Here is a 68,031-nt window from a genome sequence, read left to right on the forward strand (position 1 = left end):
AAGGGTCTGGATGACCTCTGAAAGGAGCACTGGGCTGGGACGTGAGTCGTTGGAGCTGCTATTGTGTCCGCTCCCCTGTGTGGCCAACGGGGGCTCAACTGAAAAGTGAGTTGCCCCCCAGGGGCTTGGGCAAGAGGCTGCTGTTGGATGGGGGGAGGGTCACTCGGTCCACAAGAACACAGGGGCCCTCTGGCCCGTGGAGTTGATAATGGACAAGGAAGGGAGAGCCAGAGGGCTCATCAGTCGCTGGCTGTGTGGCCTTGGCAGGGCCCTGCCCCTCTCTGGGCCGCAGCTTCCCCAAAGTCCTTCCACTGTGCATGTTCTGCCAACTGTGAGTCAGAGGAAGGAGGTTCAAGCACTCCGACACCGTGTCTGCTCTGGCCCAGGCTCTGACCATCCACGGAGCAGGGGCTCCTGTGAAGAGGGGACCCGGCCCGGGGGCAGGGGAACGGCAGACACCCCCCAGAGTCCAGACAGCCGTGCTCTGTGCCCAGAAGGGGTGCTGGCCAAGGGGTAGGGAGAGATGCTTCTAACCGGGGGCACTGGCTCCGGGTCACGTGTGACCAAGAGGGCAGGACACTGGGAAAGGAGAGGACAGACCTGCAGGCAGAGGGACGACATGGCACTGGGCAGCCCGTGACAGAAGTCTGGTGATTCCGGGATGGGAGAGGTCCAGGGCCTGGAGGGCGAACCGGAAGAAGGCCAGGGTAATCGCCAGCTCTGAGGCCACGGAGGCCACTGTTCCGATGCGGAGGGGGCGTGAGAGGGGGAGGGATGAACACCAACGGGCCTCAGGCACATAGGCCCCTCCAAGGGCCGGGAGCTGGGTCTCCAGAAGCAGGGGCTCCTTGCCTGCAGGGCCTCGAGGACATGGGGTCCAGCCCCTCCCTGGACATGGGCCACACAGGGAGGATCACTAGGCCCCTTGAGGAAAGCCGGCCAGGACTCCCTCACCCAGGGGCAGTTTCTGGACTGCTCTGGACACCGGTGGCCCTGCCACGTCCACTCCTTCCTGGGGGCAAAGCACTCACAGGCCCCAAAACCTCAGCCCTTGGCCGGAAGAAGCTATCTCTGCAGTTTCTTGAGGGTTCCCTGTCCCCGTGACTGAAGGGTCAAGGTGGGGGGTCAGGACCCTAGGGTATTTTGAGGTGACAAGGGTGGCAGAGGGGTCCTGTGCCTGGCTCAGGCCTGGCTGCTTTGGAGGGGCTGAGCACCAGGGCCCGCACAGGCTGAGCCCGCTTTGCAGACACCAGGAAAGGGAGGCCGTCAAATGGGGCAGAGTGCCCGTTGGGGAAAAGGGGGCTGGAGACCCAGAGCTGGAGGGCCAGCCCCTCTGCTCTCCTGCTTGGGGGTTTTGGGTTAGCTACTGATCTTCTCTGAGCCTCACCATCACCCTCTGTGCAAGGGAAGACAGGACACTGACCCCCACTTACCTTGCAGGAGACGATTCGCTGTTAGCTGGGGTGGATGGCACCCGCTTTCAGAAGCAGGCCAGCCTCCTGGGCATGGTAAGCATCCTGGCAAGGCCGGGAACTCTCCGAGCAGCCCTGGGCCGTGCTGGGCTCGTGCCTGGGGTTCCCATCCAGCTCTGCTCCGGACCTACTCTGACCCCGGGCAAGATGGCCTCCCTGAGCCTCAGTTTCCCCATCTGTCAACCGGGGAAGACATTCCTGCTCTGTCAGCCTCGTGCAGCTGAGAGGAGAGAACTCTGTTCTAAAGTCAAAAGTGGCTACGGCTGCTGCAAGACTCGTCTCTGATCTCTGCCCTGCAGGCCCAGCACCAAAGGCCTCCACCGAGGCCTGCCCGTCTTCTGTCTTGGCTTGTAACCACCGCCCTGAAGATGGCGGGCCTGCATTCCTCCAACAGCCAGAGACAGACATATCTTCCCAGGGTTGCAGAGGGGAGGCTGGAGGTGGAGGGGGAGGCAGGAACCGGGACACAGAGGAAGTCTGCCCAGCGGCCTGACCCCCGTGGAGCTGGGCGGCATGGGCAGTGTCTGGAGGGAAGGAGCCAGGCCAGGGCCAGAGAGGTGGGACCCACGGAGCTGCAGCCGGGGCTGGCCTGTGCCCTGTGAGGCTGTGGCGGCGGGCCATGCCATCCATCAGGGGCACCGCTGCGTATGTCCAGAGCCCCTGTTCGATTCTCCCCCAGCTTGGAGGAGGCCTTCACAGGAACCAGAGAGAGGGGTGCTTCCTTCTAGGTTTGGAAGGTTGTGGATTCCCTGGGTGGCAGGCAAGGGCACCATGAGGACCGAAGGTGTGGGTGTGGAGGGTTTACAGGTGCCATCAGACCGGTCAGGCAGGGACCAGGCTGACTTCTAGGTCTGGACAGGCCGGCGTGGCCAGACTGGGGGCGGCCAGGACCAGAGGAAGAAACAAGGAGCCCCTGGGGGCATAGAAGCAGCAGCGGCAGAGGAGAGCCTAGTTTTCGGGGAGATGAAGCCAGAAGGGGGGTCTGGAGGCAGGAGACTGGAGCCTGGAGGGTGGAGTCTGGCCCAGGGAAGGGTGGTGAAGGGACCACACTTCCCCTGGGCTCCCAGCTGCCTCTCCCAGCACCGCCCACCCAAAGACTGGGTTCAGAGAGGAGGCCCCTCGGGGCCAGGGACGTGGAGCAAGTTCAGGAGCTGCTGGGAGCCCAGGGGGAAGCTGCTCCCTCAGCTTTCCAAGGGCAACAAGGGGTAAGCTCCCCATCTCTGGGGTATGCAAGCCTGGGAGGAGCAAGCGGTCAGAATGTAAATGCTATGGCAAGAAAATGGAATATCCAGTGCCTTCTGGTTCTTGCCAACCTCCTCCCCATACTTCCCCATCGTATGAAACCCAGCTGTGGCAGTTCGTTGTTTTTTATATTTGGGTATCTTTATTGTCTTTCTCTGTTTTCGTAAATATACACCTGTTTACTCAGAATTATTTATTGTTGAATCTGCCCAGCACTGCGCTAAGCACTGGAAAATATCATGGAAAACAAGGCAAGCTTCTGACCTGAGGAGTCCGCATACTTTCGGGGAAGACCGACAGTGAACATTAAGTGTATGGTAACCTATTAAATCGTGGTGTGACCGGTGCCACGAAGGAGTTAAGAAAAAGAAGGATGGAATGTGATCAATGCCACCAAATTGAAACTTTCTTTAGGGGCACCTGGGTGGCTCAGTTGGTGAAGCTTCCAACTTCAGCTCAGGTCGTGATCTCACGGCTCATGGGTTTGAGCCCCGCGTCGGGCTCTGTGCTGACAGCTGGGAGCCTGGAGCCTGCTTCGGATTCTGTGTCTCCCTCTCTCTCTCTCTGCCCCTCCCCTGCTCACGCTCTGTCTCTCTCTCTCCCTCAAAAATAAATAAAGATTTTTAAAAAATGTTTTTTTGGGGGCGCCTGGGTGGCGCAGTCGGTTAAGCGTCCGACTTCAGCCAGGTCACGATCTCGCGGTCTGTGAGTTCGAGCCCCGCGTCAGGCTCTGGGCTTGATGGATCGGAGCCTGGAGCCTGTTTCCGATTCTGTGTCTCCCTCTCTCTCTGCCCCTCCCCCGTTCATGCTCTGTCTCTCTCTGTCCCAAAAATAAATTAAAAACGTTGAAAAAAAAATTAAAAAAAAAAATTTTTTTTTAATCTTCAGAATGTCGGTAAATTTTTTTTTTCTTTAAATAATGGACAGAATGTAACAGATGTCCCACCCTAGTCTTGGGGGTTGAGGAAGGCTTCTTTAGGGGAAGGAACATTTAAGCTGAGACCTAACAGATGAGTAGGTGATTAGGGGAAGAGCTTTCTAGGAAAAGGGCACAACACGTGCAAAGACCCTGGGGTAGGAAGGAACTCATAATGTTTGAGACTCTGAAAGGCCAGTGGGCACAGGGCAGAGAACTTGGGAGTATAAGTGCCAGAGGAAGGCAAGGTGCCAGTGTCAGGAGTGCCCAGAAAAAGGGCAGGGCACATCTCGGATGTCACAGTCCCTGGTCCCAGACATCCAAATACAGATCAGGACGCCTTCAGGATGCAGGTCAGCCCAGGCCAGCCCTGGTTCCTTGCAGGGGATGCCCAGTTGTTGCCTGGGGACCATACAGCCTAAGCTGGCCTGGAGTCAGGACGCTGGGCCCAAAGCTGACTCACTCTGTCCCCAGGCAAGCCCCTGAATGACACTCTCAGGCCAGTGGGGTTTTTTAGGTCACTAACCCACTCTGTCACAACATACACGTATGATCGACCTACCCTCGGCTTGAATACCTACAGGGATGAGGAACTCACTACTTACCTCTTTGTCTCTGCAAAGACATGGCTTCGTCTAGGGATAGAGTGCTAGGAGAAAGCTCCACGTCACCCTGGGTCCTGGCTCTAGTCCCTCCTCCCAGCAGCACTGGCTCCTTGCAGGGGCACTTGTGAGGGACACCTAAGATCTGGGAAGGTGCTTCGGAAACAAGCTCGTGACCACGTGAAGGACGTGTAGGACCTGGCTTGGACCCTAGCCGCAGGAAGCATACGACTAGATTCTTGCAGAATCTAATAGTTGTGTGTTTTGTTTTTTATCAATGGAAACACATTTTTCATACAGTGCAATGTACAGAGATGAGTGGAATGTGGTGACTTTTGACAAAAAGCATGCACTTCTGTAATCAACAACGCTGTAGAAATACAGACGTTTCATCAGCCCGGAACCTTCTTTGCTCCCTTACAGGCAACCCTCGCCTCCTCTTGTGTAAGCAGCCTGTTTTGACAGACACTGTTGTGGCTGTTCCTGAACATCTTGTAATGGGGATCGCACAGCGATACCTGGTAACGTCTGGCTTCCTTCACTCGTTACCTCCGTGTTAAGTGTTTTAGCAGCTTGTGCCCATGTGCTCGTGCCCATGGACGCTGCTGTGCGGCCGGCCCACAATCCCATTATCCGGTCTTCTGTTGAGGGCCTTTGGGTCGCTTCCAGTTTGGGGACTTGATGAATATTCTTGTGTGAAGTTTTTTGCATACGTGCATATTTCACTTTCTTGGATAAATCCCTGGGGTTACCATTGCTGGATCAATGCGTTTGAAGAAGTCACCAGAAGTTTTCCCACATGGTTGTACTGTCCTCACTAGCATTTTGGGGAGCCCCGCATCCTCGTCAGCGCTGGTATTGTTATTCTTTTTAACTTTAGCCATTCCAGTGGGTGAATGGTGGGATCTCATGGTGCTTTCAATTTTAATTTCTCTGATAACGATGTTCACTGTATCTTCAGGTGCTTACTGGCCATTTCTTATATTCTTTTGTGAAGTGTCTATTCAAGCCTTTAGCCCATTTTGTAACTGGGTTCTTAGTCGTTTTGTTATTGTTTGTAGAGATTCCTCATACATTCTGGACATCTGTCCCCCATTAAATATATGTATTGCAGGGGCACCTGGGTGGCTCAGTCAGTTGAGCATCCGACTTTGGCTCAGGTCATAATCTCCTGGTCTGTGGGTTCGAGCCTTGCATCAGGCTCTGTGCTGACAGCTCAGAGCCTGGAGCCTGCTTCGGATTCTGTGTCTCCCTCTTTCTCTCTCTCTCTCTCTCTCTCTCTCTGCCCCTCCCCCACTCATGCTCTGTCTCTCTCAAAAATAAATATAAACATTAAATTAAAAAAAAAAACAAAGCCAGAGGGGTCTGAAAAGTGGTATTAATTTTCAGGATGTCCAGAGGACAGTGTAGATTTCTTTAAATCCATAATGAGATATTCCTTTTCCTTTAGAAATGATCCTGCAATTCTCAATTTAGCTTCTTGATCTTCTGGGGCCATACACTGAATCAATCATTTCTGCAAGGCATCAGATTTTTCCTAATTAGGGAAGAAGGATCAACACTAAATGCTAAGAAGGAAGCAGGGACATTTTCTTCTTCTGCAGAGAATCTCGAAAGCCTTGAGACCAACAATCTAACCAGACAAGTGGAGGCTCCAGGATCTGAATTGGAGCCATAGGTGGGATATTTCCCATGTGCATTTATTTAACAGAATGGACTTAATCATTAAAATAGAAGTAGTCAAGGGGCATCTGGGTGGCTCAGTAGGTTCAGCGTCCAACTTCGGCTCAGGTCATGATTTCACAGCTCATGGGTTTGAGCCCCACATCACGCTTTGTGCTAACAGCTCGGAGCCTGGAGCCTGCTTCGGATTCTGTGTCTCCCTCTTTCTCTGCCCCTCCCCTGCTCATGCTCTATCTCTCTCTCAAAAATAAATTAACATTAAAAAAATAAATACATAAAACCTTTAAAAAAAAAAAATATATATATATATAGCAAATATTTTCTTCCAGTGTGTAAATTATCTTTACTTTCTTACTTGTGTCTTGATGAACAAACATCTTTTATTTGATAAAATCCAATTTATCTGCTTTTTTCTTTAATGGTTACTGACACGTGTCCTCTCTAAGAAATCTGCCTACACCAAGGTCAGAAAGATACTTAAAAATTTTTTTTAATGTTTATTTATTCTTATTCTTATTCTTATTTATTCTTTGATTGCTGTCCCTCACTTTCCTGCTGGCTCCAAGCGAGAGGCCCATGGGGCAAGGGCCGAGGGAGACCTCCAGCCAACAGCCAGAGAAATTCAGTCCAACAATTCACTTCTGGAGAATTCAGTCCAACGACCACCGGCAGCCACACGAGTAAGCTTGGAGGCGGGTCCTCCCCGGGTTGGGGCTGCAGGTGGAATGCGGCCTGGCTGACGGTTTGCGGCCCCGTGGGAGACTCTGAGCCACAGGCACCAGCTAAGCCCCACCTGGAGTCCCAACCCACAGCAACTGCATCGTGGGACACTTGTTACGCAACAGCGAGTGACTGATACACTCACTCCTTTGCGTTTCCGTGCAGCATTTAGAATCATCTTGTCAGTTTCTACAAAAGAGACTGTTGGAATCTTGACTGGGAATGAACAGACTCTATATTTCAAGTCAGGGAGAATCTTCTGGTCCACGAACATAGTCGTATTTTCATTTATTGAGATATTTGATTTCTCTCATCTGTGATTTATAGTTGTCATCGCAGACGCCTTACACGTCTTTTCTGAAATTTGTTTCTAGGAATTGTATGGGTTTTGATGCTACGTAAATGTATTTTGCACTTAATTTTCTAACATTTGTTGTTTGGTATATAGTAATACAACTGATTTTTTAAATGACCGACCTTGCATCCTGTGATCTTAATAAAGTCTGTTATTAGTTCTAGTAACTTTTTTTGGAGAACCCCCCCCAAGCTTTCATATTTGCACAGTTTTATTATCTATCAATAAGGATAGATCTTCTTCTTTGTTCCCAGTCATTTTGCCTTTAAATTCTTCCTGCCTTATGGCACTGGCTAGCACCTCCAATATCACGCTGAACGAGAAGGAACATCCTTACCTGTTCCTGATACAGTTGGCATTTCCAGTGATCTGCATTCCTTTCTGTAGATTCATGTTTCCTTCTGATGCAATCCTGTCAGCCTGAAAATTCCTGTAGCATTTCTTGCAGGGCAAGTGTCCTAATGATCCTGTGCCTTAAGAAATCACTCAAGGGGCACCTGGGTGGCGCCGTCGGTTGAGCGTCCGACTTCAGCTCAGGTCACGATCTCGCGGTCCGTGAGTTCGAGCCCCGTGTCGGGCTGTGGGCTGACGGCGCGGAGCCTGGAGCCTGCTTCCGATTCTGTGTCTCCCTCTCTCTCTGCCCCTCCCCCGTTCATGCTCTGTCTCTCTCTGTCTCAAAAATAAATCAACGTTAAAAAAAATAAACAAAATTGGGGCGCCTGGGTGGCGCAGTCGGTTAAGCGTCCGACTTCAGCCAGGTCACGATCTCGCGGTCCGTGAGTTCGAGCCCCGCGTCGGGCTCTGGGCTGATGGCTTGGAGCCTGGAGCCTGTTTCCGATTCTGTGTCTCCCTCTCTCTCTGCCCCTCCCCCGTTCATGCTCTGTCTCTCTCTGTCCCAAAAATAAAAAATGTTGAAAAAAAAAATTTAAAAAAAAAAAAAAAAAAAAAAAAAATAAACAAACAAAAAAAATCACTCAAAAGTGTGGTGCCTCAAACCGGTAACGATCGTTGATTATTTCTCATGGGTCAATAATCTACGGTCACCTTAGCTGAGTAATTCTGGCTCAGGGTCTCTTGAGGCGGCAGTCAAGGTGTCAGCCAGGTGGCCGTCATCCAGAACCGGAGCTTTTGAGCTCCCTTACAGCTGTATTAGGTTCCCGTGGCCACTGTGACGCATCACCGCAAACCTGGTGGCCTAAGACAGCAGGTACGTATTCTTTCGCGGTCCTGGAGGCCATACTCTCCCTGGGCTCTCAAGGTGTCAGCAAGGCCCTCGGGGAGAGTCCGTCCCTCTGTCCCATTTCCGGCATTCGCCCCGGACCCGTGGCCGCACCACTCCCATCCCTGTCTCTGTGGTCGCTCTCCCCTCCTGTGAGTGCCCCTCTGTCCGCCTCTTGTAAGCATTACGTGGGATTGCAGGGAGGGCCCACCCGAAGGATCCTGATCCCTCTCCCTGTCTTAAGACCGTTAATTTAATCACATAAGCAAAAGTCCTTTTTAGGTTAGGGGTGGGGTGGGGTAGTAAAGGGTACTGTTCACAGGTTCCAGAGATTAAGATACGGATATTTTGGGGGGATAGTTCTCCATTTACCACACTGGTTGCTGGCCAGACACTTTAGTTTTGCCAGTGGACTCTCTGTAGGCTACTTGACGTCTTGACCTGCCAGCGGGCGGCTGAGCCTGGGGTCGTCCCAAGGTCTGTTTTACTTGTGCATACGGCAGCTGCCTGAGGTGGAAAGGCTCGGGATTTGGGATTTGGAAGCTGGGCTCCCCATCATCTCCTTGTATTTCTACGTGGGGCCTTCACATGGGCTCCTTCATGGTGGCTTCAAGGCAGCCAGACCTCTGATGTGGTGGGTCAGGGACCCAAAATGCTGTGTCCCGAGAGTCAGGCGAAACCATATCGCCTTTTAGGATTTAGCCCTGGAGACCAGAGCATCACTGCCGCTACACTGTATTTGATGGAAGCCCGTCGTTTAAGGCCAGCCGTCTCTGAGGACACAACCCCAGTCGGAGGGCGTGAGAGGATTTGCACACACGTGCGGGGGCAGGGGCTGGGAAGCCCTCCCTCCTGCCATTCAGATGAAATGTCAGCACTTCCTCTTTGTTTTGAAAGGCAATTTACGGGAAAGAGTGCCAGGGTGACCACTTCCTGTAGCCCTTGAGCGCATAGGGCTCCATCGTCTTTCAGGCCCCTTTGTCCTCATGGAAAGTCAGTCGTCGTGTCCACCTTGCTGTCCTGTTAGGTGGCACGCTTCCCCTCCACCCGCCTTGGTTGCTTTTCAAACGTTGTCTGATTTTCTGTCTCTCAAAAATAAATGAACGTTAATAAAAAGAAGTGGGGGGCGCCTGGGTGGCTCAGTCGGTTGAGCGTCCGACTTTGGCTCAGGTCACGATCTCAGGGTTCGTGGGTTCCAGCCCTGCGTCGGGCTCTGTGCTGCCGGCTCGGAGCCCGGCGCCTGCTTCGGATTCTGTGTCTCCCTCTCTCTCTGCCCCTCCCCCGCTCGTGCTCTGCCTGTCTCTCAAAAATAAATAAACGTTAATTAAAAAAATTTAAAATAGGGTCTGATTTTCAGCAGCTTCACTGTGATGGATTTAAGTGTGGGTTTACTTTATTTAATGCAGATTAGGCTCAGTCAACACGTATGATTTCTAGATTTTGCCTAAAACATAGGCTGGTGTTTTCCCCAAATTTGGGGGAAAAGGAGACATTATGTTTTCCGATTCTTTTGGCCCCATTCTCTTTCTCTTCTCAGGGGCTCCAATTAAATGTGCACCAGACCATTTGATACTGTCTCGCAGGTCACTGAGGCTTTGCTCTTTCTTTGAACGTAACAGCTTTATGGAGGCAGAATTCATCTGTCATACAATTCACCTGTTTAAGCTGTAAAATTCAACGGTCTTCAGTGTGGCCGTCACCACAGTCACTGTTAGGACATTCCTGTCCTCCCCCAAGAAACCCTGTTAGCAGGGGTTAAGCCTGTCAGCAGTTACCTTTCCCCTCCAGCCCCCGACCCCAGGAGACCACGAACCTCCTTTTTGTCTCTATCGATTTCTTCTGGGCATTTCACTTCCGTGAACTCGTGTGACTTCTCTTCCGCCGTGAATGGCTTGTCCACCGAGCACGTTTCTACGGTTCAGCCACATTGTGCCGTGGGCCATCGCTCCTTCCTCGAGTGGCCATCGGTTCTAGAGCGCGGACGCGCCTCATTCTGCTCACCTGCTTGCCCGCTGGATGACATCTGGGTGTGGTTTCCCTTCCGGGCGTTCGTGAACGATGCTGCTGTGCGCGCCTATGTATAAGTTTTTACCTGGCCATGTTTTCCTTTCTCTTGGGTCTCCGCGCAGGGAGGGAATCGCTGGGTCATCGTGTAACCTTTGAGGAGGACCTGCCAGACTGTTCCCTCAGCCGTGTGTGAGGGCTCTGACTCCTCACGTCCTCGCGACACTTGTTATTATCTGCCATTTTGATTATGGCCGTCCCCGGGGGTGGCGTGGTGTCTCGGTGGTTTGGGTTTGTGCTTCCTGATGGCTGACCTTGCGGAGCACCAGTTACCGTGCCCGTGATCCATTTGTGCATCTTCCTTGTAGAAATGTCCGTCGAAATCCTTTGCTTTGTTTTCATCAAGTGATTTGTCATTTTATCACCGAGTTGTCGATGTTCTTTGTATATTCTATGTGTAATTCTCTTATGAGATACATAATTTGCCAATATTTTCTCCCACACTGTGGGTTATCTTTTTGCTTTTTGTGAGGTCCTTTGAAGCACAAAAGGCTTAATTTTGATGGAGTGCAACTCACCTGTTTTCCTCTTTTGCCTGTACCCTTGACAGAACGCTGTCTTGGTTCTTGACAGAACGCTCAGAACGCTGTGCCTAACTCGAGGCCGCATAGACTTATATTTTCTTTTAACAGTTTTGAAGTTTTAGCTCTTACATTTAAGCCTTTGATATGTTTTGAGTTAAGTTTTTGTGTGTATGACGTGGTCCGATCTCATTCTTTTGCGTGTGGATATTCGGTTGTCCCAGAATGATTTGTTGAAAAGACTATTCTTTGCCCCATGAATGGCCTTGGCACCCTTGTGAAAACCAAATGACTGTGAGGTTGGGTTCTGGAGCTTGCACTCTGCCCCATTTATCTGATGTGTTTATTCTTATACCAGCACGGCATTGTTTTAATTACTGTAGGTGTGTGGTATGTTTTGAAATCAATCCAACTTTGTCCTTTTCCAACATTGTTTTGGACATTCTGGGTCTTTTGAATTTTCATATAAACTTTAGACCAGCTTGTTAATTTCTGCAAAAACGTCAGCTGGGGTTTGATGGGGATTATGTTGACCTGTAGATCAGTTTAGGGGGGTATTGTCATACTTACAATGTTACGGCTCTTGATCTCGAGATGCCTTAACATTTGTTCAGATCTTAATTCTTTTTTTCAACAACGGTTTGTCATGTTTAACTTTAAAACTCTTTTTTCCCCGGGGCGCCTGGGTGGCGCAGTCGGTTAAGCGTCCGATTTCAGCCAGGTCACGATCTCGCGGTCCGTGAGTTCGAGCCCCGCGTCAGGCTCTGGGCTGATGGCTCGGAGCCTGGAGCCTGTTTCCGATTCTGTGTCTCCCTCTCTCTCTGCCCCTCCCCCATTCATGCTCTGTCTCTCTCTGTCCCAAAAATAAATAAAAAACGTTGAAAAAAAAAAAAAAAAAAAACAAACTCTTTTTTCCCCTCTATTCTTTTGATTGAGAAATTTCTATTATTCTATCTTTAAGTTCACAAAAATTTTTTTTAACAGTTTCCAATCTGTTAGACTCATCTGGTAAGTTCTTCATTTCGGAGGTGATACTTTTCTTACCCTTTCTATTTTCATGGGGCAGTCCTCCGCTGCTCATCAATTGTGTCTACATTTTTTTCTTTAAGTTATCGAACGTGTTGATAACTGCTTGAAAGTCCCTGCATGTTGACTCCACTGTCTGCATTACATCTGACTTTGTTTCTATTGACTGCCTTTTGTCTTGATTTTGGCTCACATTTCTTGCTTTTTCAGAGGTCTGGTCATTTTTTGTCATATGTTGGAGATTGTGATGATCTCTTAGGAGTACGTCGATTCAAAGAATTTAACTAGTGTCTCGGCCACAGTGCTCCGCCTTTCTGAGTCAGTTGGCCCCGAGAAATCCCTTGTTGCTGTTGCCGAGCTGTGTACAGAGATGTCCGGAGCCCCCGGTTAGGCAGCTCATGTGGTGCCTCAGAGCTCAAAATCTGGAGTCAGACCATCTGGCTTTGAATCCCGACTATTCTGATGACTAGCTGTATCGCCCTCAGCAAATGACTTTGTTTCTGCGCTTGCTCAGCCCCATATAATGGGGGTTATATTGTAATCCGGTACCTACTTTATAGGATTATTGATATAATTAAATGACTTAATACATGTAAAGCAATCAGAAGGGTGCCTGGCATATGCTAAGTGCTCCGTACATGTTAGTTTGCACTTAAAAAGAAAAAAAGTGAAATGGGGGCACCTGGGTGACTCAGTCGGTGAGGCCTCCGGCTCTTGGTTTTGGCTCAGGTCATGACCTTGAGGTCGTGGGATCAAGCCCCACGGCAGGGTCCGTGATGAGCGTGGAGCCTGCTTCGAATCCTGTGTGTCCCTCTCTCTGCCCCTCCCCTGCTGGCGCTCTCTGTCCCTCCCTCTCTCTCTCAAAAACAAAAACAAAAAGAGTGTAAACTCTGAAACCTACCTGCCTGCATCTGTTGCCTGACTCTGCTAACCAAGAGACCCTGAGCAAGTGACAAAAATCTCTGTGTACCTCAGTTTCCTTGTCTGTAAAGGGAGAATGCTAGTGAGAGCTACTTCATCGGGCTGCCTGAGGGTCGGACGTGCTGATGTGCATGAGGTGCAGACGGAGTGGCCTCGCGGGCGACAGGTGCTGCACGATGCCCGGTACCAACTATTACGTAAGTTTATTACGTCACCCCCTTCCCTCTGCCCCTCAGGCCGAGGGGCCTGGCAGCACGGAGGCTTGTGGTCTTGACCCTGCCTAGGGCAGCAGAATTCCAGTGAGGCACCCAAATCCGGTCACAGATGGAAAATCGGAAGGCCCAGTGTCCGGGACGTACCTGAGGAAGCTGAGTCCCAGAGAGGACCAGGGACTCACCACGTTCAGCCAGCCGAGGCAGATCCCAGGCTAGAACCCACATGTCCCAGGCCCAGAGAACTTTGTCTCGGGCACAACCGGGTTACCTGCCAGCTCCTTCTGGGTTTTGCAACAGAGCCTGAGGATGGGTGCACTTATCTCTATGCAGCTTTGTGATCTGTCCTGACAGCGCTCTTCATGCTGCTCTCGCCAACTGGGTTAGAAGTGAACCGGCCGGTGGCGCTGACCCCACCCAACATGGCAGGAGCCAACCCAAGAGACCGGGACCAGCCTGGGAGGCTGAAGCCTCTTCCCACACCCACTCCCACTGCTGGAGGGGCTCAGGCCGCAGGGCGTTTGCCCCAGACGCCAGGTCCAGGGAACGTGTCTTATACCATCCTGCCCTGTCCTCACCTCTCGGAGAGACTGTGGGTCCCCAGAAGACCTCTGCTTGACCGAGGTCCCCCTGAGCTGACCTGTCACCAGGGCCTTGGCACTTCCCCCTCGGGGCCAGCCTCCCCCACTGCACCACTGCCTCGGGACACTTGTAAAATAGTCGAACCTTCACTCCTTGCCAACTTTCTAACCCCAGCCCCAGCCTGGGTCTGGTGACCCCAGTGACCTTGAATGCTTCTCTGTTTGCTGACTGTCAATGCCACCATCTCTCAGCCTCCAAGGCGAGAGCCAGGATCTTGGTCCCTCTGCCCCATGCCCCCGCAGTGTCTGCATAGATTGCTGCTAAGCTGGTCGTCACCATGAGAGAAGGACCCTCCTGGAACCGTTGGCCGTGCGGAAGGGAGACATCAGCTCTGAGAATGTGGGCTTAGTTAAGATTTTTATTTCATGGTAGACAACTATGTTTACTAAAATAACACCCAGCCTCTATGCTAAGTGCTCTGGGAGGGCTCAGCCAGGGCAGCTCCGGAGGGTCCCTCCCAGAGGGCTTCCTGGAAGAGGAGGGATCTGAAGAACAGTGGGCAGGCCAGCTTGTGGGCACTGCAAGGAGATGGAAAGCCAAGATGACACGTGTCCCCAGCCATCCCGAACCTGGAGTTAAGCCTATTTGCCTGGCCTCCTCATCAGTTTAGAAACTGTACCTCCAGAGGGGAGGGCACATGAGGCTGCCCAGGGGGCTGAGAGAGCCAAGCCTGGGGTTCTTGCCAGCCCTTGAACTTTCTGCCGCCGGCTCCCAGCCACTTGCATGCCCAGCACCAAGTCCAATGATTAACATCGCCTCCTGGGCCTCTGCGGGAGAGCAGTAAGGGAGGCCAAGAGCCAGGCGCATCCTCTGGGACAGAGACATGTCCTCAGGGGTTGGGTCAGAGCACAGGTTTCCAAAGTCCACTGGGAACCCCAGGGCGGAGGACAGGGAGAAGCCGTGGGAGGCTGGGGGCTAGTACCGCAGACCCAAGCTGCCGGGCATCCGCGGGTGGCTCTGGTCACGTATTGCAAGGAACAGAGAACTCGAAGAGTTGGGATTTGGTGACGGGCAGAATTTTCTTGAAGTGAGCACGCTGGCACCGACCCACCCCCTCCGCGGAGTGGTCTGCGGGTCTTCTGCCCTCCGACTGGGTTCAGGGCCTTGGAACGGCCCAGCCCCGTCGCGGCCGCTGTGCCCTGCTCCTGGGCCTTCACAGGATTTAAAATTTCCCCTTAACACCCAGCAGGGCTGTCTGCAGTAGGGGTGAGGGACCCCGGGCCTGCAGGGGTGCCTGGGCGGGGGGCGAAAACTCCAAGGAGCAGGGGCCCTGGTGTTAGAAGGTTCATGTTCAAGTCCCTGGACCGAGACAAGCCCTGGAGGAGCACCAGAGGGCAAGGCGCAGGCGCGAGGTCATCCTGGGGCAGGGGGCGGGGCTTCCCGGTGCGCAGATGGGGTGCACGCGGTGCTGTGGCGTCCTGGTTCCAGCGCGGGGTCCGGGAGGCGTGGCGTCCGTCCGGCTCTGCCTCCCTCTGCGCACGGACACCAGGCCCCTGGGCCTGTGCAGGGGCCTGTGTAGGTGCCTCCTCGGGCCGTGGAGCCTGTCCCCAAGTCCCCGGCACGGGGCTGCGGGCAGGGTGCCGGGAGCCGACGCACACAGAGCCTGGGCACGGTCGTGCATTCCGGAACGGTTAAAAAGGCAAAACAAAACAGGACGAAAAGTTACGCTTCGGCAGCCGCGGGGCCCAGGCCGGCCCAGGTGCAGGGCCCAGTGGCAGAGCGGTGTCGCCCTGCCAAGGACCGCTGCCAACAGGCCGGCCGCCCGCCCGCCCGCCCCCGCAGACCCCTCCGGGCCTTCCCACCTGCTTATGTAAGGCCTGCAGGTGGGCCGCTGGGCCGGAGCCAGGTGGGTCAGAGGTGTCGGCCACGCCTTCCCCGGTGCCTCAGGCGGTCCGGGGCGGGTCCCCGCAAGCACGCCCAGCCTGGGCTGCCTCATTACCGGGAGCAGCGCCGGCTCCCAGCTCTCCACGGCTGGCTTGGCCGACGGCGCGGGCACACGCTCCAGACCAGCCAACATAGAGGGGGAAGGCCCGCTGGGCCCACGCGGCCCAGAGTCCTCGGCGCGGTCCTCTGCCTGGAAGCCGGGTCCCTAGAGAGCTGCCGGGACTGATCTTCGAGGTGAGACGGGCCACCAGGGGCGAGGGCCACTGTGGCGGGGGTCCGGGAGCCGGTGAGGAAGCCGCTACCGGGGCAGGCTGTGACCGACCGTGTGACACGGAGCGGGGCACCTGGAGGTGATCTGGCTCAGCTCCCAGCCTGGGCCTCTCAGGGTTGGGGAAATGTTTGGGCCACGCCCCGCACAGAAGACACTGGGTGTCCGGGAGCTGGGCTCTCTGAGCGCCCTGGGCAGAGGGACGTCGGGAACAGGGTTGGGGAGGACTGCCAAGGGCAGTGAGGACTCTGCGTAGCAGGAGGCCAGGGGGCCCGGTCTCTTGCCTCATCCTAGTGAGCGAGCCCGCCTGGGAGCAGAGACGGAGGCCTCTGGCGGGTCGGTTTCTCAAGCTAGTGGCCCTGTGGGCTCAGGAGGCAGCAGATTAGAGACCGGTGCCAGGCCTGGAGTGGGTGAGCCCTGCCTGGGACCCGAGCGGCCTCGGCCGTGACACACGCTGTGTCTCTGTTGCAGGGCTGTCTGGTGGAGCAGGGCCTCCCCCGGGCTGATGAGTTCCCTGCGGTCCCGGCGCCGTCCTGGGTGAGCTAGAGGCCACGGCCCCGCGGGGACCATGCCAGAGATGCTCCTGCTCAGGTCTGCTGGCTCCGTCCTGAGGACCGTGTAAGGAAGCAGGCCCCGCCTCCTCCACCGGCGCCGGACCCCCCGTCACTCCACTTAATCACCCTCCCAGTCTACCGAAGCATTGTCTCCTCCTTACTCCCAGAAAGATCCGTGACGGCCCCGGAAGTAGGAGGAGAGCAGACGTGCACGTGCACTTTGCCGGGCTCACATGTGCTCATGACGCCACAGGGTTGGCGCGGAGCGCCGGGGCTCAGAGAGGTGCAGTGCCTTGCCCACAGTCACCCAGCTAGTGAAGCGAGCTGAACCCAGGCAGGCCAGTTCTGACGAACCTCAATGCTATATTGTCCAAGAAGGCATTTATTGAGCCCCTGTTGTGTACAGGACAGTGACCTGGCTGCTAAAGGCTGAAAGGGAAGACCACAGAAATAGCCAGGCGATGCACCCCCATCCAGGAGGGGCTCCCATGGGAAAGCCCATGGGCTTGTGTGTCTGCTGACTCCTGCTCTGCACCTCATTGTGCCCCAGGGCCCAAGGACACACGGCCCACAGAGCTTACCAAGCCATGTGTGGCCTTCAGAGCCTAAACCTGAGTGTTCAAAGGCTGTGAGAGTGAGAATGTTGCAGATAATCCGTGAGGGCTCCCTGGAGGAGTTGCTGAATGAGGCTCAGTGGGCTCTCCCATCAGCGCCTCTGGCAAGACAGGCAGAGAAGGGAGAGACCACCTGACCAGAGATGGTCGGGAGAGGGAGTGCAGGCTCCCCCAGGCCCCCGCCCAGCCCCCACCGCGCACAGTGTAGGCGCGCCACGCGCCCTTCGAGGGCTTCCTTGCTCCCAGAGCCACTGGGCAGGTGCTAAAGACATTTGGTTTCTGTGTAAGAAGAGGGCTAGGTGCTTATGGGGTGTGTGAGGGCAGGAGGAGTGTGGTGTTCCAGAAGGCCGGGAACACTGTGCTAAGCACCTACGTCGGGCCAGGGTGCTAATCACGGTGGCCCCACCTCACCTGAGGGTCCCTGAGTGGATCCCGGTGCCACGCTGTCCAGAGCGCAGGAGTCAGAAGGGCCCAGGTGCGTGTGAGGAGTCAGAGCTGTGGGGACGCTTCGCATGTCACGAGCCCTCCTTTGAGGATGACAGATCCCACTCTGGAAGCTGTGCCTCTGGCTTACAGTCTGGGGACAGCAGGCTGGGTGGTCTGGCTTCACCATGATGCACCCCAGGGTGCCCCAGGTGAGCGGCTGCCCCCACAGGAACGCAGGCGGGGGTGAGCAATGATACAGCAACGGCGTCCCCAACTCTGATATGGGGGCTGCGGCCACGCGGGAGGGCGCAGACCCCAGCGCGACAGGGCGTGGCTCCCTTCCCGGGCGTGGTGAGTGGACAGGACACCAGTTACTAGTTATGGCCCCGAGTGAGCAGGAACGTTATGGGAAGGTCGGGCTCAGTCGGTGGGCGAAGGTGACATCCCCGGAAAGAGATGGAATCTCAAGGGCTCTGGTGAGGGGAAGAGCGTGCTTTCCTCACTTGGAAAATTGGAATTTGGCCTTCTCTTAATTAGGCATCCGGTATCCTTCGGGCACAGGGCTTAGGGGTTGAGTGGGAACCTCTTGCGCGACATGGGCCGTGAACAAGGTGTCCCTGTCACGGCAGGCAGAGGCAGGGGACCCACTCCACCCTGTCACCGAGGGAAGGACAGAGCAGGATGGGGGAGTGGACATCAGCACATCTGAGTCACGAGAGACTGGCCAAGGTCCCCAGCAAAAGAAGGCTCTAGTCATGATGAGTATGTTTGGCTCCTGGCTTCCTTAGGCGGCCATCTTTTCCTGTAGTCTGGGTTTCGCTGTTTTAAATCCAGAACCAGTTTATACAGATTTCATTAGCGGGGGAAATGTCTGTGCCTTTTGATGGCGAGGGTTTCCAGACTTGTCTGTGAGGAGGTGGCTCGGATGGCGAGCGATCACAGCCAGTGGCGGCCCTGGCCCGTCCGAGGGTGAGCTGCCCAGCGGGTGCTGTCAAAGGCCAACCCTCTGGAAGACTCGCTCGTCTCCGGGACGTGGCTGGGACAGCATGGACACTGCACCAAGTTTGTGGCACCCGCGTTGGGGCTCCCGGTGGGGGACCTCATTCGTGTCTGCGCCCAGAGCTCAGGGCTGTTTGTATCAGTATAATGTGGAGGGGCCCCTCTGCGACCCCAACGTAATGGTGGTGACCAATGACCCACAGTCGGCTGGACAAGCTCCAAGCTCAGAACCCTCCGCCTGGTGCGGAAGCCCCACCCCAGAAATTGTATCCTTTCACCCCCTCCGGTGGCTTCCCTGGGACAGGCCACCTTGCTCACACACAAGAAGGGGACCAACTCAGCCCCCACTCAGCCCCCTTGTCCCTACGCCCCTCCCTTCACAACCTCCTGATGTCTTTCGATTTAAAACCTATCAGGTTCTTAAGCAGACTGCCTCCAGGTGGGCCTGGGTGTGTTCGCAAACTTCGTTTGAATCTGCAGTACCAGCAAGAAGTAAGACCGAGTGTGACAAACAGGTAACTGGCCCGACAGCCTGGGAACTGGGTGGGGGTGGGACTAGCCCCACCCTGACGGGAGCCAGGGTCCTGTCCTCAGGGCTGCCGTGACCAGTTGTGCGGGCTGCAGGCTGCACAACTCCAGTAGGCACCGTTTGCATAGCCGATGACTGTGAAATGTGTCCCTGGAGTTGTGTGGGGTTACGTTCCTGCCTGGCTGAGGTGTGCACTGACCTCCGTCTGCTCATCACCCAGGCGGCTGAGGTCTGGCCGGTTGAACCCTGAGGAAGAATGCTGCTGTGGATCAATAGGTTGACCACGAGGCCCTATAACCCCTTGGGCTCTCTGGCTGGAAGGGAGATCATTGTCCAGGGCCACCATGCCTGGGAAGCGAGGAGGATGTGGGCCGGAGCTCTCTAGCCCAGGCCTGTCCTCTCCACTGGGGAGGGCATAGGGCACCCGACACGCCCTCCTGGGAGGAGAGGCCCGTGGGAGCCCTGGCACTGTCCTCAGCTCTGCTCTGAGCTTCCAAGCGTGACTGTTTTCAATGCCCGAGGCCTGGTGGGTGTGGGGTGAGGAGGGGGGCCCCCGCTGGAGTCGTGCTCAGAGTCCTGTCCGGACGGGGACACCGAGTCCAGAGAGAGCCACACAACAGAGGAGGGTGCAGCAGCCCTCGGAGCCTGTGGGACAGGCTGGGTGGGCTGAGGGTGGCCCTACAGCTACTGAGGTCCTGTTCCCTGACCCCCACGGGGACGCAGAGCAGCCCGCGAGGCGGAGAGAGGCCGGCGGCACCCCCAGGTGCCGACGTGGGTGCGGGGCCGGCACCGGAGAGCCGGGCCAGGCCCCGAGGGTCTCACGTCGTTTCTCCCCTCCCCTCCAGCTCTCCGAGTGATGGGCAGGCGCTCTCCAAAGAGTCCCTCGGCCATGCTCTCCCGCTCTCGTCCCCGTCCCCGGAGAAGGCGAGGGGTGCCCAGCTGGATTGCTCAGGTGAGCGGCCGGGAGGCTGTGGGCTGCGGGCAGAGGCAGAGGTGAGCCGGGGGCCCAGCACACCCTTTCCTCGGGGCCGCGTCGGGGCCGAGCGCGAGGGAAGGCAACGGGTGGTCGGGAGGGCTGCGGCGGGAGGCGGCGGGGCCTCTCCTGGGGCCGGGCTGCCGGGCCGCTGGGACCCGGTGGAGCCCCTGTCGTCTGCGGCGAGGCCGGTGGGTGGCAGCCAGCAGAGTCCGTGCGGAGGCTTGGAGAGTCATGTGCCCTTTTAAAGACCTTGACCCTCAGATAATTGCACTTTGAGGGAGGCAGAGTTACCATTTACCCCGAAGAGTCATCAAAACGGTAGTAACACAGGGCGTGCTCGTTTTTAATGACAACACTGTGGCAAAGCACAAGCTGAACGAACACAGACACAGCGAGTGCCTGGCACGGAGGGTCGCCGTCTCCTGAGTTCTGCACTGTCCGTGGGGTGGTCCACTGTTGTCGTTTTGTCCCTGTCCGGTGTCACCTCTGGGGGGCAAAGAGCGGCCCGCGGAGGGGCGGGTCTTCCCGGGCTTGAGTCCCCCGGGCTCCTCAGAGCAGCCCCGGCCCCCAGAGCACCCCAACCCCCGGCCCGGGGCTTTGGTGGAAGCCTTTGTGGCGGGCGTATCTCTGTAGGATGATCTTCAGTCCGGGCCCACCTGGCGTCCTCCCCGTCGTCAGCTGAGGCGTGGGTTTCGGGGAGCAAACGGTAGTGTGTGAGGTGGTGTTCAGGCCCCTGGCGGGTGAGGGCGTAACCAGGCAAGAGGTGGAAGGGGAGGCCCGGGGCCCCCTCCCCCAGATTTCCTCTGGCCTGGGCGGGGGACGGGCCTGGTGGGAGGACAGAGGCAGGGTCAAGGCGGAGGTCGCCATGCCCCTTGGAAGAGACGCGAAGAGGCGCGTAAGGAGGGCGGGTTCCTTGGGCGCCCCGGGCCGCCTGGCTTCCTGCGGAGCAAATGCCAGTCGCCTCCCGCCGTGGGGCGCCTGCTGCCATCAGACAAGCCGCTCCTCTCCCAGGCCGAGCGTCGCCGGCCAGAGGGGTCTCCTGGCACCGTTTCTGTCAGCGGGCACCGGGAGGAGCCGCCCCACGGGACCCTGCACTGCCCAGGGCACTGCCGGGCAGGCCTCCTGAGCCCCCACGGGCCCGGCGTGCGGCTCGTGCTCGGCCCAGCCTCCCCTGTGCAGCCCCCGTGTCTCTGGGGAGCAGCTGCGGAGACGCGCCTGGCCAGGTGCCAGCCTGCTGCCAGGGGCGGGTGGTGCGGGGCAGGGGGGTGGCTTCTCTCCAGACTCCCAGGCAACTTGAGGAGCCCGGCTCTCAACTCCCGGGGAAGGGGGCGGGAGCCTGTGCTTCTCTCTGGAAGGTTGGGGAAGGCGCTGGCTGCGTGGGAGACTAAGGGGCGGGGCTTGGAGTCTACCACCACCAGGATTGAGCCCTGAGAAGAGGGCGGACTTCTGTTGGACTTGTCCCCTGGGCCGGGCTTTGTGCTGCTGGCACTCTTCACCTCATCTTCAAAACAGCCCTAGGGCGGGCACTTTCGCATTCCCATTTGATGGAGGAAACCATCTCAGAGAGGCCCCATGAGTTTCTCAGAGTCACACAGCTAGTAAGAAGTAGAACTCTCAACTGGCCACGCTGCCTCTTTGGGCCTTGGTGACAGTACGGTCCCCTCCAGGCCCTGCCTCCCCTCCAGCTAACTGCTGGGCTAGCAGCCGCCCTGGGCATCTTCCTTCAGGAGCGAGCGTCCACCTGAGTCTCCTTGAGTTCCCAGAAGCTTGAAGGTCCCCAAGCCCCTGTCCAGGCTAGGCTCTGAGCTGGTGGTGGGGGTGGGGGGCGGGAGCCCCTGAATAGGGCCACAGAGCTGCCAGAATCTGACCCCTACACAAAGGCAGCCTTGTGCCAGGGCCTGGAGACACATTGCTTTCTAGTTCTTTCTAGCTGAGCACAAACCCCCAGCTGGAGCAGGGCAAGGCCAAGACCCCAGGGAAGGGGAGGCGGGCAGGGGAGAGCAGCTGCTGGGGACGGGGCTTCTTCCCCATACCCGTGCTTCCTAGGAACCCCCCACACCCACTGGGGAGCTCTGGTGCTGGGGGTTTCTAGCCCCGTGAAGCCCCTGGTGGGTCAGGGGGTACACAGGGCCCCACTCAGTCTCTCAGTCTTGCCCTCCCCAGATGTTCAAGGTCATGGCTTCTCTTTGGCTGCAAGGAGACAGATACCACCCTTGACCTGGGGAGCCCACAGCCTGAGGCTGGGGACAGTGGGAGGCAGAAGACAGCTCAGCTGAGCCTGGGGTGGGGGTGGGGTGGGTTTGGGGAAGGGATGGGAGGGAAGGCTTCCCAGAGAACAGAGGACACTCGAGCAGGTAGATCCTCACCTGAGAAGCGGGAACAGTGGGAACCCCAGCCTCTTCAACCACAAAACAGTGGAGCCTCTGGGGATCCTTGCAGAGACTTTTCCTAATCATATGTCCAGTTCTGTCAAGGTCAAGTGTGGATCAGAGGCTGTGTCCAGGCCCAGAGCTGCTCATGGCTCTCCCTGAGGTGCTGACAGGGCGTGTGCACAAAGGAGGGGCCAGGAGGCTGGGCTCGAACCCAAAATGACACAAATGCAGCCTTGGGCAACTGGGGTCCAGCCCCCGGGGTGCCCCTGAAGGTGGTCTCTGTGGGGCTGAGAAGTCTCTGAGGCTTCCAGAGGGAGGGCACCTCTGTCAAGGTTGGGGGTGCCTGCAGGTGTCACTGGGCATCAGGCAGGGACCCGGGGACCAAGGCGCCCACACAGCCCTGCCTGGACATTGTCCGGACCCCACCTGGATGTGCCTTACCTGGCTATTCCCTGCCCGGCCCTGCCCGTGCGTGTCAGGTTGGGGGCACCCGTGCCCTAGGGCTCCGGGCTGAGCTGCTCCCACCCCGGGCCCAGACCTCTCTTCTCTCCAGCCGATGGAGACCAGCTCAGGGTCCCCTGTGCATTTCCGGAGCACGTCCACCGCTGTGTCCCCAGAGCCCATGTCAGCCCGACCCAGCCCCCGCCCTGCAGATCCAGATTGCAGTTCAGATGGGGAAATGGAGGCCCAGGGAGCCCAGGGTTTCTCCGCTTAGTGGCCACAAGTCCACAGCCCCTGGCCCTCGGGCAAGAAGGCTGGCCCCCAGGTGGAACGGGCGAGAAACCTCAGACACCGTGGAGCCAACACTCCATTCTAGTGGGTTCCGTACAAGGGCTAGACAAACCGTTCTGTCCCTGGCCAGCCTTGTCCTTATCTGGAGTCACATCCTTCTCTTTCCCTTATACTTCCCCTAGAGTGCCTGGCATGGGGTGGGCGGTTTCCAAGGGCCCGTGTGGAGTGGGAGTGTGCCGGCTCTAGTCCGTGACTGGCCTCTGTGGCAGGGACACGAGGGTCCGGTCAGAAGGAGCATTCTTGGAGAGAGATCTGTCCCTGGCCGAGAACCACCTTTCTCCTAGGGCCAGCGTACCCCTCCATCTGTACAACAGGCCACTTCCCACAGAAAATATCCCTGGGGCCTCTCCTCTCTGAGTTCTCCTCCCCAGACAACTGAGAGTGATTTCCTCTGCTATTCAGATGCTGTTATTCCAGAGCCCCAAGGAAAATAGCTCCCTGCCTGCCCAGCCACCCCCTGAATAATGGGTGATTGATAAGGTCAGGCCGTGACCTGGGCTGAGGGAGAGAGACAGGAGGAGGAGGGAGAGGACGAGGAGAGGGGAGGAGGAGGAGGTGGAGGGAGGAGGAGGAGGGGGGAAGAGGATGTGGAAGAGGGAGGAGAAGGAGGTGGAGGGAGAAGGGAGGGGGGTGGAGGAAGGGGGAGGAGAAGGGGGAGGGGGAGGAGGGAGAGGAGGAGGGGGAGGAGGATGTGGAAGAGGGAGGAGAAGGAGGTGGAGGGAGAAGAGAGGGGGGTGGAGGAGGGGGGAGGAGGATGTGGAAGAGGGAGGAGAAGGAGGTGGAGGGAGAAGGGAGGGGGTGGAGGAAGGGGGAGGAGAAGGGGGAGGGAGAGGAGGGGGAGGAGGATGTGGAAGAGGGAGGAGAAGGAGGTGGAGGGAGAAAGGAGGGGGGAGGAGGAGGGGGGAAGAGAAGGGGGAGGGGGGAGGAGGGAGAGGAGGAGGAGGGGGAGGAGGATGTGGAAGAGGGAGGAGAAGGAGGTGGAGGGAGAAGGGAGGGGGGTGGAGGAAGGGGGAGGAGAAGGGGGAGGGGAAGGAGGAGGAGGGGGAGGAGGATGTGGAAGAGGGAGGAGAAGGAGGTGGAGGGAGAAGGGAGGGGGGTGGAGGAGGGGGGAAGAGAAGGGGGAGGGGGGAGGAGGGAGAGGAGGAGGGGGAGGAAGATGTGGAAGAGGGAGGAGAAGGAGGTGGAGGGAGAAGGGAGGGGGGGTGGAGGAGGGGAAGGGGGAGGAGGTGGAGGGGGGAGGAAGTGGTGGAAGGGGGAGGGGGAGGGGGAGGAGGAGGGAGAAGGGCAGGCGGGCCCTGGGAAAGCCCACCCGCAGCACTCAGCGGTCACCCTCTGCCTCGTGCTCTGGGCCGTGGGCTGTATTGTGTGCTGGCTGGGTTCTCTGTCACTTGAATGGCTGGTTGCCTTTTGGAGCTGGGTCCAGTCGGGATCTAGGGCGCCTTCCTGGGTGACAGGGACCGTGATTGGGTCCTGGCCGTGCCCTTGGCTGTTACTGTAGCAGTGAGCTTGGTTGGGTCTGGCAGGTCTGTGTCCCTGTGAACTTCAAGGTGGGGTGTGGACAGCTCGGTCGGTAGAGCATGTGACTCTCGATCTCAGAGTCGTGAGTTCGGGCCACACGCTGGGGTGGAGAAGAAAAAAATGAAAAGAATAGAGGACTGGCAGGTCACCCTGACTTTGTATGTCTCTGCCATCAGCCTGGGGACCACACGGCTTGTGTCCCTCCCTGCTGCTTCGTTCCGGGCGGCCCACCCCGTGGCAGAGGGTCAGGGGACTCGGCCACCACTTTCTCCTCCCCCAACAGCATCCTCAAGGGAACGGACTGTGGCCCTCCCAGGCCTACACCCGTTCACTGACCCGCTCTGGGTGCAAGGCAGCCCCCAGGACGGACTGAGGTCTTGTCCCACTTCTGCCCCTACCCTGCTGTGACCTTGGCTACCCCTGCCTCTCCGGGACTCAAGCCTTCTCACTCTGACGTGCTGTGTGGGAATTTGCGACTGGCCCTCTAGCCCCCAGCTAAAGTTCTGTCTGTCGGTATCCCTAATGGGTGGCACACGTGTTCCCACTGGGGGGCGCTTGCAGGGGCGCGGAGTCTAGGGGAGGAAGGGAGAGGTTCCTGAGGCCGAGCGTGGGAGCTTTGTGACGCTCACGCACATGCCTGCACTTGTGACGCGCACTGTCCACCCGATGTCCTCCTGTGGACGTTTCCTGGTTGTTAAACGTCCTTAAACACTTCGTTTTAATGGCCACCGAGAGCCCAGGGCGTGGCCGCACCCTGGTGGGTCCCCAGCCCCTGTTGGACATGGGTGACCACAGTACTGTCTCTGTATCTCTGCTTGGTTCCCGTGGGCGCGTCCTGGAAGCGTGATTTCTGGCTCAAAGGTGACTCTGTCTTGGAGCCCGTGACGTGTGTCACCCGCTTGCCCCCAGGAAGGTTGCGCCAGCTCACACTCCCACCCTGCCCAGCACCCTGGCCGGCAGTGAGTGTCGTCTGGGTGCCGGGGACATCTCTGCTGCTTCACGCTTTCCACTTTGGGAGAGACCCAGGTCAGCAGGCTGGCGGTGGGTCCAGCGGCTTCAGTCCCAGCAGGTGGTCATGAGGACAGGCAGGGAAGGAAAGAGCCCAGGAGGTGGCCAGGGGCTCCGCTCCCCGCCCGCCGTGGCCTCCGTCACCCTGTAGGTCAGCGCGCCTGCCCCAGACAGCGGCCTCCATGGCACAGTGGCCTCGCGGGCCTGGTTCAGGGCCTGGGCTCTGTGCCCAGTCCTGTGGTCAGGGGACACGGCTGGGGTCCACGGCTCAGGCTTGTGGGCGCGTGCGTCCTTCCGAGTGCTCCGTCCACCTTGCTAAGAACGGGGCTTCTGACTCAAGGTCCAGAGACTTCTATTTGGACAGAGATAAGGCTGCGCGGTGGGAGCACGTGGAGGTGAGGGGACAGAGGGGAGCGTGAGACACCCCAGGCTCGGAGATGCTCTGTCTTCCTTCTGGGCAGCCGGCACCAGAGGCTGAGGCCCCGAGCTGTGGCAGCTGCACCAGAAGGATCCTGAACAGGGCAGGGCCTCCCAGGCCTGCAGGACGGGAGGCCCCCGTGCGTGGTGGGGAGGGGGCCCAGCAGCGTGGCGGGGGCAGGGGGGGCCGAGCGCCGCTCAGGCTGGCTGTGAGGAAGGGGGCGGGCCGAGGTCACAGGGGCCAGGAGCCCTTTGGGGAGGGCCTTCCTAGAGGCCACAGTGTGGACACAACCCTGTGGTCAAGGGGAGTCACGGGAGGCCCTCGAACAGGTCAGATCTGGGTTCAGAAAGGTCACTCCGGGAGCCCCAGAACATGGGAAGAGGCAGTGGCCTAAGGTGACAGCTGTCCAGGATCACGGCTCCTGAGGCTTCTAGGACTTGGGCAGGAGGCGGGACAGTCCTTTCCCAAAGGAGCTGGGGTCAGCATGGGCCTGTGGGTCGGAACCCCAGCTTTGCCAGCAGCCGGAAGCTGTTCCCCGGCCTGCTTCTCATGGGGTCTGCAGGGACGGAACAGAGGTTGTGACAGAAGACACACACCCCCACCGGGCACGAGGCAGGTGCTCGGGAAGCAGGACCTCTGACCACAGGGGAGTGACCTCCGGGGGGTGAGGACTGGGTATGGAGAGGGGCTGGAGGTGGAGCCCCAGGCCCCGCCCCTGCACAGAGACAGAGGGCCCTTCTCTCCTCCGTCCCCTCTGTCCTCCCTCGAGCGGGAGCGCAGGTGCCGTGAGGTGAGGCCGCTGACGGGGAGGGGGGTCCGTGCCGGGCGCAGGAGAGCAGAAGTTAGATGAAGGAGCTCTAAAATGTCCCCCAAAAGTCCAAAAGCTTTTCCCTTCTGATCCAGTGAACACTTCTAGAACTTTCTCCTTCGGGGAGCCTAGAACGAGGGTGAAAGCTGGGAGCTGTCTGAGTGTCTGTGGGGGGCGGGGGTGGCTGAGATGTGCTCCACCAGGGACTTACTGGGGTCACAGAACTGAGGATGGGTGACCTGGTCCACACAGTGTTTTCTAGAAGTGCGAGCCAACATTTACAACTCCCGGACGTCGGGTGAGCCTCGGTACCCATTTCCGCCAGGCGGCAGCTCCCAGGCCGAGGGCGGCCTCCCCTTCGGCGGGGCCGTGCCCCCCAGTCCCCCACCACCCCTGTTCCTCCCTGACACAGAGGCTGGGGTGAGGTCGGGCACCATGCTGGTCTTTACCAGAAACAAAGAAACAGAAGGAGGCTCAGATCAGCCCCTCGGGACGCTGCCATTCTTGTTGCTTTGACCTTCTGTCCAGCCGGTCTGTCCCCGGCCCGTTCTCAGGAGGCAGAGGCAGGACCTCGGGATCTGAGGGAGCCCTGCCTTGGGACAAGTTCCAGCTGGCGTGACGGCGGGAGCAGACACAGGGGCCTCCGTGTCTCCAAGGCCTCCGCCTCCTTGCTGCATCCCTAAGCCTTGTCCGTGCTTCGGGGCCATCAGACCTCCTCCTCCGGGCAGCCTCCCGCCTACCCCAATCCCTCGCCTGTCTGCCAGCAGCCAAAGCACTTTCGGGACCAAAGTCCCTGCCCGAGGAAGGCCCAGGGGCCCCGGGAGGGGGTGACCCTAGGCCGGCGTGATCCCAGCCACGGTCTCCCCCTGCAGAGGAGCCGCTGTGGACCACCCGGGCCGACGGATGCGTCCACCTGCGTGTCCACCCCACCTGCCCACAGCCGCCCTACACCGTGCACCAGATGTTCCACGAGGCCCTGGACAAGTACAGGGACCTCAGCGCCCTGGGCTTCAAGCGCCATGGCGTGTGGGAGCACATCTCTTACTCCCAGTACTACCTGCTGGCCCGGAGAACCGCCAAGGGCTTCTTGAAGGTGAGGGCCCCTCCCCAGACCTGCCCCCCAGCTCTGGGCCCTCGGAGGCCTGCTCCCTGACCCCCGCCTGACAAGCCTTTAGAAATGATAACTGTGGAGCCTCCAACACTTTTTGCGTGGGTGCGGTGAGCCGGGCCCCGTTCTGAGGGTTTTACCTTTACTGAGCGCTCATCACCCGCCGGGCACTCAGCACTTACTTTTCATTTGTGCTCGTGTTCGGATGAGCGGGGCCGCCTGGTGTGCTGGGTGGGAAGGGCCCGGGGTGCCCTCTGACTGGGTGCCTGGGAGGCTGGTCCCTGCGCTCTGGGAGGGGCCCCGCTGGGCGTGAGAGGCCCCCTTCTGAGCCGGCTGACCGGGCCTGTCTGCCTTGGTCCTGGAGCTCGGCCTGGAGCGGGCCCACAGCGTGGCCATCCTTGGCTTCAACTCCCCGGAGTGGTTCTTCTCGGCGGTGGGCACGGTGTTTGCAGGGTGAGTGGCTGTGGGTGGGGCAGGGTCTCTGGTGGGTCGGGGGTGGGCCGAAAGTGGAAAGAGGGTTGTTTCCTCTTTCCCCAACTTTCCCTTCCTCCCGGGGGCCTCCTCTGCCTGTCTGGGCCCTCCAGGGCAGGGGCTGGGCCTCTGCACTGGCTCAGACAGGACCCCTCCTGGGTCTCCCACAGGGGCATCGTCACCGGCATCTATACCACCAGCTCCCCGGAGGCCTGTCAGTACATCGCCCATGACTCCCGCGCCAACATCATCGTGGTCGACACACAGAAGCAGCTGGAAAAGATCTTGAAGGTCTAGGGGAGTGCGGAACTGGGCTTGGGGGCCCCGGGCCGGGTGTCCTCGTAGACCTCCAGCTTACAAAGGGCTTTTCCATCCCTCCCTCCCGGACCCCTCCCCCTCATCCTCCACAGCAACCCCACGTCACACACATACACGTACAACAAGACAGGGCAACGGGTACCCACCCACTCGCCTGGTCGGGCCGCTGAGGCCCAGAGTTAGGAAATGTCCACCCCAGGTAAAATTTGTATCATGCAAGCTTCCGAGCAGACCAGGCTGCAAGAGTGTGGCCGGCCCTCGTGTGCTGGTCCCACATGTCGTGTTCCGTCGTGCAGTGCGCCAGTCTGCCTCTTTCGCTGAAGTTTTTGAAGCAAATCTCTGACATGAACTCATGTCCCCCCTGAGTATTTCAATAGGCATGCATTCTCCACGAGCACACGAAATGTCTCTCACACGATCCTGGTGGTCTCATCAGCCACCCACCACAGGGCCATTTTGACATAGGTGCCTTTGAATCAGGACACGAACCGGCCACAGGCCGTGTGTGGCCATGTCTCTGTCTTTAATTCAGAACAAAGCCCAGGCTGGCCGGCCAGCCGGCAGCGTCCTTACCTGGGAACCTGCTTGAAATGCAAACCCCGAGGCCCCACCCCAGACCTGCTGCATCTGACACCGGGGGTGTGGGGCCCCGCACGCTGTCCTGAACATGCCTGCCAGGCGGGGGGGGGGGGGGGGGGCTGGGGGGCGCAGCACGGGACCACACGTGGGGGCTGTTGCTGTCAGCCTGCGGCAGAAGCCGGGTCAACGGTCCCGGGCAGTGTCCCGAGATCCGGATTGATCTGCTCTCCTCCTCTCCCTCAACTTCTGGGGGTGGGGGCGGGCACTGCTCCTCCACCGTGACAGTCCCCACCAGCCTTTCTCCACTGATGGTCACCACTGAGTGGAGGCAGAATGTCGGTTTTCTAATTCACCAGCTGGGACTTTTCTCCAGAGAGAGAACTGTGTCTCACTGCCTGGGGCACTTTGCCACCGGAAGCCCCTGTTTGTACACACGTGTGGTAGGCAGGATGACGCGGTGTCTCGGCAACTGCTCTCTGTGCACGTCTGAAAGGACACGCGTCAGTGACGTTAACGTCGGCGTGGCTGATGGCTTCATCGTGTGTGTCCTTGTTGATTTTCTCTTTGTTCCACCGAAGACCAGGGCCGAGAGCTGAACCCCCAGTTGTGATTGTGGATTTGTCCATTTCTGCTGTCAGTTCCATCAGTTTTGGCTTTGGGGATTTTGCAGTTCTGTTATATATATACCTGCATGGAGTTGTGTGTCCCCTCAATTCAGTAACCGCTTTGTCGCTAAGAAACATCCCTAAAGAGAAACATTCTTGTCCCAGAGCTACTCTGTCTTACGCTGCGAGAGTCACCGCAGAATTCTTGTGATTAGTGTTTGCACGGCGTGTATTTCCGCTTTATTTTGCCTGGAACCTATCGGGTCCTTAGGTTTAGAGCAAGTCCCCCGTAGACTGCACAGACTTGGGTCCTGCCTTTCTGTCCCACCGGACAAACTGTAAATCGACCAGTTTGCTGCTCCTACGTGTCCTGTGCTTTGTCCCTTTTCTCCCCTTCCCGGAGTTCTTTTGGATTGAGTTTTTTATTTTTACTTTATCTTGTTTTTTGGTATTCCGTTTTCTCTCCAGTGGCTAATTAGCTCCCCCTCTTTGCTATTACACTAGGGTTTGCCTTTGCCTTTTTAACTACGCACAGTCCACTTTATTACACCATCTATACTGCCATCTAGTGTCAGGCCGTATTACTCACCATCACACGACTACATTGCTTCACATGTAATGCATACTTCCTCCTCCCCGCTGTCCTTGGAGCTGTTTGCAACGTACGTCTATAAGGTTATAAACCCTACAGTACACTGTTTTGAACACAATTAAAATTTTTTTAATTGTTTATTTTTGAGAGACGGAGACAGAGTGCAAGCAGGGGAGAGGCAGAGAGAGGGAGACACAGAATCTGAAGCAGGAAGCAGGCTCCGAGCTGTCAGCACAGAGCCCGACGCGGGGCTCAAACCCACGAGCTGTGAGATCCTGACCTGAGCCGAAGTCGGATGCTTAACCGACTGAGCCACCCGGGTGCCCCACAGACATTTTGAAAGAAGGAAAAATGTCTTTCATATTTACCCACGTTTGCCACCTACAGTCCTCATTCCTTTACGTGGATACATGTTTGCATCTGGTGTCATCTCCTGCCTTAGGAGTTTTCTTCTGGGCACCTGGGTGGCTCAGACAGTGAGCATCTGACTCTTGATCTCAGCTCAGGTCATGATCTCAGGGTCGTGAGTTCAGGCCCTGTTCTGGGCTCTATGCTGGGGGGGGGGGGGGGGGGGGGGGGGGCATGAAGCGTACTTAAAAAAAATTTTTTTTCCTTGTAACACAGATCTGATGGTAACACATTCTCTCAGCCTCTCTTTGTCTGCAAACATGTTTATTTCCATTTTTTCAAAAGATATTTTCATGTAGTTTAAAATTCTGTGATGACAGGGTTTCTTTTATTCTTTTAGCCTTTTAAAGAGTCCATTCCAATGTTTTTAACTTTACATAGTTTCTGATGAGAAGTCTATTATTTCATATCTTTGTTCCTCTCCGTATATTTGGGTATCTTGATTCTTTGGCTGCTTCTATTTATTGATGTTTTTTGGCTTCTTGTTTTTATTTTAATTGCAGCACAGCTAACATTCAGTGTTATAGTAGTTTCAGGTGTACAGATAATGACTCAGCACTTCCCTACATCACCCGGTGCTCATCGGGACAAGTGTCCTCCTTCCCCGTCCCGTTTCCCTGTCCCCCACCCCTGCCCCTTCAGTAACTGTCAGTGAGCTCTCTGTAGTTGAGAGTCTGTTCATTGGTTTGCTCCTCTCTTATTTCCCTTTGTTTGTTTGGTTTCTTAAATTCCACGTATGAGTGAAATCATACGGTATTTGTCCTTCTTGATTTATTTTACTTAGAATAACACTGTCTAGCTCCATCCATGTTGTTGCAAATGGCAAGATTTCATTCTTTGTTTTAAAAATATTTTTATTTATTTTTGAGATAGAGACAGAGCATGAGCAGGGGAGGGGCAGAGAAAGAGGGAGACACAGAATCCAAAGCAGGCTCCAGGCTCTGAGCTGTCAGCACAGAGCCCGACGCTGGGCTCCAACTCACAGACTGTGAGATCATGACCTGAGCTGAAGTCGGACGCTTAACCGACTGAGCCACCCAGGTGCCCCGATTCTTTTTTTTTTTTTTTTAAGTTTATTTATTTATTTTGAGAGCAAGAGAGAGAGAGTGTGTGTGAGCAGGGAAGGGGCGGAAAGAGAGGGAATCCCAAGCAGATTTTGCACTGTCAGCACAGAGCCTGACTCAGGGCTTGAACTCACTAACCATGAGATCATGACCTAAGCTGAGATCAAGAGTTTGATGCTTAAATGACTGAGCCACCAGGTGCCCCGATTCTTTTTTTTTTTAAGTTTATTTATTTATTTTGAGAGAGAGAGAGAGTGTGTGAGCAGGGAAGGGGCAGAAAGAGAGGGAATCCCAAGCAGATTTTGCACTGTCAGCACAGAGCCTGACTCAGGGCTTGAACTCACTAACCATGAGATCATGACCTAAGCTGAGATCAAGAGTTTGATGCTTGGGGCGCCTGGGTGGCGCAGTCGGTTAAGCATCCGACTTCAGCCAGGTCACGATCTCGCGGTCCGTGAGTTCGAGCCCCGCGTCGGGCTCTGGGCTGATGGCTCGGAGCCTGGAGCCTGTTTCCGATTCTGTGTCTCCCTCTCTCTCTGCCCCTCCCCCGTTCATGCTCTGTCTCTCTCTGTCCCAAAAATAAATAAAAAATGTTGAAAAAAAAAATTTAAAAGAGTTTGATGCTTAAATGACTGAGCCACCAGGTGCCCCACGATTTCATTATTTTTGATCACCGAGTAATACTCATATATATATATATATATATATATATATATATATATATATATACCACATCTTTATCCGTTCATCCATCGATGGACATCTGGGCTCTTTCCATACTTTGGCTATTGTCGATAGTGCTGCTATAAACACGGGGGTGCGTGTGTCCCTTCGAAACGGCACACCTGGATCCCGTGGATAAATGCCTAGTCGTGCAATTGCTGGGTCGTAGGGTAGTTCTATTTTTAGTTTTTTGAGGAACCTCCACACTGTTTTCCAGAGTGGCTGCACCAACTTGCACTCCCACCAACAGTGCACGAGGGTTCCTCTTTCTTCTCTGGCTGCTTTTAAGATTTTTTCTTCATTGCTGGTGATCAGCGTTTGATTACGTTGTATCTTGGTGTGGTTTTCCTTTGTTTATCCTGCTTGGGGTTCGTTGTGAGTCTTGAACCGGTGGGTTTATAATAAAATGTGGAAACTTCTCAGGCTGCTTTTCAGTTTTCAGAAAAAAATTTCCTGGGACTCCAATTACATGTATGTCAGGGGTCTTGATATTCTCCCATAGGTCGTGTTTTTCCAGGATTCTTTTTTCTCTCTGAACTTTACTTTGAGACTCGTGTTTGGCCCTTCTGGGCTGGTTTATATGGTCTTCACCCTCAGGCTAGGTGAGCTCCAGCACTCAGATCTGACCTTTCCAGGTCTCCGCTCCGCACGGCAGGGGCCCTGTGTCCTGCTGACAGACACGTGGATGGTTCTGGCCCCTGTGGCCTCCCGTGGTCCTCCAGCTCCCTGGTGGTTCACTCTCTGCCGTGCACACTGGCTCAGCCAAGGACTCGGGAGGACAGGGCCCCTGACTACAGATTTCTAGAACTCTCTCTCTTCATAGTGTCTCCTCGCTGGTGTCCAGTCCCATGGCCTTCCTGAACTCTGGGCTCTGTTAACCTCCACTCAGCAAGATGACCAAGTTCTGTTCTCCCTCTGTCCCTCTCTCTGTCCTCCCATCCCCTCTGTCCCCCACTTTGTACCCCCCGTCTGTCCCCCAGTCTGTCCCCTCCCTCTCTGTCCCCTCTGTCCCTCCTCATCCCTCTCTCTGTTCCTGCCCCAGTCTGTCCCCTCCCCTCTGTCCCCTCATCTCTGTCCCCTTTGTTCCTTCCCTATCCCTCTCTGTTGTGGGATGAACCATACTTGGTTCAGCCAGCCCCTGGGGTGCTTGGTTCCCTCCTGAGGGGACGGCTATGCACGAAGGGTGGGCAGCGTCCCAGTGGGTCACAGGTCAGAGCCAGGGGGCCCAGCGACCACAGTGCCTGGAGACGGGGCTCTTGTCAGCGGGTAACTTTCTTTAACGAGACCCCATTATGTTTCCCGTCCACACAGATCTGGAAAAACTTGCCACATCTGAAGGCCGTAGTGACATACAGAGAGGCCCCTGCAAGGAAGATGGCCCGCGTGTACACGGTATGGGTGGAGGGCCTGGGGACAGGGGGCGCCCGGCCAGCGGCCCGGCTGACCGAGTGCCCGCTCTCCCCGCCTGGCTGCAGATGCACGAAGTCATGGGGCTGGGGGACGAGCTGCCGGAGGAGACCCTGGACACTGTCATTAGCGCCCAGCAGCCCAACCAGTGCTGTGTGCTGATCTATACCTCGGGCACCACCGGGAGCCCCAAGGGCGTGATGCTGAGTCAGGACAACGTAGGACGGGGCCCAGATGGGTGGGCGCGGCTGCTGGTGGACGTTGCCCTGGCCCCTCAGCTCAGGGACCCAGGAGACATAGGACAGCCCGTGGGTCTGCGGCCCGCCCGCGCCGAGCCCAGCAAAGGCGAGGAGGGGGGCAGGGGAGGCCTGTCCTGGGAGCTCCCTGCAGAGATGTCCCCGAAGTAGCCGAAGCCCCGGGGTGAGTCTTCCAGGGCCAGCTTGTGGACCCTGCCGGGGCCATCGGCCCGTCCTCCAGGTCACGTGGACAGCGCGGCACTGCAGCCAGGCCGGCGGCATCCAGGCAGCGGAAGTCCGGCAGGAGGTGGTGGTCAGCTACCTGCCCCTCAGCCACATCGCCGCGCAATTCTACGACTTGTGGACGGGCATCCAGTGGGGGGCGCACATCTGCTTCGCCGAGCCTGATGCCCTGCAGGTCAGTCTGCTCGGCCAGTGCACTGTACCCCCCGCCCCCCCCCCCCCCCCCGCCCCAAGCGCACGTGCTTGTGAGCATCTGTCACATTTCTTTCGGTGGCCATCAGCATGGCCCGCGCGGCCAACAAGAAGGGACTGACTGCCAAGGTTACACAGAGGAGAGGGCCAGAGTGGATGGGCGGGTCCACACGCCATTGAGGACAGGCCACAGCCCTGCTTCTCAGTCCCATAAACTACACCCATGCTGTGAGAACTCCCATTAACCATGAGGAGCTGCCCCCGGCCCCCCGCAGCTCACTGGCCCTGAGTGGTGTCCCTTGTCGGCTCCTAAACTGGTCCATTGCTTCGGGGGGTTCAACGGTCACATCTGGGGGATAGAGCCGCCCCCAGGGCTGGGAGGGACCCAGGAGCTTCGAGGCCTCTGGCCACGTGACCAGGAGGGTTGGCAGCATGAGCACACAAGGCGGGTCGTGTGCAGATGTACGTGTCCACACGTGGGCGCCCGTGTGGGGCCTGTGTGCAGGACGCCTCGGAGGTGTGCATGCGGACTCGGGTGTGGGGGCTTCTGGCACTGACCGCAGGCCCCCCCTCTGGCGGTGGACAGGGGAGCCTGGCGAACACGCTGCGGGAGGTGGAGCCCACGTCCCACCTGGGGGTGCCTCGGGTGTGGGAGAAGATAATGGAACGCATCCAGGAGGTGGGGGCTGGGTCCGGCTTCATCCGGCGCAAGATGCTGCTGTGGGCCATGTCGGTGACCCTGGAGCAGAACGTGACGTGCCCCAGCAGGTACCATGAGGGCCGGGACGAGGGGACAGGAGGCCGGGTGAGGGCGGGGCGGGGGCCATGCGACCGTGGATGGGACAGGCTGGGCTCATCCTGGGGACCCCTGTGCGGAGGCCCTGGCAGGTGCTGGGCGTGAGACCTCCGTCACCGCATCTCTGTGCTCTGAGTGGGGGGACCAACTTGTTCCGTCTGGGGTGGCATTCGCCTCCCTGGAGCGGCTCCTGGGTCTCCAGAGGGGTTTCCTGACTTCAGTAGGTGTCTGGGGAAGAGGTCACACTGACGTGGGCTTTTCCAGCCTCCAGGTGACCACTTGGAGGTCACCCCACTGCCTCTGACCACTTATCACATTCTCACAGGTGCTGTGGGAGGGTCAGTGGCATAAACCTGGCCTGTGCCGATTTAGAAACAGTTTCCATTGCTAGTGAGTCTGCGAAACGGTATCGCGTCTCATGAGACACGTACATGTGTGCAAATACAGCTTCATTTGCACAGACAACGGAGCGTGAAGACGCATGAACGACTCATTCGTGGGCTTCAGATGGGGTCAGACGTGTTTGTGCGTGTGTGTCCACGCACACGTGCTTCGAGTCTCTGCGCGTACGTGCGTGTGCGCCTGGACACAGCTGAACCCGTCTGACCTCCGGGCTCAGGACGTATCACACCTGTGTGTGCGTGCACGTTCACAGGTGGCCAGGCCGCCGTGCGCCCACCAAATACCTTTTTCATGTGAGCGTGTGGTTCTTCCTGTGGACCGTTCTCCTTCCCCCACCAGTGACCTGAAGTCCTTCAAGGCCAGGCTGGCGGATTACCTGGTGCTGGCCAAGGTCCGCCAGGTGCTGGGCTTTGCCAGGTGTCGGAAGAACTTCTACGGAGCAGCCCCCTTGACCACAGAGACAGAGCAGTTCTTCCTGGGCCTCAACATCCACTTGTATGGCGGCTACGGCCTCAGCGAGACCTCGGGGCCCCACTTCATATCCAGCCTCTCCAACCACCGCCCCGGCAGGTACACGCGTGCCCGTGTGCCCGTGCTGATACCCCGGGGGACCTTGGACAGGTTCTGACGGAGGGACTTCCCTCCCTCCAGCAGGGTGGGATGTGTGGGAGGGGGTCCCTCCGAGGCTGATGGCCCGGGCTCCACTGGGCGGGGGGTTGGGGGATGGGGCCAGCCCCCCCCCCCCCCCCCCCCCCCCGGTAGGGGGTGAATGGAGGGTCACCTGCTGTGCCTCGAGACCTCCCCTCCCTGCCGGCCCATCACAGGGCTTGAAGTTGTGCATTGGGACTCCATTCATTCGTTCGTTCGCTCATTCATTCATTCATTCGCCTTAAAGCTTCTTATTGGCGCCCCCTCAGCTCTAAGTCCCCTGTTGCAATACACAAATCCTGGGAGGGGACACCTTCTGGCCGCCGGCCAAGAATGAGGAGCTGGGGAACCCGGGGGCTCCCAGGTGAGGCCTGACCCTGCCCTGGGCCGCCGTCTCCCTCTGACCGCCCCCAGCTCCGGCAAGGCGGTGCCAGGCTGCCTGGTGAAGCTGGTGAACACGGACGCGGAGGGCGTCGGGGAGATCTGTCTGTGGGGCCGCACCATCTTCATGGGCTACCTACACATGGAGGACAAAACGAGCGAGGCCATCGACGCCGAAGGCTGGCTGCACACAGGCGACACCGGGCGGCTGGACGAGGACGGCTTCCTCTTCGTCACTGGACGCCTCAAAGGTGAGCTCTGCTGGCCGGCCTCGTGGCTGCAGGCGTGGGGGGGGGGGGTACTGCCTGTACTGTTTGTACCCCGAGTACGGAGCGCATGTTAAGTTCCTGCACTTGGACTGACATCGTTTTATTTACCCCGACTTCCCAATGACGACACCCAGAGAGGTTAAGGAACTTGCCCAAGGTCACCCAGCTAGTAAGTGGTGGAGCTGGGATTCAGACTTCTTTTTTTTTTTTTTAATTTATTTTTTTCAACGTTTTTTAATTTATTTTTGGGACAGAGAGAGACAGAGCATGAACGGGGGAGGGGCAGAGAGAGAGGGAGACACAGAACCGGAAACAGGCTCCAGGCTCCGAGCCGTCGGCCCAGAGCCCGACGCGGGGCTCGAACTCACGGACCGCGAGATCGTGACCTGGCTGAAGTCGGACGCTTAACCGACTGCGCCACCCAGGCGCCCCTGGGATTCAGACTTCTTAAAGAAACAAGGCAAGTCTTTCCAGAAGATTCTGGGGTGTAAATATCACGTATTTTTACACACAAACACGGGGATGATATTGAGAACACAGATTGGGTATAAAATTTAAAATAAAACACGAGACCTCAAATTTCCCATGACGAACGGGGCCCTCCCAAGGAGGAGAGCTGGGGACTTCCGCGGAAAAGGTGCTTTGCCCACTTGGCCCGAGGGGATGTAATGCCCAAACACATCCCTGCAGGAACCCCCACCCGTTTCCTGGGGAAACCGGCTCCATGAGTGGATCTCTCCAAGGCAGGGGTGCCATCGGGCCGGGCTCTGCTGGCCGTAGAGGGCGGGCTCTCGGCCGAGTCTGGGCGCCCAGGCTGCGAGCTCCCTGCTGCAGGGGTGGACTGACAGCGCCCTCTAGGGCTGAGCTTGGTGATGGCGGGGGAAGGGTGCAGTGCGTTTGGAGGTCAGCGCCCAGCATCACCGCCGAGAAGCCCGCCTGTCCCACGGCGTCGCCGTCGGCGGCTGGTCTGCCCGCCTGGACTCGCACCAGCTCCCCGAGTATCTTTGTGACACGGCCAGACGTCCACGTGAGGCCGTGGCCTTCCTCTGTGAGACGGTGCTGGCTACCCACGGGCCTGCTGCCTCCAAAAGCCCTCCAAGATTTCGAGTTTGGTTCCATCGGATCTACTGACTGATGTGGTGAGAACGTATCTCTTCGCCACACTGAGTTCCGACCCATAAACATGGTACCAATCGCTCAACACTGGACAAATACGTTTGAAAACATGAATGAGATCATTTTGTGGGAAAATGTAACTACTTGCAGAAAAGATAGTAAATTTAAACAGACTGGTTCCCATGGAAACAATAGTGACTGGCCCCTCCCCGCCCCCCTGCCACACACATACACAAAAGACAAAACACGGAGACCAGCAGGCGTCCTGAGGAATCCCAATGACAATTCAACTGTTTTTTGGGCACAGAAAAGAAGGAAAAATTCCAAATTTTTGGTGAGGTGAGTATAACATTGATACCAAAATCTTGAAAAGGTTGTATTTAAAAAGAAAACTGTGGACCAATGACTTTCATGAGCATATATTCTAAAATCCTGCATAAAATAGTCGCAAACAATGTCTGCCAGCACATTAAAACAATAACCCATCATAACTAAGTTATGGAAATGCAGGGATATGTATTAAGAGAACTTTAGAAGTTTTACCATCTGCACATATGTCGAAAAGGTATTTCACAAGAATCGCTAATGTCCTCATTCGTGGAAAAAAGCACGGGATAAAACCAGAAATGGATGACCACTTGCTTAGCATAATGAAGCCAGGAGCCAGGAGCAGGACCGGATGCCCATTATCCACGTCCCGCAGTGTTCGTGGTGCCGGCCACGGCCGCGAGACGGAGAGCCAGCTCCCTAAGGAGGGTGACAGCACCGCGCACACGGAAAGCCAAGACCGCCACCGGGAGCCATGGCTTCCGTTTGCACGGCGATTTAGAAGGACTGCGGAAGAAACTAGTCCATCTACGATCACAACAGAGAGGATAAAACATTTACGCGCAAAGAACGGAGCCCATGTGACTACTGGAGAAAAACAGAAATTCTGTGTCGTGTCAGAAGGCGGGAGGTCTGTGGCTCCAAACATGGGAGCCGTGAAAAGGGACTAACAAACTTTTACTACATTACAGACAGAACAAACCAGTGGTCAAACCACCACGAGCAAAGGCGGGCGACGAAGCTGGGAAAGTGTCCGCAGCCCCTGTGGTGTCAGTCGGGGTCACACGGTCCAGTTTAAACAAGGACCCCGTCTATCCCTCGGCATCCTTAAATTTTTTTTTTAATGTTTACTTATTTTTGAGAGAGAAAGAGCACGAGTGGGGGAGGGGCAGAGAGAGAGGGAGACACACAATCTGAAGCAGGTTCCAGGCTCTGAGCCGTCAGCACAGAGCCCGTCGCTGGGCTCGAACCCATGAACCATGAGATCGTGACCTGAGCCGAAGTCAGGACGCTTAACCGACTGAGCCCCCCAGGTGCCCCCTGCCCTCGGTGTGCTTACACTGAGGTCTGTCGGCAACGTTCACAGCGTGCAGGTATTTGCACGCCTCTCCTTAGATTTGCCCTGAGTATTCTATCTTGGGTGCTGTCGTAAATAGCATCACATAAAATCTGCGTTCTGCTTGCCTGCCGAGGGCACACAGGCTGCTTCCGCGCCCTCCTGGGGTGGCGGGGCCTCGACGAACCATGTGACTCTGCTGGCTTGTGTGTTCCTTCCAAACCTTCAGGGACACGGCCGGATCGTCTTCAAATAAGGACAGTTTTGTTCCGTCGTTCCATTCCTGTATCTCTCTTGCCTCTGCGCCGGCAGGACAACTGGAGCCGCGTGCAGTGAATGGACGCGGGGACAGCGATCGTCCTGTGTTGTTCCTGATCTCGGGAGGGACACTTTCAACATTTTATCCTGGATGTGTTTCGCGTGGGGTCTTGGGGGGTGTTTGTCTCCATGCCGTTTGCTGAGGGTTTCTAGCGGGTACTGACGGTGTAAGACACAGGTGGGGGTGAGCGGGTGGTCGGGGAAAGCGCAGGAAGGCAGGGGTGGTGAGGGACGCCCACTCTCGCTGCCCTGGACACGCCCGGTCTGACGGCTTCCTCCCTGGCCGTCCTCTGTGCCACGGCCCGGTGAGCTCGCTGCAGCCAGGGCTGTCTCCTTCTTCTCTGCCCGACGTCAACATGGGGCCTGCACACAGTGTGACTGATTCCTCTGTGTCCAACTAGAACAGGGGGCACCATCCAGCTAGAGCAGTCCAGGTGTATTCAGTAAACGTCCGCTTACTCCCACCTGGCCTGGCGGGAAGAGACCAGAGCACTGAGTGCCAGCACCTGCTCGCGCACGGCCCTCCGCAGGACGAGGGGCGGACGCTGTGAGAGCAGCTTAGACAAGGGAGGGCCAGCGTGGACGAGGTGGGGGGGCCTCCTGAGCTGAGCGGCCCTTGAGAGCAGGCGGTGCGCTCTGGACTGCTGGGGACGGGAGGGCGTTTGGGAAGGGGGTAGGCGAGTGAGAGGTGCCTCCAAGGGTGTGCGCCGCCCCCCCCCCCCCCCCCCCCCCCCGCCGGCTGCACCTCCCCAAGTGGCCGGTGTGGCTTCCAGGGGCCATGGCCCAGGTTGGGTCCTGGTTCCGCGGGGGTGCTGGACTAAAGCCCGTGCCGGGGGCCTGGCCCTGCCTCCCCAGAGATAATCATCACAGCCGGAGGGGAGAACGTGCCCCCTGTGCCCATCGAGGACGCCGTGAAGATGGAGCTGCCCATCATCAGCAACGCCATGCTCGTTGGGGACCAGAGGAAGTTCCTGTCCATGCTGCTCACCCTGAAGGTGCGTCTGGGCGTCTGGCTCGGGAGGGGCGGCCGGACCGGGGGTCCGGCCCCAGCAGAAGGCAGGCCCGGCTGGGACACGCGTGGGGTCTCGTGACTATGTTCTGGGACGACCCGTTGGCTACCTGCACAAGGGGCGGTGTAGCTTGTGGGAACACACTCTGCCCTGCGCACCGCCCCCAACCCCCACAGCTGACAATGTACTGCTGTGACCGTCCCTCTGTCCCAGCGCTGCCCCGCTCACATGCTCAGAGCCCAGGGTGCCGGACGTACAGGAGAAGGTCCCTGCTTTAGACCATGGTGTGCTGGCCAAGGGCCGTCCGGTGTCATCCCGCCACAGGCTCCACGCACCATGGGCCCCACACAGCCGGGGTGGCATCCTACCCACCGTTGAGCCATCTTTCAGGAACAGCTCACAGCGAGCCACATCCTTGGCCCCAGCAAACCCTCCTCAGGATGGGCTCGCGTCTCATGGGGTGAGGCCCGCGCCGGCTCTGACCTCTGGCTTTTCAGTGCACGCTGGACCCAGACGCCTGTCACCCAACGGACCACCTGACCGAGCAAGCCGTGGAGTTCTGCCGGCAGGTGGGGAGCAGCGCCACCACCGTGTCTGAGATCGTGGGGAGGAGGGACGAGGCCGTGTACCGGGCCATCGAAGAAGGGATTCAGAGAGTCAACAGGAAGGCAGCCGCCCAACCCTACCACATCCAGAAGTGGGCCATTCTCCAGAAGGACTTCTCCGTGGCAGGGGGAGAGCTGGGTAGGGGTTCCCTCATTTGTCCCCACTACTCCACACCTGGCCAGGGCTGTGGGCTGGCAGGGTGAGCCTGGTGCACCCACGGATCGGTTCCAACACGACCCTTAACTCCGCTTCGACCGTGGGACCGTTTCCCCTGAAATCACAATGGGACCCCCAGACTGACACCGAGGCCCTGCCGGTGCCTGGGCTGGGGCCAGCTGGCTCCCGGGGGGGCGAGACCACCGGCATCTCCCGTGAAGTCGGGGGTGGAGCCCCCCTGCCCCACAGCCCACAGCCCAGAGCAGGCCTCTGGTGCCGCCTCAGCTGGAGGCGGGGGCCGCTCTCCACCGTAGCACGCTGGCGTGTCCGCCCCGGGGCGGGTGGGAGCGGCTTCCCCCGGGAAGTGCCCTCCGAGCCATCGAGGCCGAGGTGGGGTGTAAGCACTCGGTACCACTGAGCTGCCGTCAGAGGCGCGGATCCCCGCAACACGTCTTCCCAGATGTCTCCGAGCCCGGGCCTCACCCCTCCTTCCACTTGCTGTCTCAGGTCCCACGTTGAAACTGAGACGGTTCACAGTCCTGGACAAGTACAAAGACGTCATCGATTCCTTTTACCAGGAGCAGAAAAAGTGACGGGGGGACATCCTCCCAGTCTCTGCCGAAGACGGCAGGCCTCCCGGGGACATCCTGAGCTCCAGGTCCCCTTGGGTCTGGGAGGTCTCCAGGTCAGGGTGAGGCAGTGACGCTTTGCCGACGGCAGCTGACAATTCCAGGAAGCTTCGCGCGTGGGTACTTTTCGTTTTCAGCATTGCCTTTTGTTCAGGTGACACGTGAGCTCGGCTCTCCCTCCAGAGCTGACGGGGGGGGGGGGGGGGGGGGAGGGGGGGAGGGGGGGAGGGGTCCCGGCCCGAGCGCCAGGAGGATTCAAGGGCTGCGGCAGCCGGGCCGGGGCGCAGGCCGTGCACAGGGGGAGGGCGGCCCAGGTGCTCAGGCACCAGGCCGTCCCGTGACTCGCACCTGCCGACTGATCTGACGCTTGATAAAACCGCGGCTGCCTACGTGATTGTACGGAGAGCGAAATTTGAATATTAAACTATTTGACAGAATTGCCGGCGAGCCCCTGACTTTTCTTGTCAGTTGAGCGGGCGGGACTAGTCCCGAGAGTCGTGGGTGTTTAACCCGGAAGACAGCGTGCCACAGGCGTGAGACCCATCGGGCAGGACGGCACCCGGGGAGGCTTTGTGAGAACGCACCGGCTTGTGCCGGAGTGTCACCGCCATCCCACCCCTTCACCCCAAATACCTGGAGCCGAAATGGCCTCTGGCGTATCGCCAGGAAACAGGTGGAGAAAGGGTACACTCCAGGCAGTTCTGGAATTCTTTATTAGGGCGAACCCGAGGGTCACTGGTAATTAGCACAATGCAACAGAAAAGAGGAAGCTGCGGCTTAAACAAAGTAAAAGACACCTAAGACTCGGGTCTGGTTACAAGCCTAAAAAAGCACCCAGTCGGTGAGATTTGCTAAGAAACCCCTGTGATCTGGGTGCTCTCTGCGAAGCCCCCGGGCCTGCAGTGCCACACGAAGGGCAGTCTGTTCATGAAAATAGCGACTGCGTGTCTGCCGTAAAGGACAACGTGCTGGGGGGGGGGGGGGGGGGGGAGGGCAGGGTCACAGCTGCGCCCAACCCCCACTGCGGGCTCCTCTCTCACCAGCGCTGGGGTGGGTGGCACTGATTCGGTGCTTTGGGGAAGGGGAGGGGCAGCCACTGAGATAGGAAAGTAACGGCCAGCGTCCCCAGTTAACTGGGAGCCGAAATATTCGTGGTCAGGCCTTCAGGTCGCTCTGGGCCGAGCGAGGCTCAAGCCACAGGCTCCCATGGCCGACTCAGCGCCTCGCACATCCAGTGAAAGGAAATCCCCTCCGCGCCATTAAAGCTCCCGCCAAGAAGGGTACGTCTGGATAAACCGAATCATCCACACAGACGCACGTGTCTTCCTATCCCACACTCTACCTACGTCTACATCTCGTATGGATTTCTTGGATTTGAGGTCTTTATTCATACTCAGTAATTCACGTGAGAATGTACCTACCTGTCTACTTCCCACAGCACTAAGAGATATGCCGCATTCACTGGTGGGTGGTGGCCTGAACTTCCCGGAACCCTCTCCTGTGGCCGTGTAGCTTTATGAGAATGTCCTCTTGTGCTATCCTGCCAATATGCCAACTTATTCCTATTATGTTTTTCATAAACCAAGGAAAACGGGGTTTTCTTTAAAAAGTTAGATGTTTTCTCTTATTAATCCTGTATCGTATTTACAGCTGAGGAAAAACCGTTTTAACTGAAGTGTAAAATGATTAACATGGCCAATGATACAGTCCACTGAGAGCTTACAGAAGACGCGCACCGGACAGACACGTCATCAATAAAACGGGCCCTCAGGAAAAGTCCTCGGAGAGCAGGCCTAGCGCGTCCCTGCACCCTCCACAGAGATCTGGTTGAGAAAAGGCCGGATCTAGAAATGTACTGTCGGGAAAGAAGCAAACCGCACGTGTGCATGACGTGGTGCGTGTGACGGACGCGGGCTCCACGCGCAGGAGCTTCAATCCAAATCTCGAACTCGACGACAGATTTCCTCCGTGAAGTCTGAGCACTTGGCATTGCCTCCTAGATCTTTTGTTAAGCTCTGAGAAAAGAAGAACAGCCAAGATAAAAATGGATCCACACCCTAAACAAAGCCAGGATGCTTTTCCGAGAGCCCCCAGGGAGATGTGGGCCCAGCCAATCTGGCTCCCGCTGGAGAGGGAGGCCCCCACCCCGGAGGACCAAGGCCCAGGTTAGCGCTCAGGGCACCCTGAGGAGGACACAACAGGGTCTCGACAAAAGGAGGCAGGGAGGCTTTCCAAAATGTCCCCTCTATCCCAACAGTGCACGTGGGAAAACACTTGGTTCTGTTGGGGAGGAAACGCTGTCTAGAAAAATGAGCCGACTTGACCCAGATCGTACACTGACCACGGGACCCGAGGCCTAACTGACTGTGGCTCCCAGGCCATGGCTCTTCTGCCCGGGCGTCTCCGCGTCAGCACTTCCCGACCCTTCCCCGACCTGACACGCGTCTCCCCCCACAGAAAACGCACAGGCAGCGGACACAACGCCGGGGGACGCGTCTGACACGGCCCAAGCACGGGCAACCGCCGATACCTTCCCATCCTTAATTGTGGCAAAACACGCAGCCTCGACCCTGGCAGCGTGGTCGGAGAGTCCCATGTGGCGCAGCATCATCACGGCGCTGAGCAGGAGGGCCGTGGGGTTGGCCATGTCCTTGCCCGCGATGTCCGGGGCGGTGCCGTGAACCTGCCCATGGGAATGGAAGCAGAGTCAGGGGGGCCCCCGCAGACAGCACTCCCCTGGGGACGCGGGGCCCGGCCACCTTTCCTCACCGACGAGGGGCATCGCTGAATGGCTACGGTGCCCTTCAGCAGACGCGGGTCTGAGAAGGCAAGTGTCAGAAAAAGAAAGAGCCAAAGTAAGGGGGAGAATGTGCAAACGTAGGGACTAACCACCATGCCCAACTTTCGGGAAGATGCTGAGGGAGGACGCCCAATAAATAACACGGACACAAAATAAAGAGGGAAGTGAATGAATAAACCAGGCTCACATGACAAACCCACACAAAGCATCGGTTTCTTTCGACAACAGGGAAAACCCAGCACTTGGAACCTATCTACACGGCCAACCCGCCAGGGGCTCCCGGGCTGTTCGGGTGAGTCCCGCCTCAGGCCTCACCAGGGTCCTTACCGACTCGAAGATGGCGACCCCGTTGGCTCCAATGTTGCCACTTGGTGTCACACCAAGACCGCCAATCAATCCCGCGCACAGGTCACTGGGGGCGGAAAAGCATTTTGAGGGTGTTCTGAAAAGTGAAGCTTCTCACCCAGCACCCGGACTTTGGTTTTTAACTACCACCCTCCACCAAAGGGCACGGGGTTCCTCGGAGAAATGGCCAATCCCGGACCGCAGTGAGAAGATCCAGGATAAGCCCGCGGCATCCTGCTGCACCGGAAAGCAAATGGTGGGCCGCGTCCAGAGGCCACAGCTCACAGGGACCCGCACCGGCCAGGATGGGGTGACCCGAGCACCAATACGATGATGGCTCTGGTGGTCCCGCCCACGGTGACGGCCATGCGTCCAAACGGAGAAGTACGTACGCAAAGAAACAAGCTTATGCGCACACAACGCCAACCAAAAGGCCCTTTCTCCTGCTTACCCTCTTCCACCAAATCCTGCACTCACATCATGAGCGAGACTCAGGGGGAAACAAACGTGGTATTTTTCAAAGACAGACCACCGCTGCTGTACCTCCAGCCCCTCCTGCAGGACCCACTTGGAGGGGGGCCCAGTCGTTGGGGCTGGACACTTTGGGGCTCTAAATCGAGGCTTCCTGAAACTTCCAGCTAGTTACTTGAGGTTCTCTGAGCCTCAGCTGCCTTATTTATAAAATGGAGGCAAAATCTATTCTATGGAATTGTCAGGATTAAATGATATAATGGGATAAAAGAACTTAGCAATGACTTTTAGTCAAAAGTTAGTTGTTGTCCCTCTAGGTTTAGCACTTCTGTGAGAAATGTGTTGAAACTCCTAAGGCCCAAGTGAAGGAGCTAGAAACGTAGGAGTGACGGCCAACTTTGTGGGGGGGCGGGCAGCGAGGGCAGCCGGGGAACGATAACGTCGGTGTGGTCAACCGTCAGCACCTGGGGGCTGTGGGTGCCGGCACACAGGAAGTCCCTGTACCTTCCGGCAACCTTTCTGTAAGTCTGAAATTGTGTCAAGTGTCACAAAAATTCTGAACAAATGACCACTCACTAGGTGGCTATACATGACAGCACACTGAAATCACTCAACCAATAAAACATCTCAAAACGGGAAAAGGGACTAATCATTAGGGAACAACAGCCCAGAGCCGATTTGGCAAAGAAACGAATGACCCACCCAATGTGTAATCGCTGACACGGCCGCCTGAGTCACGAGGACCCGTATAACACACGCTGTGGTTCATGACACCTGATTGAAACTCTGTAAGCCACGTTTACTTTAGGACATTTATAAATAAACTACAGGCTGAAAAGGTGTAGTCGGACTCACCTGAGGATGTCTCCATACAAATTTGGCATAACGAGAACGTCAAACTGGGACGGGTCTTGGACCATCTGTGAGGAATGCGTCGGTGTGTTTAGCGATCAAAGCCACAGCCCGCGCACGGGACGCACCGCAGAAGGCAGCAGGCAAGGAAGCGGGTGTACTTACGTTCAGACACACCGTATCAAGGTACATCTCGTTAAATTTAATATCTTTACAGTTTTCAGCAACTTCCCTGCATTTTTGCAGGAAAAGCCCATCTGACATCCGCCTGCATTTAATTAAATAAAAACTGTTGAAGGAAAGACTTGCAGAAAGAAAAGGATCAGATCAAAGAAGGTCAACAAACGTTAGTTCCAGAAGCCCAGATGTCCGATTTCAATTATAGTAAAATTGTTTTTCAGGCAGTTAATAAGACACAAACTGAAAATGTCTGGGGATGTTTCCGGAAGCACAAAAGGATACAAATATAAAATAGTTTGGTCATAATAAAGACTATTATTTTTTAATAGTCTTGTCTAGCAAGAATTAAGAAATGTGTATCAATAAAGTGTTAAAATTGCTTTAAAAGACTAACTCGTCGGATCATTTAGTTGGTTTTACTACTGTACATGCTCAACACCTCCCCGTCCGCCCTGGGGAAACTGCTTCTGCGCACACCCGCCTGGCCTGAAGCGGAGTGGGGGAGGGGCTTGCCCGTGAGAGGAAGCCGAGGGAAGCCCCGGGCACTCGGTCACCGCAGAAACGCTCCCGATTCTGCCTGGACATCAGCGCCCCTGCCCTGTGACTCGCAGCCTCGGCGGAACAGCCACAGCGTCTGGGGATCCCGTCTCCAGCGTCTCTGACAATTCTCAGGCCCACCTTATACCCCGGATCCTGAGCTCCTGCCCCCCAATCTGCTCCCCAACCGGGAGAAGGAAGGAGAGCCGGGTCACCGCTCCCTGCACACAGCGAGCGGGGCTCTGCCCGGCCCAGGACTCACATGATGTTGGCCTTGTGCACGGCCGTGACGTTGCTGCGGTGATTGTTGCGGGCGTACGCAAAGGCGAACTCGGCGATGCGCCGGCTGGCCTCCTCGGTGATGAGCTTGATACTCTGCACAACCCCATCCACGATCTGAGGGAGAGGGGGTCCTGCCTCACCGGAACGGCCACGCTAGGCCGCTGGCAGCGAGGGGGCACCACCACTGGGGGCGTGCTCACACAGTGCCAGCTGCCACGGCTCGCGTCGCGCACGTGGGGTGTCACTGGGGCCAATAACAACGACCCCGGCCCTACGAGGTAGGTAGAATAAGGCCCACTGCACAGATGAGGAAGACAGGTGCAGAGATGGCCCCGGGCCCCAGGACCCGCCTGTGAAGCTGAGGATTGTAACCTGAAACAGAGGACACCCCCCGCCCCCCCTCCTGCTGCCAGGCAAGGCGGGGCCAAGGCAACTGCCCTCGCCTCCTGGGGGTCAAGGTGAGCCGTCTCTGCCAGGTGTTCTCAACAACTGGGGGTCTGAACAACTGTCCCAAGAGCACAGAGAGCAACCCCAGTAAGAATTTAAGTGTGGAAGGAACATACCACATGCTCAATGCCACTGTATTCTCCTTCTGTGTTCTCTCGGATGGTGACAATGTTTACGTCGGTGTAAGGGGTTTTATAGCCCTCGATGGACACACACGGCCGCACGTTTGCATAAAGGTCAAAGGTCTTACGCAGCAATAAATTCATAGATGGGTGACCAGCTGCTATTGGGGTCTTTAAAGGGCCTGTGATAAAGAAGAGAACCCACATGACAAGAGGGTACATTCGGGGGTGTTTCTTCTTTTTGTTCTTTTTTTTTTTTTTTAAGAATTTACTTCCAAGTAATCTCCACACGGAACACGGGGCCCGGACCCACAACCCTGAGATCAAGAGTCGCACGCTCCACGAACCGAGCCAGCGGGCACACTTGCTTCCTTCTAAACACAAGTACCTCACGATTACTGGAAATTCCAGTTTTCCTTTGTTTTACTTTTCGGTCGCAGCTCAGCTAGGGTCCTTCCTTCGGGGGAGAAGTAGCCGAGCGGTCGGTCTAACGTGCGTGCCCACGAACAAAGGGGCACTTTCACAACGAGCAAGGGTCACCTGCTAACTCCCCCGGGCTACTCCGGAGAAGGCATCTGTCTCTAGCTTTACCCTCTACTCCGGTGAAGGAGGAAGATCCGCACGGAAGCTTTCGGGAACATCGCTGTGCACCCGCTGGTGGAGGACCAGGCTCCAGTGTGTGACCCTCGCCACCACCCGGGAGGTGACATCGCCCTTGCTGTCAGTTAAAAGTGAGCAGGAAAACCACAACCAAGAGAAAGAAACTTGTCGGAGCCTCCCGGCGGTCAGTGGCAGACAAGAGATCGCAACTCGGATCTGTCTGGACTGAAAGCCTGGACCGAAAGGGCGTCTGGCACACGCCAGTGTTTTGAACCATGACCTGAAGCGCATGCTAATTAGAATAGCACCGAAAACATGCGAAGTGTGCACGAGATAAATCCAGGTGACGATAAACACGTACTTCCATTTGACACTGGCCAGTAACACCTTCGTGTTTTTCCTGGGGAGAAATACGTCCCCGGATGAAAACCACGGCCTGTCACTGTAAGTTGCTTCGTGTGGTGACAACAGAACGTGGAGAAGGCGTCACTACGATGCGCGCCTGAAACCAGTACCACGTTGTGTCGGCTGTGCTCCGGCAAAAAATTTTTGAAAGAGGAAGTAATAAGTAAATTGCTTCGAAAAGGGTGGCTTCACTTGAACACGGTCAGGCCGTATTTCGCTTACATGCACAAACTTTCAAAAACGTAACCGCTGTAGCAGAAAGCCACAGTCGCCATCGGATCCAGTACCTTTCAAGCCCATCTTGTTCTTATCCATGGACTCTTTGGCTTCTGGAGGGATCATCCACTTTCCTCCGGGTCCCTGGATGGCGGTGACATTCCGCTCCTCCCACTGAATGGGCGCCTAGAGGCGGCACAGAGCACAGGAAGCTGCAGAGTAGGACTCACACGACACTGGTTACAAACTGCTTCACCTGCCGGTGCAGCCGGTGGAAACGTACAATAAAGGTCCGGAAAGTTCCTGACACGCGGGAAGAGAGGTCATTCTCCGCGCTGCCCTGTCCGGTCCACACCTCACTGACACCTGCCCACTTATGTGTTTTCACTACTCTTAACGCGGCTAAAATTAGAATATCGCAAGGAGCCGAGAAACATGGTCCGCGGAAACACGACACGGTCCCGACACACGGATGAACCTAGCAGTCCTTGTGCTGAGTGAAGGAAGCCAACAGAAGACGGCATGAGATTCTATTCCTGCGAAATGTCCAGAAGAGACCCATGTAGGGACAGAAAGTAGCCGGGTAGCCGCCTGGGGCCGGCCGTGGGAGGCGAGGGGGCGGACGGTGGGGGAGGGCAGTGACTGCTAATGAGCCCAGGGTTTCTTTCGGGTGGTGACGGTGCTCTAAAGTTAGACACGGCCCTGGGCTCGTGTGCGCCTCGCCACTGGCTTGGACCGCACACAGCAAATGGGGGAACTGTGCAGTTCCTTGGGGACTCCGCCACCAGGCGAGCTCCATCTCCTCTGTGGGGGGCGTGCTTCGGGGAGCAGGGTATGGACGGTTCAGACCTGCCCCCGTCCTCCCCCTGCACGTGACGGCACCTGGCAGCTATAACTGCCCTAACTGAGCATCGTGTCAAATAAAGCCCAACGTCCCCTACCCCCGAACGAAAGCATTTTAAAATATCTACCTGTGCGGAAGGCTGGGCTGCTAGAATAATCACACCTCGTGCTGGATGGTGACACCACATCAGAAATTTGTTTTCATCTCTGAAAATCTCCTACACAGTGTTTTGCAAAATTGGTTCTATTCTTCTCGGCGGGAGGGCACATACTGAGGAGACAGGTGACCTGGCAGGGCTCAGGGACCCACGCGCACGGCCGCTCGACACCGGCCTCTTGGCGGACGGCGGAGCCGGCGCACGGGCTTGCCGTCCCCAGCACGAATGCTGCTGACGTCGGTGTTGTGGCGATGGCCACACGCCTTCCCGCGTCGCCAGATGGGACGGCTGATCCCGAGGCCACGGACTCCGGCCGGCTAAGACAAGTTTTCTGCGAGCATTAGCAAAGGTCGTTTTCAAGCGCGCTTACCTTGGCAGCATCAAAAATCTTCATAACGGCCGCCGAGATCTCTGGGCCGATGCCATCCCCGGGAATTAAAGTTACCGTCTGAACCTGAGTGGAAGAGATCGCCAGAGAAGACAGGAAGAATCAATTTTTGGCGGTCTGGAAAAGAGTATCCCCGACAAAGAAATCGGCTTACGGGGGCCAGGGGGGTGTCTCAAGAAGACCCAAAGGCCTTCAAGAAAATAGGGGTGCCTCCCAAGAGCTCACCGGAAGGGAGGCAAGAGTCAAGAGACTCAATTCTACTCTTTACCTGAGTTCGGAGGCTTTAAAAAAACTGAGGTGATGCTCTAGAGAAAACAAAAATAAATCACAGAGTAGACCTCCTAATTCGTATTTTTCTTCCAGACAAGCTACAAAGAGCCCAATTAATTCAAGTCTGTGAAAGCAGAGAGAACAAAAATTTCAACCATGTTCTCTCGCTGAAATTCAGAGAGTTTCTCAGGAAGGCAACCGCTCTCCTCTCCACTGGGATCCTGGAAAGTTAGGTTTCTCACACAGTTTGCTCAGTCTTAAAAACACTTCAGACACATTTCCAGAACACTGCTGGGGTCTGTTTCGGAACTCAGAGAAAATCAGACTTCCAGTCACAAGGGGATCCCCGCTTCTCTGAGCTCCTCTGTGAAGCCGGCTCCTCGAGGACAAATGTCACCTAACTGAGCTCAGCGTTTGTCTGTCACCTGTAAGAACAGCACACGTGCTCATACCGGCAAAGTCTGAGTTAGACGCAGAGGGACACGAGTGTCTATAATGTGACACCAATGGTTTATTTCAAAGGCTTCAAACAATCAAGCCAGCATTTCAAACACAGAAACAAAAGCGCGTAAAGGGAAATGATGACAGGATTTCAACGAGTTAAGGTAATATTCAGACCCTCTCTCCCTGTTTGGAGACCCTACATGTCATTAGGTGGGGCCTTTCTCTTGCCTGGGGGTCTGGCCCGGGCGACGGTCCCCGATCTGTTCCAGGTCTAGTCGTCTGTGCTACCTTGTTTCAAATCACTGATTAGAGTTTCCCTGCTATTTGCCTCCCACTGCAACTCACTGAGTGCGTGGACCGTTTCTCAATTTTTCTGTGTTACTGAAGAAATCTTCTAAAAACTTAGTTCCTCTTCTTGTTTCTTTCAAATATAAACCCCTCCCCACCAGGCTAATATTTTTTACACGTGGACGGCCTGAAAATAAATAATAGCAGAGAGCAATGATCTTCTCACTAGCTTTCAGAAAACGTTTGAAATGCCAGCTTGGCTGTCCGTGAGCTAGGAGTGCAAGCCTCATTCTGTGTCTTTTGCACACGCAGAGCCAAAAGAACCTTCTGGCTTCTTGTTCCTGTTCTCCCAGCATGTAATAATAAGTGTCACCAGGCCACCAGAAGAAATCTGCGTCTCTTCCACGGACCAGAGAGCGACCGGAGCGAAAAGGTACGAGGAGCTAATGAACCCTCACAGAGCAAGACATGATATGGGAGTACAGGAATTGTGAAATCCAAATCAGATTCTGTAGCAAGGGGTACAAACCAAATAGGAACTCACTGACCCACAGTCTTAGAAGGCTCTAAAAACGTGGTATCAGCCTTTAAAGCGCCGAGTTCTAACGCCGGGGATTCTAAAAGCGGCAGGTTTAATGAGAAATAGATGATCCACTAACACGATCCTCTCTGAAGGCCGAGGAGGGGAGCGTGAGCCCACGGGGCTCACAGATGTGTGAGCTGCTCCTCGTTAGTGGGCCATCTACCGTGTTCAGGGAAGCCCACAAAATAAAGATGCAAAGCAGGTTTTGAAGCTTCTCAACAATTTTCTCTCAACTTGCACTAGTTTTGAAAAAAAAACCTGTCTTACAAAAATGAGATTGTGAAATAAAGTAACAGGTTCAAGGACCATTTCAATTTTTAACAAGACTCCTTTAAGATACTAACGTGACAGGCTTACGAAGCCAGCTGTGATGTCATTCTTTTAAATGTGCAAGTGACCTGATGCATTCGTGCGTGCGAGCCAGTGATTTAAATATCCAGGAGAAGTATGGCAAATTTTCCTTAATTTGAAGTAAACAGAGACAAGAGACTGTATGATAAACATGTTAGAGCATCTTTCTTGAGAAACTTCTAAAAGGAAAAAACGAAAGATGTAATCGTACTCACACCACCAGCGAACCCTCGGGTCACCTGTTTCTGGTTGTGCAGCGCCCCCAGCAGCCGAGAGACCTACGCCAACATCAACAAAGAAACGTCACTCACAGAACTAAACCACTCGGAGCGAGAGGCACAGACCAGGCCATTTCCGAGGGCTGACAATGTTACAAGTTTGCACGCATGTATTCAGGAACTTCTGAGGAGTAGTTTTCTCATGTATTAGCTCAATGTGACAAGCTACCTCAGATCTGAAAACCTAACTGTTCAGTTTACCTTCGCTTTGAAAATTTAAGTACTGAATACTTTCAACGTGGATTTGATGCATATGAGTTGTCAAAAAGTGTTCAAGGTGGACTGAGACTATATACCTTTTTAACTCAAACACTGCATTTTTCTCAGATGATCTGGAAGGTTTTATGTCAACATTCTCGACTACTGCTTCAAGGTGGGGGTACCACATAATCGTATCACTAATTTTAGAGCTGGAGGAGTCCTTAAAAACTCCAGAGCCCAGTCACTCATCACACAGGTGGACACATTGGTGTCTAAAGGGTCAGGATTTGCCTAAGGCCACAGAGTGACCAGAGACCAGAATTCAGGTCTCCTGACTCCCAGTCCAGTGCTCCTTTAATTACACATTATGCCTATTCTTCTCCCAGGAATATTTAGTATTTACTCTTTATAATAACAAAAAATCTAACAAAGTTGACTTGATACTTGGGTCATACAGAATGAAGCTTTTAAATAAGTTACTTATTTTTTCTCACAACACAGGTAACATGGTCATTACTGTTAATTGCCGGGAAAGGGACACAAAAAAAGAAAAGTCACCTACCAACGCCACTAGCCCAAGATGGTACCACTGGTGTACTGTTTTCCACTTAACACTATTAGACACCAGGAACAGAAACTTTTTTTTTTAATTTTTTTTTTTAACATTTATTTATTTTTGAGACAGAGAGAGACAGAGCGTGAACAGGGGAGGGGCATAGAGAGAGGGAGACACAGAATCCGAAACAGGCTCCCGGCTCTGAGCTGTCAGCACAGAGCCTGACGCGGGGCTCGAACTCACAGACCGTGAGATCATGACCTGAGCCGAAGTCGGACGCTTAACCGACTGAGCCACCCAGGCGCCCCAGGAACAGAAACTTTAAAAGGTCATTTTGAGCTTTAATAACTCAGTCACTGAACACTGGGACAAAGTCCTACTACGTTAGCATAAACAGAATACAATCAAAGAAATTGAGTACATCAACCAAAGCTACCAAAAGCCGTTAGAAGTTTTCGAGGTAACTTTTTTTCACGCTGGATACATAAGTGAAGACACATCTGTTACGTCCTGTCTTAGTGTTTCCTTTTGGGGTCACTTCCCAGGAGGCCCGAACCTTTGCTGTGATACTGGCATCTACTAACGAGATGACAACCAACAGCCAAGAAGGTATGACGAGCGGTATTCTCCCACCCGGCGTCCACGGTCATCTGCCTGCACTGAAAATACAAGATGGGGCCAGATCCAAAGAGCACTCGATGCCAAAACCACTGGCAAAAACGTTAATCCTGGAACATGATTCACCCGCGGACAGATGGCTGCTGGAAGACAGATCTGCCCGAGTGCTTCCCCTCCCCACCCCTCCCCACCCCAGAAAGAGGGGAAGGACATCCATCCGGAACAGGCCCCCGTCTCCGTGACCAAGACCCAGCTTCAGATGTGAATCCACAAGCACCTCGGGATCCCCAGGGCCCAGGGCAGCTGGGGGCTCACAGTAGGTGCTCAATGAATATTTTTTGGAAAAACAAAAGCCTGCTTCAATCACCTCTCTGTCGGCCAAGTTCTCACCCTGCAAACGCCTCTAATACTTGCAACCAGTCAGGTCGGCGTCTGTCACCTGTCCTATGTGATCTTAGAATAAGGCAGGATTCGTCCAAGTCATTAAAATGACCCAGAACTCTAAGCAAGATGTTTTTCGAGCACAGGCTGGCTTGTACTTTACAATCTACGTGCATATATGTTAGTTTCTACAGAACCTGGAGAGAGAGGTGTCAGTGGCCTTTTGCAGATAAGGAGCCTAAGGCCGGGACCTCCGGTCCTTCTCCTGTCACAGCCCCTCACCTCCTGTCACCTTCCTGCCCAACTCAGACATACAAATACAGTGCGGGGCGCATGGCTGGTACTCTCTCAGTAAGTGTCTGCTGCAGGGAACTGGCTTGTTGTAATCATAGCATGTTAGAACCAGAAAGGTCTTTAGAAACCTAGTATTTTCTCTAAATCGAGGCTTTTTTAGGAAAAAAAAAACAATTTAAGTTGAAATCACTTTTTTCAAATAAAGCCTTCAATGGAACCCCAATAAAGGAACTGCTCTGATTGAAGCCGCCACTAGCTCAGCGTCTCCCACGTCCCAGGGCGTCGGTCCAACCCCCAAGGGAAGAACCGGGCCGCACAGAGGTCAAAGGCCTCACAGCCAGTCGACGTCAGAGGGGAACATCTTCTATCACACTGGGCCCCACACTCTGGGCAAAGCGCACTTACCCGCACATCCCTCACCAGGTGGGCTGCTCAGTCCACCGTCTGAAGGCGTGGTGAACCCACCAAACAGGAATCAGGTGGTAAGTGGGGCGACAGGGGCACGAAAGCCACTCCACCTTCTGGAGCAAGTGTGGCCTAACAGTCACCGTCACACACAAGCCCAGGTCTGAAGAGTCTAACCAAGCAGATCCGCCATCTGCTCGCGAGGGCAAGCTGAAAGCTTCAGATCTGTGTGCTGCTGCTTTCACACCATTTAACCTCCACAACTCGGGGAGCAAGCATAGGTGTTTCACAGATGGGTGCACACACGACCAGGGGCGTTAAGTCATCTGCTCAAGGTCATACAGCCAATCAGCAGCACGGCCCGAATTCGAACCTAAGACTCTGGTGTAGGCGGCGGGGAACGAGGCAGCGAGGCCCCTGGGGCCGCCCGCAGCTCAGACACCGACTCCCGCGTGACCTTGAGCGGCAGCATCCGCAGACGCAGGCTGGCTCCGCCGGGGAACCGGGGAACTGCGGGGAGCCCCTGAAGCCCCTCCCGGCTCCGGCTCCGGCTCCGGCCCCGAGCTGCCAAGGGCACCACAGTTCTCGAGGTCGCGGCTTTCTCCCCAACATCAGCGGCGGGGGGCTCGGACGGGGACTCCCGCGTGCAGGGGCCCCGCGCCCTCCGAAGGGAGCACCGCATGCTCCCGCGAGCCCCGCGACCACACCCCGGCCCCGCCGGCCGCCCTCGAGCCTCCCCGGGCTCGATGCCAGGCCCAGCCCGGCCCCGGCGCGGCGCTCGCGGGGGCACCCGGGCCCAGCCGTGACCTTGGCCGGCCCCGCCTCAGGTGCGACCGTCCGGGCTCAAGGCTGCCCGCACCGTCCACGCCGGCCGAGACCCCGGCGCCCGCACCGTTCCCGCCCGGCCCGCCGCCCGCCGCCGCACACCGGCCCGCCCGGCGCTCACCTTGGAGATCCACGCTGGACCAGCCATCGCGACCCTCCTCGCGCCGCGACGACGGCAGCGGCAGCAGTGCGCAACCGCGCAATACGGCCCGGGGCCCCGCCCCCGAGTGACCACGCCTCCCCGGTGCCCGTCCCGCCCCCTGCCAGCTCCGCTGGCCAATCGCCCTGGCTGACCTCGCGGTGACGCGCGGAGGCGCGACCCGGAAGCCACCCAGCGCGCGTCTCCAGGAAGGCCCCACCCTCTCCTCGCGGCCGCCGGCGTCGGAATCCGTTGGAGCTCTGCGCCTCCGACTGCCGGCGTCCAGGTCTGGTGGGCGGTGGGCTCCCTGCTGCGGGCGCCCGAGCTTCCCCGAGACTCGCAGGCTCAGGCTACAGCTTCTCTCGCGGAGTTTGCAGTTTCGTGCAGGTAGATGGGACGGCTCACTCGTTCCACAAATGCTTATTGTGTGCCGTCTTCATCGACGGGTAACCCACGGATCCGGGGGTCCGATGGTCTGTAGTGAGCGCAGACGGCTGCACGGCCGCCGTCGCGGTCCTGTCCAACGCGCGGGGGTTGCGGGCCTGCGCTCAGCCCGCCCGCGCGCTTCGGGCCTCGCGGGGACGCGCCGGGAAGCGGCGGCGCCAGGAGGTCCGCGAGGCGAACCCGGGGACCCGGCTCCAGCCCATCATGCCGGAACCGGCCCCTCTTGGCCGCCCTCGCCTCACTTTGCGGGGGGCCGCGGCCGGGGTGACTTACACGAGGCCTCCCCTCCCTGCCCTGCCAGGGCTCAGTCCGGAGGGGAGCCGCCCCCGCTCCCAGACAGGTGATGAATCGGGGCGGGGGGGCGGGGGGCGGGAATGACGCCAAAGGCCTCGGGGATAAAATAATCTGCAGCTACGTCTGTGGCCTGGTCAGGGCAGAGGGATTTCGCCAACCTCCCGCCGGCCCTTCCTGCCCTCTGACCTGGCAGTCCTGCCCTGAAGAGTTCACAGACCCTCGCCTCCATCCCCACCCTGCCCTGCTCAGGTGCGACCTGACCACCCTTCCTCCCCACAGTCCGCCCTCAAGCACAGCTGCATCCAGGGACCAGCCTGACTCCCCCTCGCAGTCACCACTCACCGCTATTTTCAGCCATAGTGTCCCGCCACTCCTTCCAGCCCCACTGTCCTGGAGCACCAGCCAAGTAGGACTGCTGGCCAGCCCCCAAATGCTTCCCATGGTTTACTTGCCCCATGCTCATGTCATTCTGACTGTCCGACTGCCCTTTTGCCCCCGTTTCCACCTGTTGAAATTCCAGCCACTTGTTAAGACAGCTCGGATGTTGGTTCCTTTGGGAAGCACCCACTACCTGCCCACCTATCCCTCTCCCTACTCAGGACCCCCACCCCCCACCCCAGCGCCAGCACTTGGTTCCCACCTCCCCGCTCCTGGGGACCTTATGGCATTCTCTCCTGCTACGTGTCTTTGAGAAGATCTTCCTCAAGCCCAGAGAGGATCTCTCATGGCTTTGCTTCCGGAACAGAAAACAGCACATCCAGCTGCTCAGTGACTTTGAGACAAAGATTGGAGGACTTTCTCCAATCCATATCCAATCTTCACATCAACCCCATGAGGAAACCGAGGCACAGCGAGTAGCAGTGATGGCGGCATTACACTGGGATGCCTGATTACTGAGACAGTTCTCCTAACTGCTAAGTTTCTGTGAGGGGCCATGCAGTTCAACAACGGCTTCCCAAGAGAAGTCCTATCAAGTGCTGGGTGAGGACGAGTAATGAATACGCCCAGGCCTACCCTCCAAGTCTAGTGAGGGAGAAACACAGAAATTCAGTGACAGGTGCTTGAAGGGGTTTGGACCGGGTGGGGCTGGCTGGGGAAGATCCCGTCCTGGAGATGGTGTTTAAAGCGGTCCTTGAGGAGGTAAGATGTCAGCAGCCTGAGATGGGGTCCGAACGGACCGGTGCCAGCAAAGACTTGGAGGCAGGAAAGCGTTGAATCCTCACAAGCTTAGGTTCTCAGACTGAAACAGCCCTCAGAGGTCGCCCGGTGCAGCCCCCATGGCAAGGTGCTCCCTGCTTCCCGAGCAGCTGGAGAGACGTCATCTGGGAGCCCCTCCCTTGATGGGCCACAGGTTCCAGAACTGCTCATAGATGTTCTGGCATTCCTCCAACATGCAGGCCAGTGTCCCCTGGACAAGCCCCTTTGTCCTGTGCTGGCATTTAGGAGCGCCCAGACGTGCCATCAGCAAGGCATGTTGGGACCAAGGTATGCTTGCCACTCAGGAGAAGGATCTGGAAGGTGTGTCCTTGTTTGTGACTACAGCACTACCCCGTCCAGGGGTGCTGTACTCTACAAAATGGTTTTAATCAAGGTGGTGGCCTTTAAATTAATAAATCAGCAAAATACATTATATTTATTCACATGCTAAATGCTTCTTTTTGCTTTTTTACAAAAGGAACACAAATTTTTTTCAGTAGAGTTTCCCTAATTTATTTTCCTAAATATTAGAACTTTAGTAAATAAATGGGCAAGGGACCCGAACAATCCTTTCACAGCCAAAGAAACCAAGAAACTTTTAACCAACCTTAACCATAATCACGTACATGCAAAATTTTTGAAAGTTAGAAACTTCTTTGGCCCTTTTATTAGAAAGTATGGATAAAATGCTCATGTCCTCTACGGTCTAATTGGTGGTGAAATGGCTACACTCTGAGTTCTGGCTGGCTCCCAAATACTGTACCGCCACCACCTTTCTGGAAACAGTTCAGTGTGTCTCAAGACTTCTGTGTCTTCACTCTTTCACCTCGTACGTAAATCCATTCCTGAGAATCAGTCCCTCGAAAAACCCCACAAAGACAGATCCATTGGCACAAAGATACTCATTATAGGGTTGTCTATAATATTGTTAATTGAAAGAAAAGCAGTCTTAATGATTAACGAGGGAATGGTCGTGATTTAGGGTAAAGAATCGAGTGGAGCGCTGCACCGCCCTCAGAGGTGACCATTGGGAAGACTCTTCGGCATCTTGGTAATTCTTTACGGTTCAATAGTCAGAAAAAATGCTTCGAAACTGAACGTGTCTTCTGTGCTCTGTCACCTCTTTCTACGTGTGAGCGATGACGAGCGGGAACCAGCTCCCTCACTCAGCCTTCCTCTCCGTGAAATGCAGCTCCGGTCTCCCAGGTGCCCAGGTCAGAAGACCTGAGGGTCAGCTCTGTTTTTTGAGGTTGAGCTACAGGCAGATACTCCCCGCCTTCCCAGGTCTAAGCCAGAGTCCTCTCTGGGCAGAACGAGGGCAATAGCATGCACGCTGGTCTCCCTGCTTCCCCCCCTGCCCCTCACAGTCCGTGTCCTGCCTTAGGGGTCCTGTTAAAGCAGGAGACAAATACACCGTCCTCTGCTCAGAACAGCCAGCGACATCTGTCCCTTGGAGTAAAAGCCAGCGCTCTGATCATGGTGCCTCAGGCCCTAAGTAGTCTGCTCTTGCTTCCCGCCCCCCATGGCCCAGATGGGGGGTTTTCCCCACGACAGGCAACTCTGCAGACCAGCTGGGTGTCCTACCGCGTAACTCGATTCTGACGCCATCTTTCTGGAGCTGTCACATCCCGAGGACCAAGGGCTCAGTCCTGTAAGACTGTCCCCATGACAGCACTGGGTGCAGGTAGTCCCTCCTGCCTCTGTCAGCTGCCAACACGACCTGCCCACATTCCCCTCCTTGGGTCCGGTTCCTTTGCCAGAGTGGCCCCCCGAGCTCAGGGAAACTTTTCACCGGTCTATTAAGGGGTGCGCCGAAGGGTGCAGGTGAACAGCCAGATGCAGAGATACAGAGGGCGGGGTCTGGGAGGGTCCCGGGCACAGGAGCTTCCGTCCCTGTGGACACGCATGGGCGTGTTCACCAATCCGGAAGCTCCCCAAGCCTCAGGCGTGTGCGACTCTTACGGAGGTTTCATCATGTAGGCACGATCAATGACTAACTGTGCTTCCAGCCTCTCTCTTCTCGAGAGGATGGGCAGGGGGTGGCAATTCGAAACTTCTGATCGTGGCTGGACTTTTCTTTTGACCAGACCCCTCCAGGAGCCCACCCGGGGTCACCTCATTAGAACAAAGGACACTCCTATCCCTCACGAAGTTGCAAAGGTTTCGGGGGCCCTGTGTCAGGAAAGCGGGGGCTGGAAAACTACAGGCCACGGGTGAGCTCTGGCCCACGGCCTCCTCTAAGCTAAGGAGTTACGGAATTGCTTTCACACTTACACTTTTAAAAGTGTGTAAAATCAACAAGTTCATAAAAATCGGTAACACTTTGCGAGACTTCAATTATATAAATTGGAGTCGCAGTGTCGCTAAGTAATGTCTTGCTGGAACACCGCCAAGCCCATGTGTTTGGTGGCCGCATCCACAGTAGAGGGGAGTAGATGTACCGGAGGCCGTGGCTGTGGGGCCAGCAAAGCCTGAACTCTTTCCCATCTGGCCCAAACAGAAAAGGCTCACTGAACCATACAGTAATGATGCTCAGACATTTTGGTCTCAAGACTATTTCTCATTCTTAAAATTTGAGGACCCAAACTTTGGTAATACAGATTATTAATATTTATCGTATTAGAAGTTAAAGCTGCACATGACCCCCAATAGCTATTTTAAACATATGTTTTAAACAATTATAACAATAAACCCGCTATGTGCTAGCTTAGTGCACATATTTCTACGGAAAATAATATTTTTAAAGACGTAAACATTTAGTGAGAAGAGTGGCGTTGTTTCACATGTTTGCAAATGTCTTTAAAGCCTGGCTTAATTTAGCGGAAGGCAGCTGGATTCTCGTGTCTGCTGCTTCGTTCAGCCTGCTGCAGCACCGTGCATGAAACTTCTGGAGAATTCCACTGTGCACTTGTGAGAAGATGAGAGTGAAAACAGCGAACGATGTTTTACATTGTGGAAATAATAATGCCGACCTCACAGACCTTCTGTAAAGATCCCGGCGACCGTGCTTGGAGGGTAGCTGCCCGGAGGCGAGCAGACTTTCCCCAGAAGCCCACACTCCAGAGGCTCGTCCTCCAATGCCCCTGCGGTGTGAAGCCATCCCAGCAGTGGAGGATCCTCTCATTAGCAAAATGGATGGGCAAAGTGCCTGGCCTGGGTCAGACAGCAGTGCCCCAAGTGTGTTAGGTGCCGCCCACGGGCCTCTCCTCTCCCACAGACAGAGCACGAGACTCCATGGGCTCTGGTCTTAAAGGACCACATGGCCTCGGGGTCAGGCTGCTGAGCGAGGACATGGTGACCTGATCCCGAGTCTAAGGTTGTGTGGATCCTGATCCTTGAATACTGTTGCTTCTGCTTTGGACTGAGTCAGCGCCTGTTATGACACCTAAAAGGACAGGTATGGAGTCCACTGTGCTCACCAAGCAGGTTACGTAGCCGCTGAGGACCTCCTTGCTAATAGGTGACGGTCCACAGCGCAGAATTCAGCCTGAGACTTCTTGCGTCGCCTCAGCCGCCCCGCTCCAACAGCAAAGCTCCGCTCATCTGCCGCTCGCCACCGGAGCTGACTCAGATCCACGGCAAAACTGAGTCCGGTGGTGAGTGCCCTGCCCTGGTCATTTCCTGACAGATACACCACAGTGATCCCAGAGTGATGGGGATACAGTGCTACAGGTAGGGGCTCTGGCTGGAGCAGGCTGTGTTGAGGGGTGAGTACGGGTAGGGAAGGAGGGGGTCACGGATGTCCCCGAGGATTTTAAAGGCACCTGGAAGGACAGTTTGCAGGAAGTCACCATCAGGTTGGTCCCGTTCTCAAGCACCCGGGAGCCTCCCACATCCAGAATGTCTTCTGGCAGAGGGTCCGGAACAGGCCCACTGGGGCCATTTGGGGAGAAGGTGGGCTCACCTCATTTGCCGTGCACTAAAGGGCTTGGTCTCTTGATCCTCCAGCGGGAAAACCTTCTCCACGTCAGAATATTTGGGGAGTTACTTGATTCAACGTGTGAACAGGCCCAGGAAGTGCAGGCTTTTAAAGAATGTTGATTCGCTATTTACCAAGACCGTGTCCTAGACCCTGGGGATAGAGCCAGATAAGACGTGCTGCAGCCGTCCTGAACCCTGCCCCCTCCAAAAGACACAGCCCCAGGCTGTGTATGCATCTGTCCCAAAGTAGTAAGATCTATGTGTGAAATGCTGGAGATACGGGGAAATGAGGAGACAAACTGTCCAGTGCTAGGACTGAGTTAGGCGGTTGCAGGGGTGTGTGTATGAGATTGAGGTGGACCCAGTAACCGCTCCCAGAATATAAATTGCAGCTTGGGAGAGGCCAAGATGACAAGTGCTCTGTGCACAGAGATAAGACTTCCGGAGGAATGAGGTTTGAATGGCCACTAAGATAGAGAAGCTGAGATAGTGGTAGCACGTTCCAGGAGGGGCCCTGAGGCGGGACAGCAAAGGCCGGGTCTGCGGAGGCGTCTTCACCGTAGAAGACATCCCGCCCAGGCCTCGGGCCGGGACAGCTCTCCGTCCCGTCATAGAGGTCCCCTCAGTCTCCAAGTCGTAGAAGACTACTTGCAGACCAAGGACATTTCATCACAAAGAATGGCAACTAGTGCAGGAGGAAGGACAGGGAAGAGGGATAGAGATTCGTGTTTCACTGTGTAAGTTCACTCCTTGGGTTTTGATCCCTCGCGTTTTCCGTCCAACTTTTAAACTTTATGGAAGGAAGGAGTCAGAAATGAAAAAAGCCAACGTTTAATGAGTGCTTGCAAAGTGCCAGGCGCCACCATGGGACCCTCAGCTCCCTCTCGGCATACCTTCTCGGGGCGTGTCATTTATAAGATGGCGGCTGACTAGGAGTCGAGCTCCCGGAAGCAGTGGTAACCCCGTGTTCCCATCATCGTGTAATCAAGACTTAAATCCACCTGTTACCAACTGAGCAGCTCTTCTCTGAGACTATTGCTTCATCTGTGAAATGGGCAATAAGGCCAACTCTACAGACTTAAGGGGCGTGGATAAAATGTTTTGTGTTGCCCCTTCCTTGCTGGGTGGCTCCGGGCAGGTCACTCTGCCTCTCTGAGCCCAGGCTTTCTCAACTGTAACATGGGATTGTAACTTGCCCTCCTCACGGCACTGCTGTAATAGTTTAGGACAGAGGGCCTCCTCCACTATTGCCATTGCAATAGTGATCACGGAGGTTGTAAGGAAACTTTCACAGGGGTGTGAAGACAGAATCACAGAACTGAAAACCTAGTCTTCTTCACAGAGGTTCTGGCTTCTCTGCATGGAGCACATGTCACACAAATATGCAACGTGTTAGACAATGTACCCAGGCAGGATCTGAACACTGAATTCCGGCCTGCTCACGGGCAGTGTGGCGTCGAAGATGATGAGAAGGAAACGTGTAACAGTGACTGTGTGGTCTAAGGGGGCTCCCGTCTCCCCAGCTCTCTCACACGGGAGAAAAGGGAGGTACAGAGAGACTCTTACAAAGGTGTCTCTGCTCTAAAATTCCACAGTCTCTGAATTACTGGTCACATAGCCTGCCTTCTTTCCCACGGCTGAGACCCCATTGCACGTCTTCTGAATTGCTTCCTGCCCTTCTGGTCGCCTCTCATGACTCTTTGGATTTGAACAGGGTGGCTTGTCTGTTTAGCTGATAGCTGCTGTTCTCACCTGAAGGTGGCAAAATGTTAGGTAAACCCCAAACAGGAGCCTCAGGTAAAAGGAACATGTAGAAACACCTGGGAAATCTGCCAAACTTGGAGCCCTAACCTCCAGCGATGATTCTCAAAGTGCGGTCGGGGCCAGCAGCACCAGCAACACCTGGGATCTAGTTAGACCCCCACATTCTGGGCCGTCCCAGACATACTAAATCAGAAACTCTGGGGGTGGAGCCTCCCACGTGCTTAAAGAAAGGAACCATCTATTTTTAAAGCATAACATGCTGAGTTCATGGAAGTCCAGGTGTGGAACAGCAGGCTGAGTCAGCACCTGAGTCCAGCCCAGTCCCGCTGCTTCCCAGCTGTAGGACCTGGAGTGTTACTGATCCTCTCTCAGCCTGTTTCCCCACCTATAAAATGCAGATAATGCCGGTAGAATCAACCGTCCTGGGGTTGGAAATAACACATGTATGGGTGGGATTCCTGGAAGGACTTAGCAGTGGCTCTGTTTGCTGTGGTCTTTGGCATTTGCTTAGAAGTCCCAGGTGAGGCGCCTGGGTGGCTCAGTCGGTGTAGGAACCCTCTTGATTTCGGCTCAGGCCATGATTCCAGGATTGTGGGATGGAGCCCAGTGACCATCTGCACTGAGCCTAGAGTCGGCTTGGGATTCTCTCTCCCTCTGTCCCCCTCTCCTGCTCGCGCACGCGCTCTCTCTCTAAAACAAATAAATAAAGATTTTAAAAGTTCCTGGCCTTTGTCACACTTCACTGGACACGGTAAGTCCTGTAAATCCTCCTCGGTCTCGTGTGCAGCCAAAGATGCAAAGAAAGGCTAGTGAATCCTGTCCCGCTAAGGAACCCAGAGGGCCCGAGATGCACACACCCCTCCCCCCCGCGCAGAGGCCAGAGGTCCGCTCACCTGCCAAGAAAGGCCAACTCACTGACCCATCCTTTGCAGCGGAGGGCCGGTCCGCCGAGCCAGGAGTCCTGGCCCCGCCCAGCAGGGAGTTCTGGCCCCGCCCAGCTGGAGGTCCCGGCTGCGCCCCGCCCCAATCCTGGCCCCGCCCGGCCGGAAGTGAGGCGGGGAGAGGCCGGGCAGCACCTCCCGCGGAGGGTAGGGGCCGCCCCCTGACGGGGTGGGCGCACCGCACCGCGGGGCGGGGTCGCCCGGCCTCTCCCCGCCCGGCTCCGGTCGCACTCCCGCCTCCGGGTGGCCGCGGGCTCGGGCTCGGCGCCCGGACGACGGCGCGGCGACCGCCATGGGCAACAAGCAGACCATCTTCACGGAGGAGCAGCTGGACAACTACCAGGTGAGCCGGCGCCCGCCCTCCCCTGCTTTTGGCCGCGTGCCGAGGCCCCCAAAGCCAGTTACTGGGTTCGGACTCTGCCCCTGCCTTCAGGTAGGAGCGTGACCTTGGGATGTGACTTGCAGCCTCAGTTTCCCCACCCTTGCGTTGATAGCGCTTTCCTCGCGGTAGCCGTTCCTTTTCATCCCCGTTTAGCCTCCATACTCTTGGCCCCTCGCTGGCCTCGAACCCCTCCCCCAGACACCTGTGCCAGCGCCCACCTTGGCACGGAGTTGGAGGGTCATGAAACGTGGGCTGCAGGGAGGGTCCCCGATCCCAGGAATCAGCCCAGGAGAATGAGTCTCTGCAGAGCAGAAATGACCTGGGGGCCTGTCCGGGTGGGGAGTGAGGTGTATCAGCCCCCAAGTCAGATTTAAGTTGGGGGTGTCCTGTTTACCCGTTTGGGGTCTCTACCTCTGGCCCCAGCATGGAAATAATTGGAGCAAGAAGGCAGGCCATGTGCCCGTTCCCACGCCCCCGTGCAAGGTCCCTCAGCCCCCAGCAGCCACCTGCTAAGACCCTCCTAGCACCTGCTGCCTCCAGAGCCAGGAAACTGCCCAGATCCGAGGCCCCGAAGCCCTTCTGCCATGGGGAGGCTTGTGTGGTTGCAGGATGAAGCCCAGCCCCCTGACTTGATGGGGCCCTGGCCAGCCTCCGGGGCTCCTTCCCTGCCCTGTGTGCGGCAGCCACCCCTGGGCTGTCGCTGGCCTCCTTCCTCCCTCCCTTTGCCCATGCTCTGGGATGCCCCTTCAGATTTCCCTCATCCTTCAAGACCCAACTGGGACGCCTCTGCCCGACTCCCCTGGTCAGAGGGGGCCTGCTTGGAGTGTGCTGTGGGAGAGAGGCACATCGGCAGTGTCTCCTGTGGCTGCCTGTTGCCTTCATGAATATTTCTTTTGGTAATGGGCCTGAAGTGTGAATCCTCTGAGGCCCCTTCTCCTCGGAAACACTGGCCGTCAATAATGGTTATCAGCTCCATGTGAGGCCCTGAGAAGGACCAGGAAGCCACATTCATGGAGCACTGCTGTGTGCCAGGCATTGGAACGGATACCCTCTAGGATCCTCACGATGGGGTGGATTATCAGCCCCATTTCACAGAAGAGTAGACAAAGGCCGAGGAGCCACTCAGTGCCTGGCACAGTCCAGGCTCAAACTGGAATTTGAATCCGTTAATCCAAGGCTCACTGCTTTTGTTTGGGGGCAGGGCCTGTGTGTGCTCTTTGTCCCGGAGAGGTCAACCTTGGCCTCGTGAGAGTACGATGTGCTCCAGGGAAGGAGGGTACTAGTGGTCCGTGGAAGACCCGGAGGGAAGGGGAACTTTTGCTCTGCAAGATTCAGAGAGAATGCAGTGCTTGAGCAGGGCCTTTGAAAGGTAGGCCCCCGCAGGCCCAGAAGGAGGCGTCTGGGTGGAGGGGAGCACGTGGGTGAAGGCTGGGGGGTGGCACAGGCAAGCAGGCGGACCCTGCCCAGAAGTGAAGCATAGCCCCATGGGGGGTGGGGAGCCTGAGTTTCCGCTCACACCAGCCTAGCGTTGGGTTACACTTGGGAGCCAGTCCCAGTGCTGGGTTGTGATCCTCCACCAGAGCCGGGCAGGGTGGGAGGAATGAGAGCTGACGAAACCTGAGAGCCCCAGTCTCCCGCCCTCTGCGCTCCATCCAGCCCCACGCCTGCCAGGCTCCCAGTTACGGCCCCCTTTCCCCAGTCCTCAGGTGCCAGTGATTCCCAAGTTCAGGTTTCTTTCCAGACTTCTCTGCCCTCCAGATCAATCTCCCAGACCCCTCAAACTGCAGAGCAGGGCTCCCAGCCTCCCTCAGAACCCACCACTGCTCCTCTGGCCATTCAAGTCTCACAGGCAGCCCACATTTTCAGTTAAGAGCAAGCCCTGTAACTCACCTGGGGACCCCCTCCTCTGTCTCCACCCAAGGATCCAAGGCAAGACAAGACACTTAGAATCTGAGTACAAAACCTTATTCTCTGCCAACACTGCCAGAATCCTGAGAAGCCTTTACGGTACTTGCCACGCTCACCCCCTAGGAGCTGCCTCCCTGGGATGAGGTCCAAGCAAGGTCAACAGAAGAAAAAGCAAAACGTTAGTGGGTGAGCAGGTTCGTGGCAGTTTGGTGGTAATGTTGAAAACCTACAAACAGCTGCTGCCACGTGTTCAGGACGAGGAGAAAGTTCGGTTAAGCAGGGCCAATGCCTTTTGTGAGACATCCTGCAGCCAGTGAAGCGTGTGGAGGGCTTACATGGGAAGACCTGTTCCTCGTCCCGGAGCCCTGTGTCGAGCACCCATGGCGCTGGATGTGGAGTACACGGCCGGGGCAGGACATGAAGCGGTCAGTGGACGTGGTCATGGCTGGACTCTACAGTCTGTGGACTGCGGTCAAGAA

General features: G+C 56.3%; 3 protein-coding genes and 1 long non-coding RNA gene across 10 annotated transcripts in view; 3 read left to right on the forward strand and 1 right to left on the reverse strand.

The window, feature by feature from the left end:
• Positions 1-15,543: 15,543 nt before the first annotated feature.
• On the forward strand, positions 15,544-42,614 carry ACSBG1 (acyl-CoA synthetase bubblegum family member 1). 3 transcript variants are annotated; one of them, XM_058736306.1, is made up of 16 exons: positions 15,547-15,713; positions 16,219-16,365; positions 18,757-18,855; positions 19,715-19,821; positions 27,634-27,854; positions 28,234-28,322; positions 28,511-28,631; positions 33,941-34,021; positions 34,105-34,254; positions 34,514-34,690; positions 35,294-35,475; positions 36,245-36,475; positions 36,968-37,185; positions 40,877-41,016; positions 41,529-41,775; positions 42,301-42,614. In XM_058736306.1, exons 2-16 carry the CDS (start codon positions 16,316-16,318, stop codon positions 42,384-42,386), a joined length of 2,199 nt encoding a protein of 732 aa, XP_058592289.1. In that variant the 5' UTR covers positions 15,547-15,713; positions 16,219-16,315; the 3' UTR covers positions 42,387-42,614. The 3 variants fall into 3 exon arrangements, with proteins under 3 accessions (XP_058592290.1, XP_058592289.1, XP_058592291.1); XM_058736307.1 differs by lacking the exons at positions 40,877-41,016; positions 41,529-41,775; positions 42,301-42,614 and adding an exon at positions 40,016-40,722 and having other exon boundaries at positions 15,544-15,713; XM_058736308.1 differs by lacking the exons at positions 15,547-15,713; positions 16,219-16,365; positions 27,634-27,854 and having other exon boundaries at positions 18,751-18,855; positions 42,301-42,613.
• A 503-nt stretch (positions 42,615-43,117) lies between these two features.
• Positions 43,118-56,783, reverse strand: IDH3A (isocitrate dehydrogenase (NAD(+)) 3 catalytic subunit alpha). Of its 2 annotated transcripts, none has more exons than XM_058736310.1 (11): positions 56,684-56,783; positions 53,220-53,282; positions 51,051-51,134; positions 49,751-49,865; positions 48,453-48,640; positions 47,870-48,003; positions 47,056-47,158; positions 46,894-46,958; positions 45,550-45,634; positions 44,953-45,105; positions 43,118-44,437 (listed from the first exon to the last, which is right to left on the reverse strand). In XM_058736310.1, the coding sequence occupies exons 1-11, from the start codon at positions 56,708-56,710 to the stop codon at positions 44,354-44,356; spliced, it is 1,101 nt and encodes a 366-aa protein (XP_058592293.1). In that variant the 5' UTR covers positions 56,711-56,783; the 3' UTR covers positions 43,118-44,353. The 2 variants fall into 2 exon arrangements, with proteins under 2 accessions (XP_058592293.1, XP_058592294.1); XM_058736311.1 differs by having other exon boundaries at positions 53,244-53,282; positions 56,684-56,770.
• Positions 56,773-59,088, forward strand: LOC131515892 (uncharacterized). The gene is made up of 2 exons (XR_009263730.1): positions 56,773-57,088; positions 58,185-59,088. It is a non-coding gene; the product is annotated as an uncharacterized LOC131515892 (long non-coding RNA).
• Positions 59,089-65,392: 6,304 nt separating this feature from the next.
• The window catches only part of CIB2 (calcium and integrin binding family member 2), a 22,950-nt gene continuing 20,311 nt past the window's right edge, over positions 65,393-68,031 (forward strand). For 3 of the 4 annotated variants that reach the window (XM_058736313.1, XM_058736314.1, XM_058736315.1), the window contains exon 1: positions 65,418-65,605. In XM_058736313.1, coding sequence (XP_058592296.1) covers positions 65,555-65,605 — 51 coding nt within the window. In that variant the 5' untranslated portion in view covers positions 65,418-65,554. Of the gene's footprint in view, positions 65,606-68,031 lie in introns of all 4 variants that reach the window. The other variant, XM_058736312.1, reaches the window with a different exon arrangement.

This window comes from Neofelis nebulosa, chromosome 7, assembly GCF_028018385.1.
Source record: "Neofelis nebulosa isolate mNeoNeb1 chromosome 7, mNeoNeb1.pri, whole genome shotgun sequence".
Classification (NCBI taxonomy): Eukaryota; Metazoa; Chordata; class Mammalia; order Carnivora; family Felidae; genus Neofelis; species Neofelis nebulosa.

Excerpts from the sequence above, each read along its gene's own strand:
- ACSBG1 (XM_058736306.1), top strand. The coding sequence starts at position 16,316 with ATGCCAGAGATGCTCCTGCTCAGGTCTGCTGGCTCCGTCCTGAGGACC. Across the intron at positions 19,822-27,633 it reads TGCCCAGCTGGATTGCTCAG|AGGAGCCGCTGTGGACCACC; the intron begins GTGAGCGGCCGG and ends CTCCCCCTGCAG. Across the intron at positions 37,186-40,876 it reads CGTCACTGGACGCCTCAAAG|AGATAATCATCACAGCCGGA; the intron begins GTGAGCTCTGCT and ends CTGCCTCCCCAG.
- IDH3A (XM_058736310.1), bottom strand. The coding sequence starts at position 56,710 with ATGGCTGGTCCAGCGTGGATCTCCAAG. Across the intron at positions 53,283-56,683 it reads GTCCAGCGTGGATCTCCAAG|GTCTCTCGGCTGCTGGGGGC; the intron begins GTGAGCGCCGGG and ends ATGTTGGCGTAG. Across the intron at positions 45,635-46,893 it reads TTGTATGGAGACATCCTCAG|TGACCTGTGCGCGGGATTGA; the intron begins GTGAGTCCGACT and ends TTCCGCCCCCAG.